The sequence below is a fragment of the Akebia trifoliata genome, chromosome 4 (genome assembly GCF_017979445.1).
Source record: "Akebia trifoliata isolate Shusen 1 chromosome 4, ASM1797944v1, whole genome shotgun sequence".
Taxonomy (NCBI): Eukaryota; Viridiplantae; Streptophyta; class Magnoliopsida; order Ranunculales; family Lardizabalaceae; genus Akebia; species Akebia trifoliata.
The window spans coordinates 22450832-22511779 of record NC_141378.1 but is presented as its reverse complement, the minus strand read 5'-3'; the positions used below and the strand labels follow the sequence as shown (position 1 = coordinate 22511779).

At 34.2% G+C, this 60948-nt stretch overlaps 2 protein-coding genes and 1 long non-coding RNA gene across 22 annotated transcripts; all 3 read left to right on the top strand.

The window, feature by feature from the left end:
- Positions 1-10949: 10949 nt before the first annotated feature.
- LOC147404503 (uncharacterized) lies at positions 10950-15657 on the top strand. Of its 19 annotated transcripts, none has more exons than XR_015177802.1 (4): positions 10956-11236; positions 13757-13876; positions 14039-14204; positions 14800-15540. It is a non-coding gene; the product is annotated as an uncharacterized LOC147404503 (long non-coding RNA). The 19 variants fall into 19 exon arrangements; XR_015177807.1 differs by having other exon boundaries at positions 13761-13876; positions 14800-15539; XR_015177805.1 differs by having other exon boundaries at positions 13761-13876; positions 14032-14204; positions 14800-15539.
- A 3695-nt stretch (positions 15658-19352) lies between these two features.
- On the top strand, positions 19353-34374 carry EMB2777 (Sas10/U3 ribonucleoprotein (Utp) family protein). Of its 2 annotated transcripts, none has more exons than XM_086440507.1 (16): positions 19353-19667; positions 19819-19910; positions 20029-20116; positions 23405-23550; positions 23748-23900; positions 24090-24229; positions 25214-25301; positions 25872-26048; positions 32240-32413; positions 32524-32601; positions 32704-32846; positions 32935-33076; positions 33289-33557; positions 33688-33754; positions 33899-33967; positions 34060-34374. In XM_086440507.1, the coding sequence occupies exons 1-16, from the start codon at positions 19562-19564 to the stop codon at positions 34189-34191; spliced, it is 2064 nt and encodes a 687-aa protein (XP_086296633.1). In that variant the 5' UTR covers positions 19353-19561; the 3' UTR covers positions 34192-34374. The 2 variants fall into 2 exon arrangements, with proteins under 2 accessions (XP_086296633.1, XP_086296632.1); XM_086440506.1 differs by having other exon boundaries at positions 32518-32601.
- A 597-nt stretch (positions 34375-34971) lies between these two features.
- LOC147404501 (mitogen-activated protein kinase kinase kinase NPK1-like) lies at positions 34972-45815 on the top strand. Its single transcript, XM_086440509.1, has 17 exons — positions 34972-35774; positions 35868-35909; positions 36250-36315; positions 36395-36505; positions 36588-36668; positions 36734-36811; positions 36912-36994; positions 39020-39101; positions 39242-39342; positions 39755-39794; positions 39974-40033; positions 40129-40178; positions 40265-40496; positions 40603-40839; positions 43331-43665; positions 43743-43810; positions 45298-45815. The coding sequence occupies exons 1-17, from the start codon at positions 35499-35501 to the stop codon at positions 45399-45401; spliced, it is 2046 nt and encodes a 681-aa protein (XP_086296635.1). The 5' UTR covers positions 34972-35498; the 3' UTR covers positions 45402-45815.
- Positions 45816-60948: the final 15133 nt, after the last annotated feature.

The following is a 60948-nucleotide window of genomic DNA, read 5'->3' as shown; positions in this document are numbered from 1 at the left end:
TTTGTTTCCTACAAAATTATAATAAAGTGAGTCTTACAGTTGTATTTTATTATATAAATTTTTGTGGAGAAAATAAAATAAATAGGAAATGATTCCTTGAAAATCACCCGAAATTGATTGCATCTCATCACTTCAACAAAAAAAAAAAAAACATTTGTAAATTGAATTAGTATGATTACACTTCTAATAAATGAAAAAGAAATCTCGTCGACAAGTAAGAGAAAGAGCTTTACTCTTCTTCTTTCATTTAAAGAGAGAAAGAGAGATGATCTCCTTCTTCCTTCAACAAAATATAAAGAGAGTATTTTTTATATATGTTATAGGATATATCATTCTTTCAACAAAATATAAAGAGTACTAGTATTTCATTTTTTTCAAACGTTAGTAATATGTATTTGGATATAAGTTTCTCCAATTTCCCTTCCCCTTTCTCTTCATGTTTTCCACTTGTTTTCAATCTTTCTTCATATATGATTTTTAATCATCGGTTCCTGTTTTTATTTCGTACACGTGTTTCCTTTTCTACAAACAACTGTCATACTTAAATTTCAATTTCAAGTAATAACTCAAAATCCCAACGTTCAACACGAAGCCCTTGTGAGGTTAATATGTGTTTTTTTTTATTATAAATATTTTGTTAAACTGACTTCCTACAACACTACGTTCAACTTGAGCAAAAACATTTATGATTTTTTTTGCACACCACTATGGAAAAAAGAAATTTACTCTTATCTTGGGTTCAATATTTATCCAATGAGTATAAAATCAAAAGTAACTAATGAGAGCTTTCTTACAAGTTGTTTGGCATAGTGGATAGATTTAATGGTTTGTGACCAAAGTGAGGAATTATGTGGCATACTCAACGAGCTTTATCTTACTAATGGTGCATAATCTTGTAAATCCACAATGTATACAACTTGATCATCCCATGAATTATCCTTTTTTTTCTTCTAAATTGCTTAGTTTTATATTGTAAATGCTAAAAAATAATAAGGTTTTGGTAAAAATTAGAGATGCCCATCAGTCTTCAATCAAATGGCATTCATCTATTGACATCGGTTATCCATGAGAGACTAACAAGAAATAACGGAAACACCCTCATCTTCAACCTCTTGTCAAAAGTCTTTGATCTTTCTTTCTTCTTCAAAACGCATCATCTTCAATGACTCCATAAATCTTAATGTATTTTTTAATTAGTAATTAAATTTGAAAGTTAAAAGAATCTTAGATGAAGAAGATGAAAACTGTAAATTTTTTCACAATGGATTGAAGATGACAATAGAAAATCCATCACTTTTGTCAGTCTCTCATAAAAGACCAAAGTCAAGGGATATTTTAATTTTGAAAATCGAGGAGATATCTTTAATTTTCATCAAAAAAGAGGGATGGCTTAAAATTACCCAAAATAATAATATATTATATTGGGTTGAAATTGAATGATGAGAATCATTTGACATGATTCATACCTAATTCCGTACCATCAGAAGTTTGGTAGCAAAGGTTCTAATTCCATGGGTCCCTACATATTATATTATATATTTAATTCAATGCTTGTCTGTACAGAAATTCAATTAAAAAGACAAATGCTATTGGCACCTCCAACTTTTACTTATTACACCCAATTAAAATATCTCAAAAAATAAAGCCTAAATCTCCCTTTCCCAAGCTAAATATGACGAAATTTCGAGTTCATAAAATTATTCATTTTAATTCCCAAAACATGTATCAGTTATTTTTATAACCTACGAACTTGTATGTATTGTAGGATTCATAGTTAATATTATTTATTAAATTTTGTTAAGGGCAAGATTTGAATTCAAGACCTTCTTTTCTCGAGTGTAGTTGATGTAGGATTTTTTCATTTTTGTTGAAACCTTATTTAAAAGTGCATCTTTCTTATTTGTGATAGTTGAATGGTTAAAGATTTTCTGATTTATTTTTTCTTGAGAAATGTAAAGATAATTCTTTAAATCTTTAATCCCATATCAGCTAAATATAACAATTGTGCTTAATTTATAAATGCTTCACTCTCCTATTTACTTGAGCGTTAGTGAGAAAGAGAGTAGGCCTCGTGCGCACATGGAGGCGTAAGACACCATGAGACTGCAATCTTATTGTATTTGGGGTTAATCGGTCGAAAATAAATCCTCCAACGTTCAGTTTCTTTCTTTAATCTATTAAACCGTTGGACTTTAGAACGAGAGAGAGAGACAGACAGAGAGATATGATCTTCTTCCTTCAACAAAATATAGAGAGAGTATTTTTTATATATGTTATAGGATACATCATTCTTTCGACAAAATATAAAGAGTACTAGTATTTCATATTTTTCAAACATTAGTAATATGTGTTTGGATATAAGTTTCTCCAGTTTCTCTTCTCCTTTCTCTTCATGTTTTCCACTTGTTTTCAATGTCCTTCTTCATATATGATTTTTAATCATCGGTTCTTATTTTTATTTCATACACGTGTTTCCTTTACTACAACTAACATACTTAAATTTCAATTTCAAGTAATAACACAAAATCCCAACATTTAACCCAAAGCCCTTGTGAGGCTAATATGTGTTATAAATTTTTTTTTTTTTTGGTTAAACTGACTTCCTACAACACTACCTTCAACTTGAGTAAAAACATCTATGATTTTTTGTGCACACCACCATGGAAAAAAGAAATTTACTCTTATCTTGGGTTCAATATTTATCCAATAAGTATAAATTCAAAAGTAACTAATGAGAGCTTTCTTACAAGTTGTTTGGCATAGTGGATAGATATAATGGTTTGTGACCAAAGTGAGGTATCATGCGGCATACTCAACGAGCTTTATCTTACTAATGATGCATAATCTTGTAAATCCACAATGTATACAACTTGATCATCTGATACATGATCCTTTTTTTTTTCTTCTAAATTGCTTGGTTTTACATTGTAAATGCTAAAAAATAATAGGGTTTTGATAAAATTAGAGATGCTCATCACGCTTCAATCAGCTGGCATTCATCAATCGACTTCGGTTATCCATGAGAGACTAACAAGAAATAACGGAAACACCCTCATCTTCAACCTCTTGTCAAAAGTCTTTGATCTTTCTTTCTTCTTCGAAACACATTATCTTCAATCACTCCATAAATCTTAAAGTATTTTTTAATTAGTTATTAAATTTGAAAGTTAAAAGAATCTTAAATGAAGAAGATGAAAACTGTAAATTTTTCTCAATGAATTGAAGATGACAATACAAAATCCGTCACTTTTGCCAGTCTCTCATAAAAGACCAAAGTCAAGGGATATTTTAATTTGAAAATCGAGGAGATATCTTTAATTTTCATCAAAAAAGAGGGATAGCTTAAAATTACCCAAAATAATAATATATTATATTGGGTTGAAATTTAATGATGAGAATCATTTGACATGATTAATACCTAATTCCGTACCATCAAAAGTTTGGTGGCAAAGATCCTACTCCATGCGTCCCTATATATTATATTATATATTTAATTCAATGCTTGTCCGTACAAAAATTCAATTAAAAATACAAATGCTATTGGCACCCCCAACTTTTACTTATTACACCCAATTAAAATATCTCAAAAAATAAAGCCTAAATCTCCCTTTCATGAGTTAAATATGACGAAATTTCAAGTTCATAAAATTGTTCATTTTAATTCCCAAAACATGTATCAGTCATTTTTATAACCTACGAACTTACGTGTATTATAGGATTCATAGTTAATATTATTTATTAAATTTTGTTAGGGGCAAAATTTGAACTCAAGACTTTCTTTTCTCTTGAGTGTAGTTGATGTAGGATTTTTTCATTTTTGTTGAAACCTTATTTAAAAGTGCATCTTCCTCATTTGTGATAGTTGAATGGTCAAAGATTTTCTGATTTATTTTCTCTTGAGAATTGTAAAGATAATTATCTAAATCTTTAATCATTTCCTACTTACTTGAGTGTTAGTAAGAAAGAGAGTGGGTCTCGTACACACATGGAGGTCTAAGGCACCATGAGACTACAATCTTATTGTATTTGGGGTTAACCAGTCAAAAATAGATCCTCCAATGCTCAGTTTCTTTCTTTAATCCATTAAACCGTTGGACTTTAACTATTATAAAAGAGGAATGAGCCCTAGTAATCTATATAAAGAAACACATAAACAATGTTTTGATTTTTTTTCTTCTACTCTTCTTTTTACTGTTGTTCGTACACTTATTGATTTGATTGAGTTCGTTGAAGATTTGTTATTTCTTAGTGTGCGATTAACAAATTTGTGATTGTTGAATCTTGAAAATCAATCGTCTAAGACCAATTGCACTATGTATACCATTATAAGGGGGCGACTTTGATTTTAAGGACAACTTTCTCCGTGCCTCAGTCACCTAATCAATTCGATAAATTCTTTCTAATTTGTTTTACTTTATGTTTTCAATATCTAATTCGGACTCAAGATCCACACTAGATACAAGAGTGTTTTTGTCACTTTTAATATCTATGAATTTGTAGATATATCAACAGTTTCATTGATTATAAAAGTGATGAATTTACTTGAAATGCATGTTTTGGGAATCAAAATGAATGATATATCGAAACCAAAATTTGGACATAAGTTGCGCATGTTTTGGGAAAAATCCCAAAAATAAATCACTGATTGATGATAAATAAAAGTTCGGGTCCCAATAGTAATTCTCTCTCTTTCGTTTAGCTTCCTATTAGGATTTTATATGAGCCGAATCCTATTGGTAAACAATTGTCGAAGTTGTTTGAATGTGTTATAATGCTTTGTAATGTTGAGATATTAACCTGTACCAAACTTTTGTATTGTTTGAATTTGATTGTTGTGTTTAGTCTTTAATTAGAGAGGGTAATAAATAATTTAATAAATTGAAAAGTTATAAGCAAAAGTTGAGGTGTCAATAACAATTCTATTTAAAAGGAAAAAAAAAATGGAAAGTAAGACAAAAGTGTGAATTAAGTGGAAGCAGTGCAATTCCAACATAACCTTCCAAAGTCCAAAAAGAAGGCAAAGCAATTTAAAAGTGGGTTTTTTTTATAGAGATGTCTTAAATAGATTAATTAAGCAGTTTTGAGATAAAGATAGAGTGATAAGTGGAGACACCACTACTTTTGAGATGAATGTGCTGCAAGTACATACACATCCTTAGACACTTATACAATGTGTTAACATCATCTCTAGTCCTTCCCATGGCCAATACTACTTAGTGAGAAATATTTATCGTCAATATGACAACCCAAGCTATATACCAACATGGATTCCACTTTAAATTTCCTGTTTTGAAATAATTATGTGGTATCTATTAAAAGATTTTGATAATTAAGTTAGATTTACGATAAATTTGTAATCGGAATCATGAGTAAAGAAAAATGTCTTTTTTACATAGGTTTACACACTTTTTTTTTTTAAAGCTCTATACATCACTTGCAAACATATCCTTATTGTTTTTTGATATTCGTTGATTGTGATTTATGTTTACACTAATCATTTTGTTAGTTCTGATAGGCTAAAATCAAACAAAAGATGAAAAAAGAAGGAAGACGAAGAAACCAAGTTCTTTCTTTTGAAAATAGGGCAAATGCAAAACTAACTACAAAATTATCCCAAATGCATTAAAAACAAAAAACCTAAAAAAAATGACTCTAAAACACGATTTTGAAAAAAGTTGATGAACCGTTTTATTGTTCATTGAATGCAAAATTCAATTCCACACCAAATGCATATGCTACCTTGAAAAAAAGACAACCATAGAAAGAAAAAAAAAAGGGCAAAAAAAGTTAAATTTATGGTACAAAATCAAATACTAATTACACGTAAATATGCCACTCCCAATTTATTGTTTTCAAATATTGATCCTCACTAGTTTCTGTGATGGAATCCCTCCAAGGTGACAAATACATTACTCTCTCTTAGCATCCTTGGGACAAGATTTCATGCCTTATTTAGTGATTAAATGCTTGACCTAACTTACAGGTACCAGTTAGTATAGTTGGTAAAGTCTTTGGTTGATGATACCAGAGACTTGGATTCAAATCTCGCTAGCACCAAGTTATTGAACTCATTAAAAATAGGCTTACCGATAATACAATAAAAAACATAACATAGCCTTTCCATTTCATAGATAGGTCAAATTAATGAGCTAGTACCATTACTAGATATCCCATTGAGAATTTGATTGTGGTAATATGTTCTTATTTTTACTCACAAACCATAGACGATACCTAATAAGATTATGAGTGGATTACATTCCTAATAAGAGTTGAATGCTATGATAACTTATTTGATCAGGTACTTAGTAGGTCTCAATATTTGGATTCAAATCCAATCTGATGATAATTGGATTGCATCTAGTGTTGATGTCTAGTTCGGCAGTCAATTAATTAGATTCAAATTGAACTAGGTTGATCTAGAATTTATCCGATAAGATTCGGACTATTTGCTAACATATTGCAGGTATTTTTATTAGTTAAAATATTTAAATCCAAAACTTGATAATAATTCGATTTAATTTGGATTATATCAATCTAATTTGATATCATCTATATATTTTCTCATTTATTATTAGATTAGGTTGTATATAAGATTGAGAAATGGTTGATGTGTAGAACCAAACTAATAAACTATTTGATCAGATCCTCAATGAAAACATAGAGAAAGATCCATAATATTTAAGGATTCAAATAATATAAATGTGAAACCAAAGCAATTTTAATGTGTTACTTTATTTGTTAATAAAGTCAAGAAAAGTTTGAGAGAATGGTCCTAGTTTTCATATAAATATATATATATATATATATATATATATATATATATATATATTATATATATATATATATATATATATATATATATATATATATATATATATATATATATAGCAATAACACACATAAAATTCTTGGTTTGAATCATGTTGTTTGGGATTTGATGGCATTGGGCATCATTTTGACTTTTTTGGAGACTGAATATTCTCGAATGCATGACTCTCACTCTTATGTTGTTAATTAGGGCTTGTTCGTTTGGGTTTCTGGAGCTTTTTTTTTTTGCTTTTAAGCCCAAAAAATCAAAAGAATGATGTTCTTTTGGATTTTTTTGTTCCCATAGATTTCAAATGAAGCCCAAAACGACTCTTAATAAAAGTTGTCTAAGAGGGGTTTCTTCAAATGACTTTTGTGCGAAGTCAAAACGTAAAACTGCTCAAATGTAGTTACCAAAATACCTTTCATCTTTAATCAAATTTTCAACCAAACTTTACCTTAAAAAATAAAAGGTGATCATCAAAATATCATTTATCTTTAATCAAATTTCCAATCAAACTTAACCTTAAAAAATAAAAGGAAATTATCAAAATAGCCTTCATCTTTCAAAATACCTTTCATCTTTAATCAAAATTTCAACTAAACTTAACCTTTAAAAATAAAAAGAGATTACCAAAATACCATTCATCTTTAATCAAATTTACAACCAAACTTAACCTTAAAAAACAAAAGAGAATTATCAAAATACCCTTCATCTTTAATCAAATTTTCAATCAAACTTAATCTTAAAAACAAAAGAGAATTATCACAATTTTTCGTTCCGGATCTAATGGTTTAGTCAATTTCTACAAATTCTGTCTCTAACAAAAATTTATATTTTTGGCCTGAGGTGACCTTTAAAATTGATGTTGTTTTTATTTTTGACGATAATTCGACTTTCTAGTCCCCAAAAATGACAAATAAATAGTCCACGTTCAATAATTTTTTGTTACGAATCCAATGGTGTAATCAAATCTTAATAATTCTTGCTCTAGCAAAAAGTCACTATTTTAATCTTATCTGACTCGGTAATCGAGGATTTTGTAACTTTTATATTCGGACTCGCATTTAAGCGTGCTTGCAGGCTAAAGTATATTTTTCGATCATTTTGAATCCAATGGTGAGATCAGATTCCATTAAAAATTATCAGAATCATCCTAAAATTTTACCCCTAAGTCCTACTTTCAAGATTTTCTTAAAATTCCAATATTTATTTTTCCTCGAGATACGAATTAAAAATTTGGAATTTTACAAAAATTGTCAAACGAATATCAAATTTTGACTTATATGCTTTTGTAACGAACAAGTTTATGTTGGATGTAGCTTTTCAGGTTCTAAGCTTCTACTTCTTTCAGAAGATAATTTCTAGAGCTGGAGTTGACTTCTGTAAATAATAGACCCTTACCCTCTTAACATTTATTTTAAGAGGGAAAATATTATATTAATCTTATAGCGATCGTTAACTAAAAAGAATCTGAATCATTGTATATAATATATTTCAATTAGGGATATATTGAAACTGATGGGATGTATTCAATTAAGGACCAATGACACCAAATTTTGTCTAAGGGAATCATTTTTCTTTTGCATTTTACAAATTTAATGGACAAAAATGTTGGTTAAAGGTCCTCTAGTTTAAGTCATGAATTGGGGACAAATAAAAATCAAAATTTGTAGTATGTAATAAGTATCAATTATGGATACACTAATTTCTCAATTAAAACCCAGAAACGTTTTTGGCATTTTATTTTATGTATGTTGGGTGATAGGGTCATCGGGTTCAAAAGAGTCAGCTACATCAAATTATTTTGTTTTTTTTTTTTCTTTGAATGTTTTAAATCTAGAAAAGTGACCTAGACTTAAAAGTTTATTGGATCCGTTTGACTCAATGGCTCATCAATCAATTTCGCGTGTTATTAAGATATTCAATCAAATTAATCATAATCGTCGATGTTACACTTTATCCCAATTACTAATGAAGGACAACATGGATTCTATTTCTCCATTTAATCATACATTATTATATTGATTTAAGGATGGTACCACCTTGATATATAATCTAAACCATTATTAAAATGGGTGACATTATGACACTATCTAGATTTTTATTCTCAAAGCAAAAAATATATATGATAAAAAATGGGTGCTGATGTGGTCACTAAAGAAGATATTTTTTTTAGATCGAACGCGTAAGGAAAAAAAATTGATTGAAAAAAAAAAGTAATGGTTTGCTAGCTTGAGCTAATCGTAGAAAATGATTTGAATATAAAAATAAAACCATTAATATTATTAAACGATTTCTGAGTAGAAGAATCACGTAATAAGAGAAAAACCTATTCTCCTGATCATATTTTGGGGTGCCACATGGACATACGATCCATATTTGATCATGCTTTTGGGTGCCAAGTGGATGTGTGATCCATATAGCTTGGTGGTTATGTGGTCCATATAGATTTATATTCTTTTTTTTGAATAGGTAAGCTGGAGTGCTGGACTTGAACTCATGACCTCAAAGTTGCATTGAAAATTGTAAAAAATGGAGTTATGTATGTTGAAATTTTTTTTGCTCACAGACTTTTGGCTCACTGCACGTATCCAGCGACCAACCAATCACATTAGCCCGCGTGTATTGAGGGCATAGTAAAATTTACAAAAATACACTTGTTAGGCTGCACGTGTCAAGCAGTAGAGAGCCTGTGAGCACAAAATTACTTGATGGATAGTATATTAATTTTTTGAAAGAATTTTTTTTTTTACAATGATTCAATTCTTGATAATCGGGACTGACAAGTACCAACATTTCTTGATGGATCTTATTCTACTAATTTAGAAACGAAACTGGAATCAATAAAACCGAAACCAAAAAAATATAATGATTTCGATTCAAAGTACATTAGAACGATTCATTAACATCCCTAATTCCATCAATATTTACCTTACTAAAATATTTCTCTTTTAAGAAAAAAAGAAAAACCTATTTTATTTAACTAAATTGTAGATTAAATAATAATATCATACTAGACCTAGATCCAATTTGGATCACATCACCTATTTCTTATATCCTACCAATATGCAAGGTAAATCATTCAGATCCAAGCTCGTTAAGTGATCTTTTTGTGAGTATGAAGGATACAATCTGGATGGGCTGAACTTTGAGCCCAATGGTCTAACCTGATCTTGAGCCAGATTCTCCTAACCTTTGGATTGGGCCTTGTCTCTACCCATCTTATGATATATTCAAAACCCTAATATAAATAGAGAGATTTACTCGGCAGACCCAACTGTTGCATTTTTATTACAAAAACTGCCTTGGAATTTTGACAACTTCAAGGGAACCATACTTTATGATGTTTGTTACCCACCAATCCTTTTAACAGGGATCCACGTAATAAAATTCAAATTCATGGACTTAATTTGTTACGTAACATATCTTGGAGTGGATCCTAACCACATCAATTTTTCGAATTAAAAACATGATATGATGCCACAAGGTTTTAGAAGACAAAATTCTAAGAACTTTGAACAAAAAAAAATTGAATTTTTCTTTTAATTTTCACTGTTGAGCTTTAGTTTTTAAATTTGGGACTTTGGTAGTCATCCATTTTCAACACATTTGATCAAGTTTAAAAAGGATTTTCTTTTGAATTTTGTTCTTTGAATCTGATTTTTTTTTCATGAAATTTAGAAGTTTGTGGTGTTGGATTTCCAATTTGATAATCCATGTAGGCCCAACGACTCTTATTACGTTTTGAAATCTTACTAAGTTAGTCATGATAGTCTAATTCATAAAGTAAGTTTTGTTGGGGTAACAAACTTGATAAAGTAAGGGCGCTTTTGTAATAAAATTGCCCACTAAATCTCTCAAAAAAATATTTCCTAATTATTAAAGAGAGATACTATTGCCACACTAATTTAAAATCTCCAACAAACAATATGGGATGTGAGGAGTAAATTAAAAAAAAATCTTGTTCCTTTGTCCGTCTTCTTCTCATCTTTTGACTAACACTGTGTTTGGATTGAGGGAAGGGGAGGGAAGGGAAGAGAAAATATGCTGTTTTCTCTTCTTTTCCCCTGTTTGGATTGTTAAGTGAGGAGGGAAGAGAAGAAAAATGGAGGGAAGAGAAGGGAAAAAACGTAGAATTTTGTTCCCCCCAAAAATGGAGAGACGCGGAGGGAAGGGAAGGGAATAAAATTTTCTTTCCAAATTTGCCCTCATTCTTTTTTAAAATTTCCAAAGAAACGTATTATTGGCAGGCCAACTATTACTAGTTACACCCCAACTAAATCTAATAATTAAATTTCAGAAACCATAGAGATGCTTGCGAAGGAGACGAAGAAACCCTCGAGAGAAGGAACGAAGGCGACGACCTATGTCTCTCCACACGAGTTTGTAAAAGCTTACTCTGCTCACCTCAAACGATCGAGAAAGGTAAATCTTCAAATCTAGGTTTTCTCCAAGATCACAAACTTCTTCTCTTGTTTATTATATGTAAATTTACGTTATAATTGCAGATATCAGATTAATATTGGAACTTTGATTTTTTAGTTTTTTTTCTTAATGTATCTGCACAATAATTTTGGGGTTTTAGATTCGTGCTTCTTGGTTGATTTGTTCCACATTTTATTTTTATTTGATCTGCTTTTATATTTTTTCGAGTATGAATCTCTATTATTTGTTCTCAGGATTTGGAGTTTTGTTGATCTGATTACGAATTCTACAGGTTTAATGTGTTTTAATGTCAGGGGCTGTTTGAATGCACTGTAGGTTTAATGTGTTTTAATGTCAGGGGCTGTTTTAATGTGTTTTAATCTCTCTCACACACACACAAAAGATTTAAAACCATGTTGATACTTGTTGGTAAATAAGAGACACGAAAGTTTTGAGGAAAAAAAAATATATAAATCTGTTAAAGAAGAAGCAAATAAATTAGGTAAACACAGAATTTATGATGTTTCATACTGTTTATGTACAAGGAAGGTGATAAAGATATTCACAAACTTGCAACATAAAAGAAGAAAACTGGAGATATTGATGCATTGAGAATGAAAACCAAAATTTTCTATTTTAGTAAGGAAAATTAAGGAAAGATGAAGGGATTATTTTCATACATTGCAAAATGAAGATCACTTAGTGAGCTTAGAAGTTGAAGGAAATGCTTATCTTACATAAGATATATAAGCTATTGTAAGATTGTGTTATAAAAGTGAAAGGGACTTTGGCTCCGGTTAAAATATAAAAGGCTTTCTGATCAGATTGTATCCCTATAGATACTTGGAAGTACATTGGAGAAATTGTATTTTGTTGGTTTCTTAGGTTGTTTAACAATATTTTTAGATACAAAGAAAATTTTAGAGAAATGGAGTATTATGGTATGGGTGCCTTTTTTTTTTACAATAACAAGCGTGATATGTAAAATTTCACCAATTATCGTGGGGTCAATGCAAGGAGGTTGACTATCGGTGCTATTTTCTTACTTGGACAATTAATGGTAAAGTTTCGAAAATAGAGACACATTTGCACATGAATTTACTGACATGGAAAAACATAGAGTCCCATATGTTGATGTTATGAAAGATGTGTATTGTGGAGCTGTTGCTAGTTTTAGAACAATTGGTGGCGAGATGTGCTAGTTTCCACTTATAGTGAGTTTGTACCCCACACCAACATAAAGTCAATATCTTTTTAAAGAAAGATTGGATTTTGTGAGGTGGGTTTAGCAAAGTTTTGTTATTTTTTTTTAAAGAAAGATGAGATTTTTGGGAGGTTGGTGGTGTGTTTAGTAGGTATTGAGCTCAAAAACGAAAGAATTGGTTGAAGTGAAGGTGGGTTCTTGTACTTTGATATAGAGAGAAAAAAAAATGACTTGTTCTGTTGAAGAAAGGAGAAAAACAGGGGTTGGATTGGTGAATGGGGCATCTACTCTGCTTGAGGAGATGAATATTTTGAAAGAAATTCAGGATTAGTCTGGTGGTGTGTTTAGTAGCTTTGTACTAATGTTCTTTCTATTACTTTCTAAAATTGAGTAGTTACTTCAGTGGTTTTTGCACTTCTCTTCACTCTTTTATTAAGCTTTTTTTTTTATATCTTTTTTTCTTTTTTAATTTTCTAAATTTGGTTCTTGAACTTGCAAGGCTCATTTACTAAAACTTCAAATATCCTTCATTGCATGCGCGTGTGTTATTATTGGTTTTCTTTGCAATGCAACTCTGATGTCTTGAGTATCAATTCCAGCTTACCTTTGAAAAATATGCTTGAACTTCCACAATTTCCATTTACGTTGTTATTAGGTTTTTCAAATGACTAACTCGCAGGATTAAAGTGACAATCTCAAAGGTTTCAAGTGGCTATCTCACAGGTTTGCTAATTTTTAGCGAGATTGTCACTTGAAAAACCTGAGATCAAGACCAATCAATGAGGAATCATATGGTTTTTGCTTATGCATAGCCATCTTATCTGTTGTTTTTTTTATTATTCAATGTCACTAGCACATTGGGAGTGTTTGGCTGAATATTTTTGGTACAACCGTGACTGCTGTGGACGTATGGGCGATTCGGAAACAATGCCCGTTCCTTGAACCGGTGGAAGAGAATAGGAAGCTAAGGAGAAATTTTTTATTTTCTCACTTGCGTCCATGGGTGATGGGTTGGTGATGCTTGAATGTGGGGTTTGTATGATTGGAGAAATGTGGTATTTTGTCATACAACAGTTGGTTCGAGTGCTTTATCCTTCTTTTATCGTGGTGCATTTGAGATCAGGATTTGGATTTGTACAAAATCTCATTATATAGTTAACACTTGATTTAGCTCACTTTTGTTTTTGGGGGAACTGACATAACAAAAGAGGGTAAGGAGGAACATGTAAAGTATCTTAAATGCTAGTCTCTTGGGGGTATGGATTTGCAATTTATTTTCAATTTCCTTTACATGTTAAATTTTCATTTTTCTGAAGGCAGGTTTCCTTCACAATGTGAACATGTTCAATTGTTTAAAGACATGATGGAGCCCCCTTCAAACCAAAGCTGTTATAGCAACTATCCAACTCCTCTTTGGTTAGAGGAGAAGGCATGTGGTATCATTTCTTCGTATCTTATTTCATGACTTAAAAACAATCTATGACAATGAAGTTGGTTTATTTTCATTAACAACTTTGTTACAATCTAATTGAACTTATTCTCCTAATTAAAATGGCGAAATGGGGTTGTTTCTAATGATGAATTTTGTTAGAATGTAGTATAGATGGTTGGCATGAAGCGGCAATGGCCCTTTGCTCTTGACAACCAGTTGGGTCTGTCCTTCCCCTGCAAATTTCCTCACTTCTACAGATCCGGTGAAACATCTTTATGTGGTAATGGCAACGGTGGCATGTTCAATTTTGAAAAGGGGAATGCGGTTTTCAGGTTGAATGTTTTTTTTTTCCGCTTAAATTGAGGGTTTTTGAATGGTAAAGGGTGGTTTAGTTGTCTGGAATCCAATTTTCCTATTCTACACTCATTTTTATTATCTTGTGAGTGTATAAAAGTGGATAGTAGTCACATCATAACCAAGGAGGTCATCACCATGTATATCTACAAAGAAAGGTGAATATAAAAGTGGATGGCAGTTGCTTTGGAACTCCATTCCAGTCCAGCTATGCCGTTTATAGTGCCGTGAAGATGGGTGTGGTCTAATCTGGTTGATACTTCTAGGTCAAATTCAGCCTGATTGGGTGATTATAATCTGGTTTATGGATGGAGTTCTCTATACCATTTGCTAGAATGGCTCATTGATTTGGTTGGCTTGTATCTTCTGATTAAGTTGGTTGTTGGACCTGTGATGTACGTGCCATGTTTTGAGCACTGGTGGTAGGCTACGATGGAGATTGCGTCTATGGAATTTACATATCTATGTATTCATCATTTTTAATATCCTGCATGGAGATTTTACGAAACTTAATGTTGCCAAGCAGGAATTTTTTTTTCTTTTGTGTAAATTTAATCTTAATCTGCTCAACAGGTGAAGAAACACTTCAGCCCGTGTCGAACATGAAGCTAGCACCTCAAAAATTAGTGAAGATCAGCTATTCTACTTTCAGCAAAGGGGCATTGATCACGACAAGGCAGTCAAAGCCCTTATTTCTGGTTTTTGCGAAGATGTCTTCAACAAGCTTCCTGCCGAGTTCAGTTCTGAAGTGAACGAGCTCATGAGTTTGAAGCTTGAGGGATCTGTTGGGTAGAGACCAATAATTGTGATAATGTACATTTTTATTTTTATTTTTGGCTCCTTGACGAAGAAAAGCAAATCATCATACTGGTTTAATTGTGATGTTCATCATGAGTTGGTCCAAACAGTCCTAGGAGAACTTGAAGATGGCTGCCTAACATCTATGTATGGAAACCATATTGTGACTCGAAACATAACATCCTTTATGTAATTTGACTACTATATATGGCTATCCTTTTATCAAAATAAATGGCTATAATAACCTTTAAAAAATGCCACCAAGTAGTAATGCATGAGGAGTCAACAATGAACCATGTCACACCCAACAACCTGACCTCATTTGTTAACAAACAACTAAGGATAAGGGGTTGAGTCGAACATGTGGCTTGGAAAGGTTAAGCAAATTAATTCAAAGATCAAACTCCCAACCATCTGGCCCTTCAAGCTTTTATTGACAGTTGATCTTGTCTTCAACTTCTCAAGGTTCTTAACTAAGCTCTACTACTATGTTTTATATGGGGAAGGAAGAAATTTTTTTTGAGACTTTGTAAATATTTAGTATGCAATATCCCCTATTAGTGCCAATCGATCAAGAACAATTAATCTAGATCAAAATAGTTTAGAAAAACATTATAACTTTACGATATTAATAATAAAAAAATGAGTCTTTCTAATCAATGTTATCCACTCTCACTAGTAATTGATAGAAAATAAATGGCTTAATAAATCGTTATAATTATATAATCTGCTTGAATTTGGGTTACAGATGATGTGTGCTAGTAACTGTTGGGAAGTTGATAGCTTACTTCAACATTTTGAGAGAAATTGTAAGAAGCTTGAAAAGGTCCATCATTGTAGGTTTAAATGTCTAGGACCATGTCTTTAATCTCAAATTTGCTTATTTTAGTGTGCTAAATGACTTGGATTTTGAGTCAATGAGATGAACAAGTATTTTTAGTTTTTTTTTTAATAAAAACATACATCTGTCCAACCAAATTGAATCAGGGAATCAATTTGATTTTTAAAACATTGGTGGAATGTAAGCTTTCATGATATACAGTCTTGTATTTCTTAAGTTTGATAATAGGGAATTTCTACAGGAAATATGGTATGAAGGTTTGTATCATTGTATAAGTAGAATTGTATAAGTAGAATTTTGTTTTTTACTATGAAGGGTATAATAGTCATTTGACAATAATAATTTCTCTTCTCTTCTCTTATGAATCCTAACCAAACAGAAGAAAGTTGACTTTTTCTTTTCTCTTCTCTTTCAATCCAAACAGGGTGAAGAGAATCTTCCCTTCCCTTCCCTTCCCTTCCCTTCCCTTAATGAGTTTCTCTTCCCTCCCCTTCCCTCAATCCAAACACAGTGTAAGAGAAAAACAAGCTGAATGCGGCACTCTCTCTCTCTCTCTTGTGCACGGTACACCTCCACCATACCCTCCATTGATGCCACCACCATAGTTGATCCAAAGATCTATAGTCCTGTTTTCTCTAGTATAGGAATCATTAATTCTAGATCCGAGATTCCCAATGTCCATATAAGTGTAGAAGAGATTGTCATCGGATTCGATTTCTTAGAAACTAATCGTTTAGGCAATGAAAGGATCTCCAAGAAGAACTAGGTTGCTAGAGAATCGAAAATTCACCTAGAAGTGTGCCCTTCTATGGCTAGAGCCTCAGTAAGGGATGGAGTTTCCAAGCATTGATGTCTTGTTGTATTTTGGGCATTTTGGGATTGAGGTTTAGGGTTTAAATTTGCAAGATCTTGCATTTCCATCTCTCTCTCTCTCTCTCTTATGATTTGAGAACTAGGTTACTTCGAGATAATTTTTTTTTTTTTTTTTTGTAAGAACAACTCATGCAAATTTTTATTTTTAGTTTTCATTTCCAATTTTCATTTCAATCACTAGAGATTTAAGTAGTCACTTACTTAAATCTATGGGAAATGTTTTTTACTTGAATATATGTTGGTTTAGAAGGCATCAATGGTCTTTGATGACTTATGTAAGAGAAAAATGGATGCAATGAAATATCTATTTCATTGCACTGTTTCTCATTACTTTATTAGTTAAAAATAAAATTGATGAGACTCTTACTGCAGAGCCGCTTGTTGACTTGACGGGGTTTGATGTCACTTAGCTGAGATTTTCACTTCATCGTTTGGGCAATACTTCTACAGATATTCACTTCATCTTAGATTTTTTTGTCCTAGAGCATTGGCGTGTAATAAAAAATAATATGCACATTTGTTTTTTAAATAAATGGTGTGCACATTCATTTTTATTGGTGTGGCACATATAATTTTATTAATTGATGTGGCAATAACAACTCCATTATTAAATACTTTAAAATATCATATTTTAAAACAAATAAGCAGGCAGCAAGCATAGGAGCTGAGGTCGATAGGCAGCAATAAAATAAGTCAATATGTGCACCATCTGTCCTTTTTCCCCTATCTCTTGCATTTGCTTGTCTTTAAACTTGAAAATCTCTTAATCGCGAGCTGTTGGCTGTCTGTTCAACTCTATCGGTTTCTCCTGTCGCAATTAGTATAGGTATTTCTACTTGGCCAACTGATCCGGGATAGGTTGGCAAGCAGTTAATAGATATCTAATCTACGACCACCCTTCCTTAATTGGTCTTCCTTAATCAGTCTCATGGGTTAGAGTACTTGAGCCTTGAAAAAGGATCTCAAATAGCCTTTCTTTCTTTTGTAGTAAGCCTATTAGTAGCTCGTACCGCTCCTCTAGTTCAAGTAGTTCAAGAGTTAAGCTAGCTTAGTGAATCGATTTCAGCTCATATTACATTGACCCTTCATCCCTTGCTTCTTTGAAAGTGCTTTCCTTTGAGTGAAGGCAGCATAAGTGCATTGGTCACATAGGCTTGAAAGTACCCGCTCGTGTCCTATTCAGTCAATTCTTTGTTTAGTCTTTTTGTAAAAGTCTCGCTGATTGGCCCTGCTAGTGTGCGAATCCCGTAGCCTCTTCTGTCCATTCCTAGAGAGTCTTATGTGGCCTGGCTTCTTTTATCGGTGGAATCTGCCCTCCAGCCCTTCCCTCTTCTGCTAGCCCTTCCCGGTCAACTGCGGAAAACCTTCTCAATTCAATTGCCTATTTTTGAGCCTATCTCGCTAGTTCAAGCCCTCTTATGGGTCTTTGTACTAGTTCTGCTTTCACATGCTCTTTAACTTGCCCTGATCCGCCGTCCAATCCACATACATTCATTCCACTCGGTAAATATGGCTTAGCTGGCTCTCTGCCCGCCTCTCTATTGTTTTTGAGGGGTTTTCTCACGCCTCTTCTCTCCACAATCCACACAGTTTTTGTTTTGGAGTTGTAAGAACGAAAACGTGGAGTCATTTTCACCGACGATTTCTTGACCATTTTCATTAGCGGAGTCATCTTCTCGGTAAGTTTCTTATTCTCACATATCTCTCTCTCTCTCTTGAGGTTGGGGTTTCTTACACAATCTCTCTATCTTCTCATCATGTAGAAAAGTGTTCAGCAATTCAAAACCAACCTAAACCCACTAATTGTTGACCTTCTAATATGGCTTGCCTAGTGGGGGAAAAACAAAAACTCTCTTTACGAAGAGGAAAGAGCATAGAATATTTTTTCGTATTAAAGTCCTAATTTTATACAAAGATGAGGGTTTCTTAGAATAAAATAATTATTGGAGCTATATTTATTTTGAAAGTAAGTTAATTAACCACATTTTTAGAATATCCCAATTCGTATATAAATCACCAAAGAATTAGTAGAAATCTTGGGTGATATTAGCAATAGTTGGTGTGGAATAAAAGCTCTATTTTTTAAAGTTGTTGATAATAAAAAGGTGGTGAACTCGACAATAAAAATGTTGAACTTAAGAATAAAAAATTGTGAATTCTTCACAGAAATGTGATCTAGATATTTTTTTTCATCTATTTGTTTTTTCAATAGTTTCTCGAAATATCCAAAATTCATATATCATTGTTGTGAAATGAAGAGTGAATTAAAAGAAACCCCTCCCATTCTCCATTTGTCATTCATGATGGCAAATGTTGTAAATTATTATCTCAACATTACAAAATATTATAAGAGTCATTTCAAACAATTACAGTAGTGGTTTATAATTATGATTAGGCTCAAATTAAAATCTGAAATCCAAAAACAAGAAAGTAGCAAGAAAAAAACTTCTACTTATTCTTCATGGCTCACTTATTTTCTTTATTTTTAATATGGGTGTAGTAAGTAAAAGTTGGGGTGCTAATATCAGATCTTTAAAAACCTTGGTTAATTACGTTAAAAGTCAGGGAGAAATGGGTCTTTTAAGTGGTCAGTTATTTAGGGCTTTGACACATGGTTAGGGTTTTAGGAGGGAAACCAGAAAAGAGTAACGAGAGCGAAGCCTGAAGATCACGAAATAATCAAAATAACATTATTCCTTTTTATTTATTTTTTTAAATTTTTTACAGTTCTCTATATCTGTAATTCATCAGTTTTTGAATTCAGATCTCTCTTTCTCTCTCTTTCCATAGCTCTATAACCTGCACCTTTCAAGCTTCTAAGACATGGGCAAGGTAGGCAAAAGGCAGAAGAAAGACACCCGAAACCCTAAGAGGCGAACCCGAGATGAGGATTTTGTGGAGGAAAACATGGACGACGAAATCGATGCCTGTAATTTCTTCCATCCATTTGATTTGTGTTCTTCACCTTCACTACTGTGTGTTGTTGTTCTATCCAATTTCACAAAGTTTAAAAACCCTAATTTAATATTTCAGTTTAAAAAAAAACGATGCTTTGTGTTGTTCTTCTTGTGTGATTGCAGTTCATAAACAGAGGGATATAATTCCACTTGATGTTGAAGGCAATCTCGGTGCTTCAGACGAAGATAACGAGCAACCAGTGTTTGATTTTGAGGTCAGTTGTGTAGAAGAGGTGCCTTGTTTGCCTCCGCACATGAGTGCGTGCGAGATTCTGTGTTTGGGTTTGGCCCCCCACGCCGGCGAACTAATTCATGATTTTATACTCCATACAGGATTTTGATGAGGATGAGGATGCCAATGACAATGATGATGATGACGAGATTGGTGATGATGCTCAACTTACTGGTCTTGCTGCAAAAAGTAATAAAAATTGCTAATTTGAACTTCTTATCTTAGTTATTCCGACTGACATTATGAACCTGTAATAATGTTTGGATTTTATATACTTTTAATTTATTCGATGGTTCATATATATCTACTACTGATGATTGTTGAATTTTCTATAGAAATATTGATGGACCCAGTTGAATGATCACATTGTTGACGGGTTTTAGTTGAGAAATCAATCCCCTGTTTGATGAGTCGTTATTGCACAAATATCACAAATATGTAAATGTAGTCATTCATTTAAGATTTTGTTTTTTAGCAAGATAATGACATTGCATTTGTCTGCTACAACATTTTTTTTCTTTTAATGAGGAAGCACATTTTTGCTAGGTCCTTTAATTTTACATAGGCTTTTTTTTTTCAAGGCCTTTTTTAATGAATAAAATGATTTATTAAAAATGATTTCAAGTCCTTTTATCATGTAAAGATAACATGCAAGGACCCCTTTCTCCATAATGCTACTACATTATTCCTGTTTGTGTTGACTTTGGAATCAACTGAATCATATAGGGGGTGTTTGTTTAACGCCGATTTCAGCACTTAATGCTGAATGCAATTCAGCTTCAGCAATTAGCACGTTTGTTTACTCCACATTTTCAGCACTTATTGCTGAAAAATAAGTGAAAAGGATTAAGTGAAGTTGGATCACTTAATTTTTTTGCTGAAGCGGTAAGCACCGGTCTTTTTCAACACGGACAAGTATGCCCTTATACTTGAAATGATATTACCTCTTATGTCTTATGGATAATGATATAAGCACCCAACAAATTAATAAGGCAACCCACACCAATATTATCTCTCTCATCTACGTATTTAAATAATATTAATTCAAATGAAAAAAATAATATTAATTCAAATTAGAGAGAAATTTCCTCTTTCTTTTCTTTTTATTTTTTTTGGAATATTTAATATTTAATATTTAACGAAATATTTATATTTAATATTCTCTCTCTTTAATTTGAATTAAAAAAAATTAAAATTTACTTTTTAAATGATGTGGAGGAGAGAGAATTTGTTCGGCTAGGTTCCCAAAACGAATTTCATTAAATTTAGTATTTTTTTAATAAATAATTTTTATTTATGGATTTTATTAATAATTTCCCCTTAAACATACAACTGTTGAAAATGGTAATATAGTCAATTTATTAGTTTTTAGCATTAAGTAACAAACATATTTATGTGATTACAGCGCTTAATTTGAATCAGTTCAGCACAATTCAGATCGGTAAACAAACAACAATTTCAGCACTTAAATTCAGCGCTTATACAGTTTCAACAATTATAATCATTCAGCACTTATTTGTTCAGTTTAACAAACAGCACCATAGTCTTCTTATTGTATTGTAATGTTGATTATCAAATTTTGAAACTTTAGTTGTTAGTAAGGGTATCCCTTCCTAACATTGTGGATCTATAGGGAGGACAATAGAAAGTACCACTTGCTCAAGTGGGAACTTGTATGTGCGCAAAAAAAAAAAAAATGGAGGTTTGGGGATCAGGGAGAGGGAATAAGGCTCGTTTTGGGGAAGATAGGTGGTGTGGAGGATCACCATTATCATCACAGTTTCCTCCCCTTTAGGCATTGTCTTTGTATAAGTACAAAACGGTGGAAGAGTGTCTGATTCGTAATGGGAGCGAACAAACTTGGGTTTGGGTTCATGAGGAACATCAACGATTGGGAGGTCAATGTAGTGGCAAATCTTTTGGAAACCATTAACTCTAACACACTGTGTTGGTTGAGGAAGATAGAAGAGAATGGAGTGAGAATGAGGAAAGAGTCTTTTCAGAGTGCTCATTTCATAAAGCTTTGTTGCCCTAGTTCAACATTGTATTCCTGGAGGCATCCATTTGGTCACATCTTGTTCCTTCCAAAATATATTTTTCAATGGTTGGCTTTTCTTGATAGAAATCTTACAGTTTTTTAATCTCATCAAAAAAAAAAAAAAAAAATCTTACCTTAGAAAACTTGATATGTGGGGCTTGTCTATGCCAAATTTTTTTATTTCCCCAGTAAGGCAAGCAAAGAGTTAGGAAACTGATTCTTGTCCCCTTGTTTCTAAAACTTGGATTCATTTCCTCCTCCTATTCCAAGTGGAGTGAGTCTTCCAAACATAGTTATGCCATTGTTCCAAGGGTGGGTTACAATGTTTTTTCCAGGGAGAGGAATAGTGAGTATTTCCAAACTCGGTTATGGTCCATCCTCCCTTTTGCACTTTTTGGGGGCTTAGGAAGGGGGAATAGAAGAGCTTGTTATGGAGTTGAGAAATTGCTTCATGAGGTGACCTTGGACATCTTGAGGTTACTTTTTTCCACTGGTGTAAGCTTTCTGCAAGGACTTTGTGTTCAGATGGGAGGAAATGTGCTCCTTGTAATGTGTGTGAGAGTCTGTGTCATGAGTTTGTTTTTCCTCTTCTTTTTTTCTTTGGTCTTTGCACTCTTTGGGGGCTATCTCAGCCTCCTTTTGTTTGATCAATAAATTTATACTTATAAAAAAGAATAGGGACTTGGTCCCCACCATGTCATTGTTATTGAAAGTAGACATGTCCGTGCCTAAGTTAGTCTAGTGATTGCACATACCTAGCTATGTGGATTTGAGTAGATTAAGTTTCCTTAGTTCTTACCAGCTAGTTGTAATTTCTGTTTGATTTTTACGACTTAGATGTGAGTACCTCTTGGTATATAAAATATGAAGTATATACAATGATGTTTGTTCCTTGGTGCGTCATTTTGAAAGCCTCTTAAGGTATAAAATTTGTTTCACTGTGCAAATCCGACCATAGTCCTCATCAAGCCTTATCCTAAAATTTTGGGGGTTGGTTGAATGAATCTCGTTCTTCCATTTCTATCTCAGGCTATTTCTTTGCTTAATTCAAGTTTGTTCATAATATCTTCTATCACAACTTCCATCCATGTCATTTTTGATCTTCATCATGCTCTTTTAGAACCTTCAAGTTGCACATTCCTTCTAACCATTGCAGAGGATGCCCCATTCGACCTTTCCATATTTTTCACTGTAGCCTGCCTGCTACAATACATGGCATGAAAGGAGTGAATTTGCATTTTTTGATATCATTTCCCAAAGAATGCATTGTTGAGACTTACTGAATGTCTCCTCTTATATACTGTCCTTGATAACCTTACGGTAACTCTTTCGTTGTCAACATCAATGGTTTCTGATGATTAGTAGTATCAAATCTCAAGTCTCTAGCTTCATGGAAAGCATTTTTTCACTGTAATAATTAATTGCATTTGTATCTCCAGTTGCAAGGCAACAGAAGTTTTTACAACAAAAGATCGGTGGAGTCGAGGATGACATGCATGAAGAGGCTGAGGAGGAAGAAGAAAAAAAATCCGTATGGGGTAGAAGGAAGGACTTGTATTATAGTGCTGAAAATGTTGATTATGAGGTACGAGATTTAATAGTTTTCAGGTTGATTCTAATAGATTTTGTTCTTTCGTTTATGTAACATACATAGAACGAAACCAAAGTTCTATTTTTTCTACTTTATTATTGGTTGTAACAAACTGATGTTTTAGTTTATAATGTATGTATGTTATCGCTTCGTCGTTTAACTTTAACTGATTATTCTGTTGAAATTCAAAGCTACAATCAAGTGATGAGGACCTCCCTGCAGAGGAGGAGGCAGAGGTGCTAAGATTGCAAAGGGAAAAGGCAAAATCTCTTTCAATGGAAGATTTTGGACTGGAGGATATTGACCACGATGAAAGTGGTTCTGATAGGGAGCGGACCCTAGAGGTAATTGTTACACATCATCCATTTACTTCTACATTGTTCAAAATGATATTTGCCCCGTGATAAGTGATTCCTTTTATTTTATCTCAATAAATGAATGAAAAATTAGAAAACTTATCAAGAAGCTTACTAATAATAAATCAGACCTTTATTCACTGATGATAGTGATTCATATTTCCCCCTCTTTTTTAGGATCTTTTGCCAAAAGTGAAAGCTCGGTCAAAACCCCATGCAGTTGAAGATACTGAAGATGACACAGGCACAGCTTACGAGGAGGTTAAGAAAGACCTGAATGCTTTGTCTAGGGAGGAGCAAATGGAAGTTGTATATAGGTAAGATTTTATATTGTATCGTCGTAATATTTTAACTATTAAATTTATTATGGAGTTCCTTTGATCACCATATGAATGCTGTGACAATCTCGAGGGGAAAACTCTGAATTATAAAGTCGATCCTTTAGTCCTGGTTAGTGCTTAATAAGTCATTCCTAACTGGCAGATTCTCTAAGGGCAATGATTAGAACTCTGCAACATCTGTGTGATATTTCCCGAAAACCTCTTACTCGTTTATCTGAACAACTTCTTCCTTTACCACTGCTTCCTAGGATTAAATTTCCATAAAGAAGTTCAATGATTTGCTCTCATGATGCCAAGATGAAATATAAAGTCTTATATTAGTGATTGACTAGCCAATTACATCTTTAAAAATGCTGGAAAGCTTGTTTGTTGATTGTCTAACTTGTAGTTTCAGATTTTTGGACTCTAGAGTTATTTTTTTAACATACCTATTGAAATTAGGATGTGATAATATATTTGTCCTTCTACGTCATTCAAAAAATTCCATACATCTATGATCAAGGTTATCAAAAGCTTTAGGCGTGCCTTGGCAATGGGCAGTCGCCTTGCCTAGGCTCACCTTTTGATTGGTTAAGCTTTTTTGTTCTTGAAAATATACATACCTGATTCTTTTATATTTTATTATAGTTTGATATAATGTTATTGAAAAGAAACATGTTGCATATTATTTTAACTATGAATTCTTCTTTTGTATGGAGTTTAGCCTTTTAAAAACTTACTTGTCCTTCATTTTGAAGATTAAATAGTAAAGGTTGAAATTGTGGGAATCTTGAAATTTTTTTTGAGTGCATGTTATTGTAGAAACAAATGAAATTGGGTAGATTTGGATGGAGGTTATTTATTTATTTGGAAAAAAACGATACACAGTCAAAGATAAGGCCTCACAACGCAATGCCACTCCTAGAGCTTGATAACACTGTTTATGATTTCTTTCGTTATCTTATTTATTCTATTATACAGTTCTGCTCCAGAGCTAGTCGGCTTGCTATCAGAACTGAATGATGCTCTTGATCAACTTGAAAGCAAAGTTAATCCACTTCTAAGCAAGGTACTTCTCTCCCTTTTATTAAGGGTCATTTCCTTGTATGTGAAATTATTAATTGAGGAAGTCTTAGATCAGGATGCTGTCCCCATTCGAACTGCCTACGATGTATGGTTCAACCACGTGCACAGGTTGGAATGTACCGATATATCCATCACATCTAATAATGCCCAAAGGAAAAAAAAATAGAGAGCTTTTATTGCCACACCAAATTTTGCTAACGCCACGCACAAGATTTGTGCTAATTCCTTGGCGATTTAAATATGAATTGGGTTTGTGTTAGCAAAAGTTAATCATTTGATCCGTCAGATTCCTTTGGGTTGTGAGAAAATAATCAAAGTTGAGGAAAGTATGGATCAGAAGGCTACTTGATTTTCGGCCCAATTCTCCTAAGTAGGACCCATTATATGGTGTGATCCAACTCTTCTGGACCTTAGTCTGGACAAAGATAGGTATCCTAGCCTGGTCTTCCTTCATTTACCATTGTCATTTACAGTTACTATATACATAATCCCTTTATGAGGCTCTGCATTCTGTTGGTGTTCATCTTTGGTAAATATTCTCTGCTTTGTGAAGGTAAAAGAGCAAAACACTACCAAGGGAGGGATGCATTATTTGAAGGTGAAGCAGCTTCTTTTGTTGTCTTATTGCCAAGCTATCAGCTTTTATCTTCTTCTCAAATCAGAAGGGCACCCAGTTCGTGATCATCCAGTCATAGGTCGTCTGGTTGAGATCAAGAACATGTTGGACAAGGTCCTCATCTCTATCTAAAATATATTTGTGATGTTTTGTTTTAATTATCTGTGGGAATTAAGGTGGGTATACAATTTTGTAGTCTTTCCTCTGTAAGAATATAATAGGTTATTCTGTAGGGATTGGAAACCTTTTAACTTGCAGTTTTTAAACCATGTCCTGGATTCAAAACCGTCTTTCAAAAAGAGAATAATGAAATATCTCATCATTTTCTTATGATTACAAAACTGGGTATATAAATTTGATGCAATTCTTATTCATTTAGGAATAAGTTGCATTATATCACCTTATTATCATTTTAATAGCCTATTATTGGATTTTTTTTTGTGGTTGAGATGTTTGTGATATATATATATGAGTCGTACTGGAGTGACCTCAAGCTGGAACCTCATATGGCACTTCTTGACATGAAAGTGGATAGGGACCATAGATGCTTTTTCACTCGTATCTTGATGAAAGGCATCTATGGTTCCCATACACTTTCACGTCAAGACATGCGATATGAGGTTCCAGCCTGAGGTCACTTCATCATATATATATGGGGAGTGTTTCGCTGACAATCTTAGGATAACAAAACGGAGTCAACTTTTTTCCTATTTGGGTTAGAAATTTTGGATTGAGCCGATGTTTTGTGAGGATGATCTCCATGGTGAGGAGATGACCATCACCAAAAACCAGACCAATCTAAAACTTCTAACCCCATCAAAATTATTTTAGAATTATGAACCGTCGATTTTTTACCGAAAATTTGTAAACCACTTTTGATGGACTTAGAAGTTTCAGATTGGGCTTTTGATGAAGGATGATCTCCTCACCGTAGAGATCATCCTCACAAAAAATCAGCCCAATCCGAAACTTTTAAGCTATATAGGACAAATTTTGTCAGCCAACGTTGTCATCCTAAGATTGTCAGCCGAACGCTCCCCTATATATATATATATATGGGGCTATAACACAGTAAAATATTCTTAAATTCTTAATTCAATACATGTGCTCATAAACTTTTTTTATTGCCAAATTATATAGAGAAGAGCTTTCCGTAAAATACTTGAACGGTTGCTGTTTAGCAATTTCGAGCATCTTCACCAGACTCTTAAACTCCGTTGCTTCTTTATTTTTATTTTTTTGATCGGTAAGGGTCATTTCATTAAGGTGGTCGAGAAGACCGACGAAAAGAAACAATACAAAACAAGAGATACAAAAGTCAAATATTCACATTGTTACAAACTTGATCCCATCTAACCACAAGGTTTCCAAAAGACACTCCCCTAAACTCCTTAAATACTTTACACCAAAAGAATATCAATCCCCCAAGATTAGCAATATAATGTTTTCTTCTGAGTCACATATTCCTTCAAAAGTACGTTTATTTCGCTCCAACTAAATACCCCAACATATTGCGAATGGGGTGATTCTCCACAAAATTCTTTTAGCATCCCGAAACGGCCTCCCCCATGAACCCCAAGACTCGAACGTATTGATGACCAAACTTGGCATAAAACTCACCACTCCAAAGAGCCGAAGAAAGTGATTCCATATCTTGTTTGCCTCAATGCAATGAATCAAGACGTGGCGTGTGGTTTCCTCTCCTAAGGCATAGATGACAAATGTTTGGGCCCATTACCCCCCGTCTCATGCATTGGTCCATAGTTAAAATTCTTCCCAAGGGTGCACACCAAGCAAAAAAAGTCACTCTTGAGGGTATCCTTGCCTTCCAAATCGAAGACGCCGGAAAAGTTTGCACATTAGAGTCTACTAGATGAGAATAGAAAGAGGAGACAGTGAACACCCCTTCCTTTCCACCCAGCCACACTCTAAAGTCTTCCACTTCGGTCCACAACTCCTTCCCTTCCAAGCTATCGAGTAATGGAAGCACTAAATCGACCTCCTAATCGTTCAGGTTTCTTCTGAATCCAAAGTTTCATGCCCACCCGTCTCCATCCCTCAAATTAAAAAAGGCCACCGGTCACCCTTTTTTACTAGACAACCCATAAAGCTCTGGAAATCTAGTTGCTAAGGGCATATCCAAGCACCAAGTGTCTTAGCAAAATTTAGTTTGGTGTCCATTTCCAACCTTCATTTTGACATAGTTATGAAAAGTCGATAGATGAGACATTTTTCCTTTCCAAAGTATGCAACCAAAAGGGGCTCGATTCGGCTTGCTATCCCAACTCCCTTCTTCCACTCAGAATTTTAAGGCAATCACCTTCCTCCATAGGCTGTTCTCCTCCCTCCCAAATTGCCATAGCCACTTTCCTAGCAGAGCAGTGTTCATTGGCCCCAATTTGTTGATGCCCAACCCCCTACTTCTTTTGGCATGCAAATCTTCTTCCAGTTGACAACATAGAACTTTTTCTTCCCCTCTTTGTCATGCCATAAGAAATTACGAAACACTCTCTCTAACCTCTTCTCCACATTTCTTGGGATCTGAAACAAAGACAACTAACAGATAGGAATGGTTGCTAATGAGCTTTTAATTAAGGTTGCTTTGTCTTCCACGAAGCCAGCTTCCTTTCGACTTTTTCTATAACAGGATCCCATACTGTCTTGCTCCTAGCTAGGACGCCTAACAACAGCCCCAAATGGTTAGTCGGAAGTGTCCCCACTGATCACCCAAGAGTGGCACTCAATGCACATTACCGACCATGAATACCTTAATTTTACGGAAGTTAATGGCTAGACCCGGGACTACCTCAAACCCACAAAGAACCTCACTTAGGATGCCCAACTGTCTATGCGAATTTTCTGTAAACACCAGTAAGTCATCTGCAAATTGGAGGTGTGAGACTTGAGGGCATCTCCGACCCATTGAAAAACCTTGCATATCCCCGTTTGAGGTTGCCTTAGCAATCATCCTGCCGAGTGCCTCTTCTACGATGAGAAAGAGAAAAAAAAGAAAGTGGATCGCCCTGTCTTAGGCCTCTCGAGCTTTTGAAGAAACCATTGGGGGGGCCATTTACTGGTATGGAAAAGGAAGCCGTTGGGACGCATCTCATAACCCAGCGAATCCACATCCTTTCGAAGCCTAGTTGCCCCATCATATATCGAAGGAAGCTCCAACTAACATGATCATAGGCTTTCTCTAGGTCTATTTTGCACACCACTCCTGGCTTGCCAGATTTCACCCTTGAGTCTATGCACTCGTTGGTTGTTAGAACATCGACCCCACCCAACACACACTTCAATCTCTTTGCAAGTAACTTCGAAATGATTTATAGGTGCACCCAACCAAACTAATCGGTCTCAAGTCTGCAATGTACTCCGCCCCATGAGTCTTTGGGATGAGCGCTATGAAGGAGCAATTAGAGCCTATATCCAAGAACCCTCGTGATAAAATTCTGACACCACTTGCATTAAATTCCCTTTCACAATTTCCTAGCATTCTTTAAAGGAACCCATTGAGAACCCGTCTAGCCCCGGCGCTTTGTCACTACTCATGGCGGTAATAGCACGGTGGAGTCCTTAGAAGGTCTTCCAAGAATGTTTTCTGGGCTATGATGATCGCATCGAACTGTAGTCCATCCAGATTAGGCCATACGCTATAGGTTTCCGTTTATAATTTCTTGTAAAATTCCACCACTCAACTAGCCACCTCGTCATCCCCTTCCTTCCTAACCCCGTCAATCTTTAGCTTAGAGATGTGGTTGTCTCTATTGTGAGCATTATCCATCCGATGGAATTTTTTTTTGTTGTTATCACCTTCCTTGAGCCATTTCACTCTCGACTTTCACCGCCAACTCACTTCTTCCATGGTCGCTATCCTTTGAAAATTTTCTTTCAAATCCACTCTTTTGTAGCACTTTTCCGCATAAAGCGACCCATCTTTCTCCTCCCTATAAAGAGCCTCGATCTCCAATAATATCACCTTTTTAATCTCCACCCTACCAAAAGTCTCCACATTCCACTTTTTTAACCTTTCTTTGATTTCTTTGAGTTTCATCCGGAGTACAATCCCGGGCCTCCCTTGAACATTGAGGTCATTCCACCAACCATGGATACGATCTTTAAACCCTGTTTGAAGTAACCACATGTTCTTGAACTGAAAAGGAGTCGGGTCCCTCCTCACTGCCCCTACTCGAAGACAAATGGGGCAATGGTCCGAGGCTGGATTTGGTACCGTTTCTTGCACCAAAGAGTTGAAATGTTCCTTCCAGTTTTCAGAAATTAAGAATCTGTCCAACCGGTTAAGAATTACCCTATCCTGGTTGTTTGACCAGGTGAACTGGTTTCCTTGGAGAGGAAGATCAATGAGCTCATTTCTACTCACAAACTCTCTGAACTTCCACATCCTTGAAGTTACTCTCGACTCTCTAAATTTCTCGAAGGAGAACTGGGTCACATTAAAGTCGCCCCCCAAACACCATGATTTGTCCCAATAATTGTGTACATCGTCAAGTTCCTCCCAAAAATTGTCGCCGCTTTGAGTTTAGGTTTGGTCCATACACTAGTGAAAATCCATTTTACCTCATCGCTAACGCAACGGCACAGGATGGACACCGTGAAGGCCCCAACCAGCACATCATCAACTTCAATGTCATGTTTATCCCACATGAATAACACACCACCTGCTGTCCCTATTGCGGGAAGTTCGGCCCAACTGACATTCTGAATTCCCCACAATTCCTTTACTGTTTTCTCATGCACTTGTTGCAGTTTAGTTTCCTATAGAGTCACTATGTGAGCTTTGACAGCCCTCACCATAGTCTTAACCATTGCTCTCTTTCTTATAGTGTTCAGTCCCCTGACATTCCAAGACATTATTTTCATCGACATTAAAACCGCAGCCAATACCATCCTTATGTCAAAGCTTAAGGACCTCCAGCCAATACCATTCTTACCCTCTGGACAAATAACCAAACTCGACCGCGCATGAGCGAAGAACTGTTGTATTTTCACAAACCTCCCAAAGCGATTTCGATCCTTCCTGAGGATTAGCGTATGCCCTACCCTGGAGAATTTCGATTGTATACTTCTAGAGGTGACTTTGGCAATACCAAGCTGTTCGCAGACCCAAGCTATTTCATCCTCCCCTAGGATAATGCGCGCACCTACCTTCCTACCGAGTTCCACAACTTTGATCCCTCTTTAGAAGTAAATGTTAAAATAAAGAGGGGGGTTCCACTCCAAGACTAGTTATTTTAATGTTAGAAAATGAAAAACACTTTTCTTACGTAGTAAGATTTCAAATCATAACTAAGGGTCATTGGGCCCACATAGATTATCACATTGGCAATCCAACACATCTTTCTAGAATTCATGGAAAAACTCCTATCAAAATTTTATTTTAAAAAAAAAGTTTTTGAGCTGATCCAAGGTGTTGAAAATGGATGGTTACTAAGTCTCAAAACTTAAAATTAAGATTTAACAGAGAAAAATAGTGTTATTTATTTATTTATTTACTTATTTTCAAAATTCTTAGAATTTCATTCTCTACAAGCCTATGACATCGGATCATGTTTTTTGATGCCAAAATGTGAGCTCACGACACTTAGTAGGATTAAGTAGGTTTTAACAAATATAAAATATTAACAGTAAAGAAAGATTTGTTGAGCTTCTTGGAGCAATCAACAAATTTTAGGCTAGCTAAAATAACATTTGTCACTTTTTGACAAAAGATGCTCTTTACTTTAAAGAGCATTGTTGGAGACGCTCCTAGGTATGCTATGTTATTGAATTCAATAGAATCCACATGTTCTTCAGAAGGATATTGTTGAATTTAGAATGGAATGGTGGGAAAAATATTAGGAATGATATGCTTCACTTTTGTCCGTTTTTCTTTTGTTTCTTCTCACAATAGTGGGAAAAATATTAGGAGTGATATGCTTCACTTTTGTCTGTTTTTCTTTTCTTTCTTCTCAAATATTAGTAAGTTAATTGTTTATCAGAAGAGAAAAAAGAAAGAAAATATAACTGTAATATATTTTGATAACATGGTCATATCTGATCTATGCAATAAATCTGAAAATATGACCGATTTTTTTTGCAAGAAATCTATGGTAGAATAATAAATAATTGTTGCTGACAAGATTTGAAAACATATCTCGCAGAAATACCTGCATTCCCACTTTCAGTTTCGCGGGTTCATTCATAATTCATTTCTCTACCGGGAAACTATGGTTGCTTACTATTGAAAGATGGAGTTTGATATCCCTTTCAACTTGAAAATTTCTGACACATGGTTCAACTGACAGATGAAACAGCTTGACGAGAGTCTTCCTTCAGAAATCGAAGAAATTCTTAACCAGGATCATGGGATGGAATCCGAAGCCAATCAGGTCAAAGAAAGTGTTGCATTAGCATCTGCACCTGTTAGCACAGATCGTGAACCCTCTTCTATTACACTCAAGTCACGTAAAGCCACATTGGTAGTTATCTGTCTTAATCTTGTCTGTCAATAATTTTTGTATGAGTTTATTTATTCTTTGAAATAATTGTTCTGTGCTGATACCTTGAAAAATAACTGATAAAGATGCAGCCTGATGAAACAGCTGAGTTGCTAAAGGTGGGCTTGTCTAAGGGTTCTGAAAATAAAAAAGAGAAACACAAGCGTCAGGTCAAGCATAAACTCTTTATTCTTATTTGCTCTGTTTTTTACCATTGCTGCATATATTTTGTATTGCACCCATTGTTAATATTGAATTTAAAAATATTGCAGGCTGATCAAGTTGGCCAACGAAGCATGGAAATGTTGAAAGTGAGAGCAAATCTTGAAGAAAAATTGAAGCAGAAGGGCATATTTAGCTCCATATTACAGAAGCCGGATAGAACTCAAAAACATCTTGTGCAACCAGTAAACAGGTACAAGTCTTGTATGGATACACCCAAAATATATGTTTATTATGTAATGCTGAGAGGACGCTAATTCATGTAATTTATAATTGGGCAGACAGTTCGAAACATTTGATGATTTTGGTGATGAGGTTATTATAGACGAGGGAGGCACTTATAGCTCCAATAATGGTCTTGCAAGTTCATTGCGATTAAGTAAACTACCACAACTTGTTACAACAAAAGTTAATAAATCAAAGGTATTGATCTTGATCAGAATTTTCTTTTAATATTACTTCTAGAGGTTATTTGTTGGATTTGTTTGGGATACTTGTTTGATTTCTTTCATAGGTATTTGATATTCTTTTTGTGGATAGGGCTCTTTATACGTTTGTCCAGATTTTTGGATAATTTGATTTTCTTGTTTATAAAAAGAAAGATTATACTTTTCAAACATTTTCTTCTGTTCAAGGTTATTTCCGGTGACGATGATTTGCCTAAGAGGGATGATATTGGAGAAAGACGGAGAAAGCATGAGCTTCGGGTTCTATCAAAAGCTGGAGTTGAGCCCATTGATGAGGTCGGTGATGAATTTGAAACTCTACGAGGTATAGGGGCTGAACCAATGAATGCAGATGTTGATGAGGATGGGGGAACAGAAGAATCAGAAGATGAATTTTATAAACAAGTGAAACTACAAAGAGCTGCAAAATTATCTGCAAAAGCAGAGTTGTATTCAAGGTTTGTTTCCCTGGGATCATGACATGGTTGAAGTCTATGATTGCGTAGAAAACATTTTCTCTAGAAAATCAATTTCTCAAGAAAATGGTATTGAGAAAATAGATTTCTTATGCTTGTTTTATTTATGCAGAACACCCGTGGTCCCATCTGTGACGGAAACCGAGGTGGTAGATGGGAAACGACTTATTACTTATCAGGTCAGTACAAATCATCTTTACCAAATAGGGCATCTTGTTGGGGATGACCCATAACTGATCCGATATGTGGCGCCCATTATATGCTCCATTTACATTCAATGTGTAACGATCTCATTTTGATGTTTTCAATTCCTATGACACCAGATTGAGAAAAATAGAGGGCTAACTCGTGCTCGGAAGAAGCTTACCAAGAATCCAAGAAAGAAATACAAGGTAATTTTACAGCAAATTTCTGAGATTCCAATGGATCAAATCAATGCCCATGACATTATCTACTCACTTTCTATTTTTGGATGTTATTTCAGTTGAAGCACCAGAAGGCTGTGGTGCGTCGTAAAGGGCAGGTGCGGGAGGTCAAGAGGCCTAGTGGTCCATATGGTGGAGAAGTTTCTGGAATCAACGCTGGAATCAGCCGTAGCATCAGATTCAAAAGCTAGATCCCCTGGGGATCACGGTCCCCTTATATTTATGAACCAGCTTTTTTATTTTTATTTTTATACCTATGTTGTTGATGGAAATCCGCCTCAGTTAATTTTTTAGATTCCAAAAGTGCTCGTCTGCTATGGGAAAGGATGGTTGGATGTACTAAAATGAAAAAAATCTGCCGAGAGGTCCGTCCAGGTTTTATTCTATGCTGGTCGAATCGAAATAGTGTTTGGTTTTAAGAAGCAGTTTTTTGGATTGGATTGGTGGAGTGGCCAAGTGAATACCTTCGAATTTGGGTCTAAGCAATTGGACTTGCAGATAAGATACTACAAAATCTGAAACATTTGAATTCTAAAAAATAATTTTTGTTTTTATGTAGATTTGAACATTTGAATTATTAAAAATTATTTGTAAGTAACAAAAGAAAAGAAAAAAATCAGCAGCAATTCAAGCCATTTTCTTACTCGCTCAGAGGTAAATAATATTTTGTATCACAACTGTAATGTAGTCAATTATGATTCTCGATTAAAAAGAAATAATTATTTCTAAAAGATAATGTAGTCAATTGAGATTATGGATTCTAAAAATTAAATTTTATTATTGATTTTAATAATGAAAAAAATGCTCTCACTTTCAAATATGAAAAAGGAGCAAAAGATTCAATCAATCAAACCCCAATACTTTGGGATAAAGTTTGAATGATAATTGTACGAGCATAGACCAAAAAAAAAACAATAAAAAAAAAAAAAAAAAACCTTTGAAGAGTGTGTTTTAATCTTTAACTGGAGTGTGATAATTAATTTAAAGAGTTAGGGTGTAATGAGTAAAAGTTGGGGTGCCAATAGTAACTCTTATTTTAGAAGATTGATTGATTCTAGTAGAATTGAAAAATAATTAGTTGAATTTTCTCTGAGAATTTTTGCAAGTTTAGATTGATGGCATCGAGGTCACCACAATAGTGATGCTTTAATTTGATTTAACACAAATTTTCGGTAAGAGATGGAATCCAATATTTGCAATTCTTTCCTCAGTGCTTTGCCCACAATCAGTAATTAATGTTTTATAGCCGTTCGATCTAATCAAACCTTCATCATCAACTTTATAGTATTCTCTTGAGTCCTGACCCCACTCCACCGCTATTTCTTTTTAATTAATTGTTTGAAAAAAGTCCTCTCCACCTTTTCCCTCCTACAACTCTCTCTCTCTCTCTCTCTCTCTCTCTGATCGAAATGAAACTCAAACCTCCGTACTTCCTCTGAACAACACTTCACAACAATCAAATCTGTAAACCCTAGATTTTCTGAACAACAAAAAAAGAATGATCCAAGACGTCTTTGGATCAGTACGTCGATCTCTTGTATTTCGAAGTCCAGATGGAGGAGTAGATGAAGGATCTCTAGTTGAGAAGATCGGTTCTTGTATACGAAAATCAAGAGTAGGGCTTTTCTCCAGACATTCGCCTCCGCCTCCAAACCCTAAAGACAACACACCTCCTGTTCGATGGAGGAAAGGCGAATTGATCGGTTGTGGTGCATTTGGTCGAGTTTATATGGGCATGAATCTCGATTCTGGAGAACTTCTAGCCGTCAAACAAGTTTGGAAATTTTTTTTTTTTTTTTTCGAGTCCATAATTTGGATCCGATTTCTATTATTTGATCTCTTATTTGATCTCTCTCTTCAATTTAAGGTTTTGATCGCAACAAACAATGCTTCGAAGGAGAAAGCACAGGTAAGGATCGGATTATCTTATTTTTGGTTTATTTAATTGTATATGGAAATGGAACTATCTTTGAATGCTGATTGTTCTTTAATTATTTGAAGTAGTGTTGTGTTCTTTGGTGTAATTTTGTAGATCTCTAGTTTCAATTGAATCGGAGTGTTTATTATACTAATTCTTCTTTGATGAACTATATGTGGTGTAGATTCTTGTGATCCTCAACTATAATAACTCTTCATCTTATTCTTCTATTTCAATTTATTTGGGTTTTGATTTTTCAAACGATTTCGTTTTTTGTCTTATAAGTTTTGGTTAAGAATTCAACTGAATTTGTCTGATTGGTTCAAAATAGGCTCATATTCGGGAGCTTGAGGAAGAAGTGAAGCTTCTTAAGAATCTATCACACCCAAACATCGTAGTGAGTTTGATCTCTTGTTCTTTTGGAAGTTATGGTCTGTTCTCTTGTCCAATTGTTTGTTGGTTGTTTTGTTCTTCAGAGATATTTGGGAACTGCTAGGGAGGAGGGAACTTTAAATATTCTCCTGGAATTCGTCCCTGGAGGATCTATCTCATCACTTCTTGGCAAATTTGGTTCCTTCCCGGAGGCTGTAAGTAATCGATATTCTTTGAAACTCTGTGGAGTTGGTGCGCTTGGATTGCTGATATGTTCCAAACCCATTTGTTGAATAGGTTATTCGAATGTATACGAAGCAACTGTTGTTGGGTTTGGAGTATCTCCATAAAAACGGAATAATGCACAGAGACATTAAGGTATATCTCTCTTCTCTGCAATTTATACTTTTAAGAAAAGTAAACTGAGTCAGTTCTACATTCAGGGGGCAAACATTCTTGTAGATAATAAAGGGTGCATCAAGCTTGCTGATTTTGGTGCTTCTAAGAAAGTCGTTGAACTGGTATAAGCATTGCATGACCTTTTCTCTATAGTTTTCAATATTCTCTAATATTACTTTCCTGAAATATAATATGCTATCTGAGGTTTGTGGATTAATGCAGGCTACTATGTCGGGTGCCAAGTCAATGAAGGGCACCCCGTATTGGATGGCTCCTGAAGTCATTCTTCAGACTGGGCATAGCTTGTAAGCATCACTATACATCTCTATAACCTTTACAGGATTACAGGCATGTGGTTTTTTTTGTAAAATATGAAGTATTTATCTTTTTTTTTTTTTTCTTTATTCTATTTTAGAAGTTTTTATGTTTTTGTACTGCCATGAATTGAATTTAGAGAGTAAAAAAAATAAAATTATTTGTGAAATGTATATCTGATGTATTTATTTGAGATCAGAGATCAATGGTGGCTTAGTTTGGGTTTCAAGTCTAAACAATTGAGCTTTCATACATTTAATAAAAATGTGACACATGATTCACATATTTACTGCTTTATTATTTTGTTTAGTTTTCATTGCTAAGCGAGTTAGTGGGTGTAGATGGGTTTGAACCCTATTCATGGTGTCAACACTCACTGACCTTCCCACCTTAACATAACTATGTATTTTGTTCCTTAAATTGTTTTACTGTATTGTTTACTTATAAAATGCATGACTATGTTTATAGAGACAAAGGAAGGCCTAAAAGGATAAGGAAGTGTATTGTAAGGAAAAGATTTAAACAAACATGCCTTGCCACAAGATATAATTTCTCATAGAATGGAATGCTCAATAAGGATTTGTAACAGATGTACTCAATTGTCTTTTTTTTTTTTTTGGGGGGGGGGGGGGGGGGTTCCATTAATTGCGGGGCTATTTTGAAAACAAATATTGTTTTTTTAGGATTTTTCCTTTTTGGGGGTTTTATGTTCCTTTTAAGGTCTGAGTGGTTGAGATCTCTGCGTGATCCAAGACCCAAAATGCTTAGGGTTAGGAGATTGGATATAAACCTAATATTTGGGGAGAGGGAATTGGCATTTTTTCAAATACCACTGGCAGGTTTTTTTGTGTCGACCTGGACCAAGGATCAAAGTGATTGACACATGTACCTAGTGAGAGTCAAAACTCGTCAGTTCTTGAGACAACTGATACATGAGAGAGTACATCCACATGCAAGTTTACGTCAACCACTTAAATAACCACTAAAAGGTCTCATTCTATCTCATAGAAGCTCTGCACTTGCCAGCCATATAAGTGTTGTGACCCCAATCTCACCCTCACTAGAATTGAATCACTTATAATTTAAATTGAGATGCTATTTTGTGATTTGTGATCAGTGATACTTTATTTAACCAATGGATTCCACTCAAATTTTTTAACTCTTCTCTTGGCTCTGTTAGAATGTCTTCTTGCATTGTTTTCATTGTCTAAAGATGCATCTCTCTTTGTTTTTCTTCCTTGATACTTTAGTAGGAGCAGTTGACCATTTCATTGCAGTTTTGGTTGCTTCGGGATGCCTCATTTTCTAGGGACTGCCTATTCCACTTATTAATTTTTCTTCTTTGAAAATTACTTTATTCTTGTAAGGATAATTTGTATCTTGTAACTTGCTAGTAATTTCATCTTAAAAATCTGTTATATAAGGTTCCTCGGAAGAAATTGAATAATTACTTTCGTGCCAGCCTCATGTGATTGTTATGATATTTTGAAATATATGAAAGCAATACTAAACGGAAATAGTTATCTAATTTTCACCACTTTCCATATGATTGCTTCCATTCTTTTTAGGTTAAACTAACATCTTTTAGTTATCCAAAATTTTCACTTTTTCAACATCTAACTCTACCATGACAAAAAATTTATGGGCATAATCCTCACTAGGTTTTGTCTCTGTACGTGGCTCTTAATGACTGTAATATTAAGTCCTTGAAGTTTTATTTGACATTGTATTTTATTTTACTTTTTTGTTGTTTCATTTATTTTTATATTTTATATTACAATCTTCCAAGAATGTCTTTTCCAACAATATTTATAACTATGTGCCAGTAGAGTATGTTTGCACTCCTTTATCTCTTGCTACTAATTTTACAGCATTTGGTATTTTTGAGAAATTACCAGTGCTAGACCTTTTATTGACTAGTCATTTGTGTGTGCCATACTCTTGTCCGATTTATTTTTGTTTGTTTTTCTCTTTGTGAACTGTAACTTTTCTGATTGTCATATAAAAATTCCTAGCTCCGCTGATATTTGGAGTGTCGGATGTACTGTTATTGAGATGGCTACAGGAAAGCCTCCTTGGAGCCAACAGTACCAAGAGGTGTGCACTTAATGCCACTTTTCGTTATTGACCATTCTTTTTCCCTTTCTTTTGATTTCTGAAGTTCCACTGCATTTGAATAGATTATTGTGAACGTTCAAAGGTGTTCTCACTTTCATTTTCATACTAACTTCTTCTAGGTTGCTGCTCTCTTTCACATTGGGACAACAAAGTCTCATCCCCCTATCCCTGAGCATCTCTCTTTGGAGGCAAAAGATTTTCTGTTGAAGTGTCTACAAAAGTAAGTTTGTGATTTATTTTCACCTTTTCTTTTTCTTATTCAAGATCATGATTTGCATCTATGAACCATTTCAAAATAAAAAGAATCATTTCCTTTTCCTATTTTCTTTTTATTTTTTATTTTTTTAACTTCCTGCTAGTAAGCTTGAAGTTGTGACCAAGCTTGATCCTTCACGAGCCTTGTTGAAGATTGATATATTCAATTCAGCTAATTTTGTTTGAAGATTAAAAGTTAAAAGCCCTTTCATTAATTGTTTTAATTCTAAAATGACCGGTTCTCAGTTAGAATTTCCTACAAATACTTTCGACTAAGAAAACATTCTTAACCAACAGCTGTATTTTTTTGGTTTCTATCAAAAGTTGTATTTGTGGCTTTTTATTTTTTACGCAAAACTAACATAATGTGGTGGCAGGGAACCAAATCTGAGGTCAGCTGCATCTGAATTGTTGCAGGTGATTCGAAACTGAATCATGTTTTCCCTTATTAATTCTCAATGACATACTACAGAGATTTATTAATTTCAACCATGATCATGCAATGTGGCATTGTTTTTCTGTTGAAAGCGAAAATCTGGTTCTTGAATAAGTAGCTTTTGTGTATTATTAATTTTCTGATTTGGTAATTTAATTAGCATCCCTTTGTTACTGGCATATGTCGGGAACCTCATCTGGTACTTCGAAATTCTGCTATGGTCAGTATATACCACTCTAAATTTCATTATTTGTGGGTTACGTTCTTTCCAACTTCTCTTCTGCCTATATTAGTAATCTTTCCACCTGCCATCAGGAAAATTCTGCAAGCTTGTTGCCAGTATCTGAGTCAAACCTGAAGAAGTCGTAAGTATTACCATTCGGTGCTTCCATGTGATTTTTACTTTCTTGCAGCCATGAAGTCATCAATTTAGATGTTTTTGATGCTGCAGCATAAATCCTTTGATCAGACCTGGGACAACCTGCAATGGCTTGAAGGATGTTTGTGATATGGGTAGTGTGAGATGCTCAACTATATATCCTGAGAAGTTCGCCGAAGCTGGACTAGTTTGGGGGACAAATACCAGTGATGATGACATGTGTCTGATAGATGACAAAGATGATTTTGTGTTGGCTGGATCAGTGAAGTTCAATTCTAGGTTAATTTCGGATGACTTTAATAAGGTATCGAACTACTTTCGTGTCTCTTGTGGATCTACTATTTAGTACTTAGGCAGGAAAATGGGAGCTTCAATAGCTAATCAGTGGTGGATTTGTTTATTTAAACTAGAGTTTCAATCCTATGTGCGAGCCCTCTGATGATTGGATGTGCAAGTTTGATGAAAGTCCAGAACCAGAACAAAAAGGAATGAACTTGGACTCTGGTCAACCTGTTAATGGGGCTAGTGACAGCCCTGGAGCTTCTGAGAAGGGTGAAAGGCATTTCACATTTCCATGCGGGCCATCAGTATCTGAAGATGATGATGAAGTTACTGAGTCAAAAATTAGAGCATTCCTTGATGAGAAGGTATCGTTGTTTTTTTTTTCCCAGTTTCTTTTCATTTTTCTCCAGCTCTTCTGCTATTACATGTATCAGTGTTTTTAAAAGCAAGATGCTTCGGTAGACAAAATTTTGAGGCGTAAGATGTAAAACATTAACCTCGCCAGATTTTTTTTTTAGAAAAATAGACAAACAATTAAATGAACAAATAATCAATAGTAAAAAATTCTAATAGAAGAGATCATTGGGGGAAAATCTAAAAAAAGGGGTCACAATTTCTGATTCCAAAGTTGAAGAATTCCAAATTCTGATCTTACCAAAATCTGACAAAAACTGATATATAAAGAATTTCATAGTTGCAAGTTGCAACTTTCCAAGTTTTAATCCCTAAAAGAAGAGGCAACTTTTGGAATGTAATAATCGTTCTAAATTAAAATACATTAAACTACTAAGAATAAAGCCTTAGTAGTGTTGCAGGTGCTAGCTAACTTGGTTCGTAAAGCCATTGGGTGATGATACCATAAACCTGGGTTCGATTCCTGCCAGCACTGAGTGATTGATCTCATTAAAACAAGTTTGCTGATAAAAAAAAAAAAGATTTAGAAGAATAACAGCGTTAGTATCATCATGCATTTCAGTGTAAGTGAATACATTTTAGTTCCTTTCTAGGAGGACAGTTGGTGCAACTTGTTATCCCCACAAGATCAATTTACAAATCTCTATTCAATTTCATCAGAAAAGCAACTTTCTATTGAAAAACTTTTGGTATATGTTGGAGATAAATTATCTTGGGACTTCAGGTTTAAAAGGCATTTCAATGATTGGGAGATTATATTTGCTGCTAGACTTGAATCTTATCTTCTATCTGATGACTTCTCTGTTGGAAGAGGACAAGATATATTAGGTTATTGCTTGAGATAAGGTTTTCTCTGTCAAATCCTTCTATAAATCCCTAGTGCAGGTTTCTTACTAAAAGACTTTTCCATGTATATGCTGTTTGTAGTCAAAATCCTTACTAGGTATAATTTTATAGTTTATAACTTAAGTCAATTTTTGTTCCATGTGCAAATCCAATGGTGAGTTGCTCAATCATGTTCTAATACATTGTAACTTTGCATGGGAGCTATGGGCTCATTTTGTGTCTCTTTTCTATAATTTTGGGTGTTTTTCGAGCTCCATTCGTTCCTTATTTGAGAGCTTGCAATCTTGGACCTTCAGGGGTAGGGATAGTATACTATAATATTTATTTCCTTGTGCAGTTAGTGAGGGACTTTGGAAGCAAATGAATTGTTGGTTTTTTATGAGAATGAGCAATCGATCTAGGATGTTATTAAAAGTTCTTTGTTTAATCTTTTTCCTGGTGCAAGTCGTTTGAGGTATTTAGGGGTGTTTAATTTGAGAAATTGATATTTAGATGGGATTCCTTGTGTGGATCAGTGGGTGGGTTAGGTTAATATTGGCCATCTTGAAATTTTTTTTGCACTACTACTAATAGAAAAAGAAGCAGAATAAGGTCAATATAGAAAAGAACAGAAAATAGTGAAAGAAGGGTCAAAGGTTGCGAAGCTTAGTGATCCAATCCTGCTGTTAGAAGTGTCTCTCCTGCTCCCAAACTTGGCTTTGGTACTTAGGGAGCAGATCCTTATCCAATCCCCGCTCTTGAAATATAGAAACTTGTTCCCAAAAAAGTTGGAAATCCACTCTTCATGAAGAATCTCACTCCATCCATCATATTAATTTTTTTTATTTCTATATTATGTATGTCCTCTAAACCAAATATTGCAATGAAATATTGGCAAACATAACAATTAGAAGACAACAACAATGTAGTGATGAAAGAATTTACAATATTACTATAATTACAAAATTATAATCAGAAACCTTCAAAGTAGAATAGGCTTCAATCATTTATATTTATCAAGAACTATTTTGCTATAACTAATTGGAGGTGATGAGTAACATGGTAACACTGATGATAGTAGTGAAGTTATATTAATAATACATAAAATGTAAAAAAGCCATGGATATAGCTTGCAGACATTATGGTCAAAAGAATAAAGTAATATGCATAGTTATGGAAATTTATATAAATTTATTGTAAAATTGTAAGGACTTCTGTGTAATGGTACTATAAAAAGAGTGAAAAATAAATACAATAGGCATGTGCTTCCCTTTATAAATTAAATGTGAAATTGCAAGGACTTCTATGTAACGATACCATAAAAATAGAGAGAAAAAATAAAATACAGAAGGCATTGCCTCCCTTTAGATGTAAGTTTTTTCTACGCCTTTTTGAATAAGAAGTAAACCTTTGAGTAAAAAAAATGCCTTTAAGTGAGTCTTGTCTTGAGGTGAGCCTCAAGGCGTCAGCCTCCATTCACCTTAAAAACATTGCATATGAATACCGAAGCAGTGATGTTGTATTCCAATTTTGCTACATATGTTATTTCTCATAGATTTACTTTCGTGATAGGAATTAAACTATGCTTCTGAATTTTTTTGTCACGTTAATTATCAGGCTTTGGATCTGAAGAAGCTGCAAACACCACTATATGAAGAGTTCTTCAATACATTGAATGGGTCTAGTCCCCTGGGTGTTCTCAGGAATGCACACGATGAAAATGTTACAAATTATTTGAAGTTACCCCCCAAAAGCAGGTCTCCCAGCCGGATTGCAGGTGGAACACCATTGATGCCTATTGACACTGTGAACACTGCAAGCCCTGGGAGTTGTAGCAGGCGTGTATCGAACATTGGTGATGTAAATAACCAAAATTTGCAGGAAATTCCTTTGCCACAGCTTGATGAGTATAGAGGACTTCTTGATTCTCAGCAACAACCAATAAGTCCAAGGTCTGTTAAATGGTTAATGCATGATTTATCTCACTTGTATTATATTATCAGAACATTTAAATGTGTTCTATCTGCAGTGCGAGCTTTTCTGAGAGGCAAAGGAAATGGAAAGAAGAGCTTGACCAAGAGCTCGAAAGAAAACGAGGTAACTTTTAGTTGGCCTCCTAATGATGTTACAGTCCATCTTCATTATATTTTTTTACCTGCTATATGCAATGAGGAATCAAACACCACAACTTATATCTGAAAATAGACATAAGACATAATTGCGTATTGAGTACACATGACATGCACTCAAAGGGGTCAGAATCCACCATACTGGGTCTCCCTTAGGTTTACTCCTTTGTCAAAGTTGATTTGTTTAATATCCCTACCTGTCCAAGTTGTTGTGTTCTTTTGGAGCGTAAGAAAAGATACGGTGAATAGTCCGGAAAGTTCCATGGAGCATGATTGGGATCATTCTGTCAGGCTAACATTTGGTCCGCAAGGTCTTGTAGGTAGTACGCAACCAAAGCTTGTTTGTGATCCTCTTGCATGAATGTCATTACGAAATGGCTCAGGATCCTGACCCCTTGTACTGATCCAAGCATTCCAAATCAGAAAACAATAGAACAATATGCAGTTTTTGTTGTAATGCAACAGCCGATTGTGAGTGGCAGAGTATCCTTTATATAGTTTGAGATCTTTTATTTTTATTTTTCCGATAAGTGTAAGAATTTATTGATAGAACAAGAAAAAAGAAGCCAAGATATTACTGAGATCTTTTAGAGGGACAAAAGGATTGTCACTGGTTTGGAATCAATCTTTTGCCAACTCAATGTGCAGCAACTCTTATCGATGCTACCTACACATGTGGGATAGGTGCCAAGTGTCAATGTCTTGGCAGGTGTTTGACACGCCAACTTCTGAAAATTTCAATATGGTGATACTGTTGTACAAAAATAAAAATATGATGAACAAAATCTGAAAACTATTTTAGAGATTGTGCTTACATGAACACCTATTACTCTTTTAAAATGCATAATGGAAGAAGACAAAATGATTAAACATGCACAATGTTGTCAAATATCATATGTGATGCAGTTCACATATGCAACCGCACATATGCATTGGCATAGCATAATTTGTGTGTGTTTTCTTATAAAGAAAACAGAGAAAATAAGAAAAGAAAAAAGGTACAAGTTGCATTTGCATTGGCATAGCATGTATTGATGAAACAAAACTACGGGGAAGTTTTAGAGAGCTTGAAACACCTAATTGATGAAAAGTTAAATTATGTGTGTCAGTACCTAACTTAAATTATTTGGTATCATACAAATATATATTTTTTTGTACATGTGGAGTCTAGAAGTATAGTGCCATGTTAACTGCTAACAAGTATTGATGTGGCAAAAATTCCAAAACTAGAAAAAGTGCCAAGTTACCACTGCTTTTCATTCAAGTTAGCAAGTCATAACCATCATGGCTACTAAATCAACAACCCCTATATGAAGAAAAATTTAGTGGTAACTCAACTACCCATTTTGTTCCATAATTAATAAGTTCTTGACAACTGATTACATTACAAGGCACGTGATTTTGAATATTTTCTTCTCTTTCAAGGTCATGGCTTATATATTAATTTATCTGCAGAGTTGATGCGCCAAGTAGGTGCAGGAGGGAAGACATCATCTCCAAAGGATCGAGCTTTAAATAGGCAGAAAGAACGATTGCGGTTTGCATCCCCAGGAAAATGAATGTACGTACGTATGTATACATGCAGTTTTACGTTGGTGCTTAACGGAAAAGTTCTGTTTCCCGACCGAGAGAGAGTTTTAATGTATTTAGTCATATATCTTTGGTGAAAATGGTCTAATAAGTAAGTACACAGTGGCCACCTAACCATCTCTTCATGAATGAATAGCAGGCATGGCAACCACATGCCCCATTGCCTCTCTTGTGGTTCCTCCTGAAAATCTCACACCTTCAGTATCTTCCTTGTATTTTTGTTTTTGGAAGCTAAGTTTGTGTATGTTACTGCGCGATATTAAACACCTAAAATGTAGCGTTTGGATGTATGTATTTGGTGTCAGGTTTCAGTATCATATCATATATGGTGTTTATTTTTTTTTTCTTTTTCTGATGAATTCTGTCCCCCAATTTCATGTTTATTTTTTGTCTTCCCGTAATTTGTTCTGCCGCATTATATAGCATGAGTATGATATTTGATTAGTAAGATTATGATAAACGTCTACCGATCAAAAAAAAAAAAAGATTATGATAAACGTTTCATTTCCTCTCAGAATTTTGGTTGTATACTGGAAATCTTAGACATTGGCATGTTTGAAAATATTAATGAACCAAAATGTCAAGTGAATTACAACCATTAGTCAGCAAATTGCATCAATGATACTTATAAATAAAGAAAGTAATGTGGATAATTGGGTTACATTTTTTTTAGGTTCCTCTGGGTTATAGATACATAATATTGTCAGTGGCCAGGGTTTGGGTTGTATTAGTAGGTCTGGTTATTCATTAAGCTAGGCCAAGGCCAAGGGCCAATTCATATTTAGGGCTGGGGCGGCCCAGCTTGATTACTTTTTACCTTTTATGATTTTATTTATTGGTTAATCTCCGAATATGATGAAATTATATCCTTCACCCTCAAAATTTTGTTTTCTTCAGGATTTTAATCACAAGAACAAGATGAATTTTTTTTTGGGGAGTTTGAAGATGATGGATTTTGGTAAGAAACCTAAAACATGATTAGTAGATTTTTCCTGAATTTTTATTATGAAACATTCCTAAATTTATCCAAATTGAGCCAAATAAATACTGAATCCAGATTTTGTTACCCTTGTTAAATTTATAGAGAGAATGACCTTGAGATAAATGCGGATCTTGGATCCAAGTAAGAATCCAAAGTGGTCGTTCTCCAATAATAAATTAACCCAATTCTCTTGTTAAACAAAACCCTTCTCAAATAATTGGTGGTATGATTTAAATTTTTATAAAACAACTTAAGGTTATTTGTAGATAAAATAATAGTAAAAAAATATATTTTTATAAGGGAAAATTATTTAAAAATAGTATATTATTTATTAACTCTTTTTATTTATTTATGATTTTATTAAAAATGTAATAAACCGGTGGTCTAGCTGCCGGTTTTCAACTTTCCATTGAAACCCACAGTCCAACCGCCAATTTTCCTAAATAAATATGTATTAAATTATATATAATAAATTGTATTATATTAAATTTATAATAATTTAATAAATTATATTAAATAGGATTTCTATGTGTTTATATATTAAATTATATATAATAATGCAATAAATTATAAATTATATTAAATTAAATTATTATTTATTATCTATAATAAATTATAATATAAAATATATAAAGTATATATATATATAGGGAAATGTTCAGCAACAAACATTTTGGCAAAACATTTTTCAAAACATGGGTTAGAGGTTTTGGAATGGGATGATTTTTGGTGAGGATGATCTCTACGGTGAGGAGATCATCATCACCAAAAATCAGCCCATTCCAAAACTTCTAACCCCATCAAAAATTGTTTACAAGAAATGGACGGTCCACGATTTTTCAACTTGTAAACATGGGGCTAGAAGTTTTGGAATGGGCTGATTTTGGTGAGGATGATCTCCTCACCGTAAAGATCATCCTCACCAAAAATCAGCCCATTCCAAAACCTCTAACCCATGTTTTGAAAAATGTTTTGCCAAAATGATTGTTGTTGAACGGGACCCATATATATATATATATATATATTGGATGGCGTTATTATGACCTCTATTACGACTCATATTGCGACACATCGTTTGTCTTATATGGGCAAAAATGTTAGGAATGGGCTGATTTTTTGTGAGGATGATCTATGTGATGAGGGGATCATCCTGACAAAAAATCATCCCATTCCAAAACTTCTAACCCCATCAAAATTGATTTACAAAAATTGGACGGTTTAAAAATTTTCAACTTGTAAACATGGGGTTAGAAGTTTCATAATGAGCTGATTTTTGGCAAGGATGATCTCCTCACCATAGAGATCATCCTCACAAAAAATCAGCCCATTCCAAACATTTTTGCCCATATAAGACAAAACGGTATGTCGCAATGTGAGTCGTAATAGGGGTATATGGAACCTGATCCATATATATATATATATATATATATATATATATATATATAATGTGAGAAGTGTTGGGAGGCCCAAAAGAGAATCAAACATTGTGCCAACGACATTTTTCAAAATATTAGTTAGAAGTTTCCGAATGGGCTGATTTTTTGTGAGAATGATCTCTATGGTGAGGAGATTATCCTCACCAAAAATCAGCTCATTCCAAAACTTCTAACCCTAGTTTACAAGTCGAAGAATCGTGGACCGTCTGATTTTTGTAAACCACTTTTGATGGGGTTAGAAGTTTTGGAATGGGCTGATTTTTTGTGAGGATGATCTCCTTATCATAGAGATCATCTTCACAAAACATCAGCCTATTCCAAAACTTCTAACCAATATTTAAAAAAAACATTTGACACAATGTTTGGCTCTTTAGGGCCCCGAATGCCACCCTATATATATATATACATATTAAATTATATATAATCTGAAAATGGATGCAACTTTGTATGTGATAAATGATATCCCTAGTAAACAGGCACTACAATCGATCAGTGTTGGACTCGGGTTGAGATTATAATTTGAGCCAAATCTTTGTAATGTTTGAAGAGTGGGTTTTAAGCTTCAATTGTGGTGTGATAAATAATTCAAGAAATTGGGATGTAATAAATAAAAAGTTGGGTGTCAATAGCAACTATATTGTTTTTATTAACAGTATGACCGGGTCAACGAAAATTCAAGGGGTTGACCTCATCTTGCATGAAGGGGTGTTAATACTAACATCACTCATTCGACGAAATGGCTTTACTAAAATATCAAATAATCAACCATTTACCCTTTTAATCCATTGTTTGGAGTCATCTCGAAGATGAAACAGTAATCTACTGTGTAACCTACGAGAATTTTTAGATCGACAGATAGAAAAATTAAAGGCAGGTGTCACTAACATTACATTGAGAAGATTAATATTACCAATAATATTAGAAAACAACATTACCAACTATAAGTGCAACTAACATTTATAGAAAACAATAGTTAAATACGATAGATAGGGTTCCTAACACGAACAAAAAACAAAAAAATACCACTCATGACAATGCTAAAATCTAATAATCTTCTAACCTACCTAATCTGTATCCCTGGTATCACTTTCATTAGTCATATAGTATGGTGAACGTAGATTGAAATAATATAGAAATCTTTCCCATTCTTCGTTTGTAAAACCCGGATAGAGATTCAGTTTATCATGCCGTAAAATCACGTAGACACATTCTTGCATTATCTTCTTCAATGCATTCCAGTGCTTAATCAAATGCCGATGGTGTATTCTTCGACATGTACTTTTTCTTTTTTTTTTTTCAATGTCACACATTTCTGTCCTAAGACATGATTCTTCCTGTAATAGCGAACGCCACTATTTGTTTCATTCATTGAAAAATTGTTCAGTTGATTCAATGGTTTCTATGCATTTTCTGAGTTATCTTCTGAGTTTTCTGTCCAATCACCCGAGTAGTTGTAATTTTTTCATTATAACTCTCTTCATTATTTGATAGTTCAATATCTTCTTGTGATTAATCATTATTAATATCAATAGGATAGCTGAAACCAACTATCTTTTTTTTAAAGTAAGGAAGATGAACTGCACTTTGTTTCAAATGAGGAAGATGGAATGCATTTGAACATAGCCTCGATTCATTGAGTATAAGTCAATCAAAGTTGGTGTCTTTGTGATGTCAATCAAAGTTATTGTACATTAATAATTCATTAAGTTGTTAGTGTCAAGTCAAATGTAAAGCTGAACTACTCGGTCAACATTGAAGGTCTGTATTAAGTCTTATACACATTGTGTAATTTGTTGTTTAGTTAAGTTTATTGACCAAGAATCTTTGTAAAAGTTGAGGTGCAACAATTCTCATAACTAACCCTGATTCACAAAATATAAAAATAAAACACTTATAATATAAATTATAATTATTGTAATAAAAAAATAAAAAACTATTAAAAATTTATAATAATTATTTTAAAATAATATAAATATAACAAATATTATAAAAATTATAATTTTTTGTGCAAAAACCGGTTTTTAATTAGTATTTTGGGCCTCTTGAAAACCATCGATTTTCAAGGGGGTATTTTCATCTATTTAAAAACTAACGATTTATTACTTTTCTGATAAATTTCTATTTTTTAGCTCTTTTAATAGTTATAAAATAATATATTATTTTTTCTGAATAAATTTTCCTTTTTATAATTTTAGACAGTTAAAAGCTAAACGTAGTTATATAACTACGGGATCATGGGGAGGTTAAATGCACATGGGGAGAATTATTGGTCTTCCAAATTTTGGTGTAAACAAACCCTTATTCGGGACCAGACTCCCAAACTACTTTATCTTTCCATTTAGATTTGAAGAAAAATGATTAATGGTGAAAAAAAAACATGAATAACCCCACCTTTAGACATTAGTTTGATTTTATTATTAATTATATTTTTTTATATGAGTGAAACAATTGCCCCCTTAAAGCACCATATCTTGCCCAAATCTCCCAGGTATATGCAATACCCTACAAACCACACACACCAAGCAGGTAGGGGTGGATCTAGAAAGGAGATAACGGAGGCAATTGAACCTCAATACTACATAGTTTGTAGTCGTCACCATTCTTTTTTTGGAAATGGGTATGAATGGACGTTCCAAATAATTTTTTTGAAAAAATCATTTTTATATGACATTGTGGTGACTCTCATTTATGGAAAAAGAGTATAGTATACTTAGATCTGAGTAAGGAGATTCGATTAGAAAATGGAGAAGGTTTTAAACACCTCATTCTCTCCATCATAAGGTGGTACTACCTTTGAAACTTGGCCATTTTGAAAAAGAAATGTTAAGAAGAAAAAAAAAAGTCAAATGTAATGAATGGGATGCATAGGGAGGTATGTGTGTAATAAGTGAGCAATGTATCTCTCTAGGAGATGGATTTAATGTTGGTGTTGACAAGAGGGGATACCCTATGGAGTCATCACTCTTTGTATGAGTTGGAATGTTAGTTTAGATTTTTAGAGAGAATCCAAAGATACAATTCTCTTAGAAATATAACCTTTATGCATGTATGCATGACTATAAACTTAGTGTTTCAAACCCAATAAGAGAGTGACACAATTTCTTCATCATGACTAAGTATGTGTGATGTGGGTGTGGATTGTGTACATTATGATGCATGAAAGATAAATATGTTAAAAAGACTTTAACTCCTAAACCTTTTCAGTCAAACTGCGGCAAACATTCCATATCCAAGGTTGAAGTCTAACTTACTAAGGATTAAAGAGGGTATTTCATAACATCCTTTGACATTCTAAAGAAAAAGTAAAAAAGAGTAGTAGGAGAAGAAATAATGCAAAAAACTTGAAAATTAAAACTATCATAACCCACCTTGTGTACTTGTGATTGTATTCTCCTTTCTTCAAAGTCTTCAATGGAGATTTTTGGAAAATAAGAAGGGCTTAGAAGTTTTTGAATGATGAAAGGTTAGAGAATAGTGTAGAGAATTTTGAGAGGATTTAAGCTTAGAAGAGAATTGAATAGAAAATTGGGTAGCATTTAAGGTTGAGATAGGGGTTTGAGAGCATTAAATTTCTCATAGAAAGCAAGGTTTTTTATATAGGTTTTGGGAGACTTTTGAAGGTTAATCGGTCCAACCCTAAAAAAAGTGTAATGACCTGAAAATCCTAAAATGTATCTCGAGAAAAGAATTTTAGATCCGTGCATTGATTTAAAAGTATGGATTCTCAATTTTTAATATTTGAGGAAAATTAACTTCATCAATAGATTTAGAAGGATCGAGAAACATACTTTAGCCTGTAAGCACGCCTAAATCTGAGGTCGATTGAAAAAGTTATCAAATCTTCGAGTTTCGCATTAGATACTTTTCTAATAAGTAAACAACCTTTAGAGAAGTAATTTGAGAAAATCGATCATACCATTAGATTCGTGTCGAAAAATCACTCTAAATAAAGTATAAGTTTGTCCAATTCGACATTCGAGAAAAATAATTCCCAAAATGACAAGTATGTCCCAACTTAAGTTATATAAATATCTGAATTCTATTAGAAAAATCAGATTTTTCTATTCTCCTCTCCAAATAAATCTCAACCATTTTTTCTCGATATTTGAAACTCATATCTACGCTAAACGAGAACGATCCGAGCTTAGCCGCAAGAAGGAAAGTTGTTCCTCTTGCCGAGGGTTACGCGTGGACGCAAAAAATTCCGATTTTCGCTGGAAGAAAAATTTAAAGATTGGCCAGAGACGATTTTAAACCCCGTTCAACTGTTGAATATAGCTTGAGGTAGGTTGCCTTCCCTTCTACCTTCTAGCTATGCGATAATTTCATAGAAAATCCATGCAATTGTCGATAAATCAATCGTTTCATTAAGTTTATACATATTTGAATGATTTGAATCATGTTTGCATGTTTATTTATTATTGGTTTTAGTTCATTTGATGTAATATAAACATTTTATAGTTGGTATAATATTTTGATCGATTTTGATCGAATTTGGACAAAAAATCAGCAATTCAGAAAAGTATCCGAATGTTGAGTTTGGTTCTATTTTTTTTTTGTTGCTTCCATATAGTATGTATACCCATTTCTTACCTTTATTTCATTAAAAACAGTTAAGTATTACTTTAAGTTCTTTAATAAATAAATAAAGAAATAACCCGTTTTAAATTTCGACTTTGAAAAAAAAAATCATTTTTTTCAACACTTAGCCAAATTTTCACAAATTTCCAGTTTTTATGTCTTATGGTTTTATCTTTGTTTTCGAGTCTTTCGACTCAACCAAAACCATCGAATGGAATTTGTTGATGCTCTATGGATTTCAAATTACTTTAAAGGTGAAATTACTTTGATAGATATGTAGAAAATTAGATGATAGATTGATCGATTTAATTGATGGATGGATAGAGAGAACGTATGTTCTTGACTGATTGATGGGACATTGCCTTTAGTTCTACGTAGTGGCCATGCCACGTAAAACGTGATAGATAGATAGAGGGATGAGATGGTTGATGGATGGAAATGACAGATAACTGTCACTGGAGGGCACTACTAGACTTTGTTTGTATTTTCGATTAAAAGAAATGATATATTATATACAAAATAAACTATTTTGTTTACCAGTAAAGATTTGTAGAAAACCCATAAAGAGTGACGCGTTGCTGTGTATCCGGAAGCGGCGAGTCAATCTAAGATAACACTAGATGTCATATGCTCTTCGGGAGTATAGGATATTTTAGAGCATATTACAGCTTATGAAATCCAGGAATTTCTCCTACTTATTTCCTGGGGAACGTTGTGTATAAAGACGGTTTCTGTATAGTGTAGAGCTAGGCGGGGTTCACATACATTACCTCTTGATAGGCTTCGACGAGAGGGCTCTCCTGGACTAGTTAGTGATCACTTTTAGTCTGTAGTCGTCAAACGATCGACCTCACCGTTAGTTGAACTCAGTATTGGGTTCTTGGTCAACGACCAGTCTGAGCCGGATAAATGGTCATCCAACCGTGGTATACTAGATCGACCACAAAATCATACTATAACGATGGGATTTCACATCGGAGGTTAAGTTCAAAATATTGTATTGCTATAACTGAGGCGGTTATATCGACGTATTCCTCTGCTCTCTTATCGATTACACCGCCGTATTCTTATTATGTATCTTTTCTTTATTTTGTAATGATTGATAGATGTTTTCATTTAAAAGATGCATATGTTACTTTAAATGATTGAAAATGATAGATTAAAGTTATTATAACTGTTTACTGAGTATGCTTAGACATTTATCGTATGTTACATTATGAAAACTTGCATCATTTAATTGTTCTGATGATTACTCGTGCATGTATGACTCGCTGTTAGAACGTCGTTCATCCAGCTGAGTAACATTCCCTTGTTACTCACCCTATCCTTCACATTTCAGATTATTCAACTCTTGAGGAGTCTTTTGAGGAAGTCCCCAAGGAGGATCAGATTGATGTCTTGCCGTCGCCATGTCTTTGAGGACTAGTAGAGGATCCTAGCAATTTTTGATTGTAGATAAGAAACATGTTAGTCTTAAAAATTTTTGTAATTCCATATATTATGAGACTGAGGACTTGAATGATATCAGTATTTGATGATTGTTTCCGCTTACTCTAGACTCTCGTATAGATGTAAGTTAAATATTTATTTCGCTACGTATATTTTCTTTCCATAAGTATTAGTATTTGTGAATGTTCTATCAGGTTGTGTGATTGATTACCTCACATTTCGAGATTCTGACTGATGAATCATAGGGATTCGTGTTGGGATTTCGGGGCGTGACAAAAAGGTATTGAAAGCGCCCTCGATCCGCGGGGTGCGCGGATCCGCTTTTGACCCTTGAGGTTTGGGAGTCGCCACTTAGTTATTACGGTCTAGGAACCAAATTGACCCTACAATGGATAAAAAGAACTAATCTACTATAGAAATCTGAATCTGGGGATCATGTTACGGGGTTGGAAGGTGTTAGGCACCAACCCCACCCGGCCAATGCCGGTCTCTACTAATCCCAAATAGATCTACATTGCTAATGATAAACCTAGATTAAAAAAATAAAAATAAAATTTACCTTTGATCTGCAAAAGTGTTATTCCCTCAGATCTGGTTAGAATGGCTCATTGTACCGTATTCCTTACTTCGTTCTATCTCCGGATCTGATTCCTGATCTCCGAGGTAAGGTATCTCCTTCTTGGATCTGAGTGCATCAAATTTGTTATGGATTTTTGGGATGTTTTTAAGAGGTTTTTGGGTGTTTTTTAGGCTAAAATCGGAGTACGGGTGTTAGGGAAGGAGTTGGGACTCCAAAATTAAGGTTTTGAGGAGGCTATGGAGGCTTCTTTACCTACTTTTCCTAGGATTTTTTCTTTGATACGAAAATAAGGTGTGAAGGCTCCTATTTATAAAGTTTTTAGAAGCATTAGGGTTTGATTAGGTTTCTTTTAGAGTTTCAATTAGGGTTTTGACTTAGTCTTTAGGGTTTTATTTAGGGTTTTGACTTTAGTCTTATGAGATTGATTTGATTAGTTTAGATTAGGGTTTTGATTAGGGTTTTGACATTGGTCTTATGAGATTGACTTGATTAGATTAGGGTTTTGATTTAGGGTTTTGACCTTAGTCTTATGAGATTGACTAGATTAGTTTAGATTAGGATTTTGATTTAGGGTTTTGACTTTAGTCTTATGAGATTGACTTTAATACTTGACTCTAGTCTTACTTAATTGACTTAATTTTGACTTTGGTCTTATTTGATTGACTTTAGTATCTTGACTTTAGTCTTGCTTGGTTGACTTTAAATTTTTGGAGAACCCCCCTCTATTATATCTTTGATTCTTTGGACCCCCAAATGGAGGGGTCCTTAAAGAAATATCTTGCGAACCATCAACAATTTTTCTTGAAAGCCTGATTGATCACTTTTTTGGTTTAAATTTTATAATTAATTTTATTAATGTTTCACTTTACATTATTTAATGATTTATTTATTAATTTCGAAATTTTTAATTATTAAAGTTGTAAAATTACTGTTTTGCCCTCGGAGAGGATTTTTTACGTTTTAAGTCGTTTTTCAATGTTTCAGGATGTTTTGGAATCAGTTTTTTGTAAGGAATTCAATGGGAATGTTGGTTTTTGTCGTTTATGAAATTTTTTGTGTGAAATGATCGTGAATTTTATGAGGGGTATTTTCGTAATTTTGTCGAATTTTGTGAAAATTGGTGAAATGATTTATTTGGTTTCGATTTGTTGTTTTATGTGTTTGAGTGGATTTTCCTAAGCGTAATGTAGGCTCTAGGGTTGTTTTGATGTTAGGGGCATTTTGGTAATTTGATCATTTTTAGTGATTTTTATCGTGAAGCTTCTTTTGGTCTACAAGATGATGATTTCTATGTTTCTGTGGTCGTATTTTCCTAGCGTAGCGTGGTTTCTAAGTTTTGTCAGTTCGAGATACCTCATCCGAATTTCTGAAACATATCTGGTAACAAAATAAAGCATTGGAATAGACATCCATCATTGGGAACTTTTGCGATCGTGTTGACGAGTTGATTAATCAGGCGGATGCAAAAATAGGGTGTCTACAGATGCCCCTCTTTGGCAGAGGGTTGAAAGAAAGTAGATAGCAAATCTATTTTGGTAGAAAGTGCGATATCCGAATGCCAAAGCTAGTGACAGTTCATTTTGCAGCCTGATTTAGCAATTCGTCGGGGTGTTCGAATCGTTGAGCGTAAAACTCTCCCCGAACTAAAAGGTTGTTAGGTCCTCGAGCGAGAGCTCTCACTGATGGCGTCAGATCCTTGAATTTTAAAGAATTCTCCCTGACTAAAAGAACAAGTGTGCAAGTGTGTGCACTGTGTGAAACTGAGTAAAATCTGAGCATAAACTAAGCATAACTGAGCATAAATTGAGCATAAAAAAATTGAATGTCTTACTTTACCTACCCTGGGTGAAAGAGTAATAAACAATTTTTTTTGGAAAGTTTTACTCTACCTACTCGGGGTGAAAGAGTAATAAACTATTTTTTCTAGGAGTCCTACTCTACCTACTCAGGGTGAAAGAGTAATGAATTCTTTTTCGGGAGTTCTACTCTACCTACTCGGGGTGAAAGAGTATGAACTATTTTTTCTGGGAGTTTTACTCTACATACTCGGGGTGAAAGAGTAATGGACTTATTTTCTGGGAGTTCTATTCTACCTACTCAGGGTGAAAGAGTAATGAACTATTTTTTCTGGGAGTTCTACTCTACCTACTCAGGGTGAAAGAGTAATGAACTACTTTTTCTGGGAGTCCTACTCTACTACTCGGGGTGAAAGAGTAATGGACTGATTTTCTGGAGTTCTACTCTACATACTCGGGGTGAAAGAGTAATGAACTATTTTTTTTTTGGAGTTCTACTCTAAATGCTCGAGGTGAAAGAGTAATGAACTATCTAAGTATAATCTGAGAAAACCCTCGGCAATATCTGACTAAGCATAATCCGAGAAAGCCCTCGGTGGCAACTGGCTGAGCATAATCCGAGCAAACCCTCGGCGGCATCTGGCTGAGCATAATCTGAGCAAACCCTCGATGACATATGGCTGAGCATAGTTCGAGCAAACCCTCGGCGACATCTGAACATAGTTCTGAGAAAGCCCTCGGCGGCATCTGAGCATAATTCCGAGAAAGCCCTCGGCGACATCTGAGCATAATTCCAAGAAAACCCTTGGCGGCATCTGAGCATAGTTCCGAGAAAACCCTCGGCGGCATCTGAGCATAATTCCAAGAAAACCCTTGGCGGCATCTGAGCATAGTTCCGAGAAAACCCTCGACGGCATCTGAGCATAATTCCAAGAAAACCCTTGACGGCATCTGAGCATAGTTCCGAAAAAGCCCTCGGCGGCATCTGAGCATAATTCCGAGAAAACCCTCGGCGGCATCTGAGCATAATTCCAAGAAAACCCTTGGCGGAAACTGAGCATAATTCCAAGATAACCCTTGGCGGAAACTGAGCAAAATCCAAGATAACCCTTGGCGGCAACTGAGCAAAATCCAAGATAACCCTTGGCGGCAACTGAGCAAAATCCAAGATAATCATTGGCGGAGACTGAGCAAAATCCAAGATAACTCTTGGCGGCAACTGAGCAAAATCCAAGTTAACTTTTGGCGGCAACTGAGCAAAATTGGCAAAGGAATGAAGGACTTTTGAGAAAGAAACAATGAATTTGGAAAAGACTGATCAGAGTAAATTGAATAAATGTGGAAGATACTGAATCTGGAAGAGAAATGATCGAATCCAGGAATGATTGGATCTGGGAATACCATATTAGTTGATCTCTGGACACAGTCAAATGTGAGATCAGAAGTGCTTTTGTTTGAACTTCAAGGATTTATCCAAAAGTTTTATGAATTTAAAACCTGAGTTTCTATTTCTTTTGAACCTCAAGAGTTTTTAAAGAACTATTATCAAGAGGGTAACATTAAGTTTGGAGTTCTTATTATCTTTTAGGATTAACATTGCTCAAAAACAAAATGTCCCTAGTTTGACAATAAACATGGCATTGAACACATCATTAAAAAATGCCCCTAGTATAGGGGGAGAATTACATATTTAGAGGAAAAAGAAAAATGCCCCTTGTATGAAGGTTTGAAATATTTGATTACCACAAGCGCAATAAAGATCCAACTTTTAATTTTGATTAATTTTATTGAAGATTTTGAGTCAGGCTCAAGAAAACAAAATATTTCCTTTTGAGACTCATCATAGAATTCACCCTTCTCTCCATTAGTTCACTTTGGAAAGTAAAAATTTTCAGATCGATCATAGACAAGATACTTGTGGCTTCTGAATCTATGCCTGGTTTAAGCTGAGTATTGAACTTGATGATTCGAACTTCTGATGTTTCAGCTCGAACCGCTCTCAACTTGAGATTTTCTTCTGTTTTTCTTTGTTGCTCTAGCTTTTGCCTAGATCGCCTTTTCAGGTTTTCGATTTAACGAGCTTTTTCTTTTTTTCTTGGCTCTGATTGTTGCCAAAGTTGTCCTTTCAGATTTTCAACCTTGCGAGCTTGCCTTAATTTTTGCCTAAGTCGCCCTTTTCGGATTTTCAACTTAGCAGGTCTTTTCATTTCATTTTTTTATTATTATTTTTTATCTTTTTCTTTTCATCTGACCTTCTAGAATCGCTGTCTGATCATGTTCTACTACCCTCATTGACCTTTTCACACGGTACTTAGGAGGACTTTTATAGGTAGGCTTGGGACTAGGCATAAAGTGAAAGGGATTTTGAGGCTCAAAACCCAAATGCCCCTTGTATGGCATTTCTTTTATTTTGCTTTAAATTTTCTTCCCTATTTTGAAGATATTTCTTTTTCTTTTGAATTTTTTCTTTTTAGATTTTTTTCTTGTCAGGGAATCTATTTTATTTTTTATTTTGATGTGGTCGGGCTGGAGTAACTTCTCAAGTTGCCTACGTACCCCAAATTTTTGGATCAGACCAAAACGTAGTTCAGATATTCCCTCCCCTAGGCTAGGTGATCGGGCTAAGAAATAAAAGGCACAATTTTCTCTTTTGACAGGCTGCAAAAGGGGTTGAGAAAGGAATAAAAGAACTAGGTAATAGGAAAATTGATTCGGTCAAATATGGCCTCCTTAAATGTAGTACCGTTTGATTTGGTCAAGGTTAGCTGGTTCTGGTAACTCGATTCATCATGATCTTGAAGTCTGACAGCTTTTCCTGACAGTATTTCCTTAATGAATGAATTTCTCCAATTGGGTTCAGACTTTCTCCTATAGTCGAGAAGGAGTGTTCATTTTTCTTTGAAGTCTGATAGTTAAATCCTTGACTTGTAAATGATGAACTTTGACCTTTTTGTCAAATGCACGGGTGACTCTTCTTAGATAAGCTTGCACATGGTACAGGGCTTTAACTCGTTTTCTTCGATCAAGTTTAATTCTTCATACTGCTGTCGAACCCAATTTGTTTCTAACAAATGATTTTCCAACAAGACCCTGAGAGACAAAATTTCCATTTCAACTGGCAAGACTACTTCCATGCCATACACTAAGGAGTGGGGAGTAGCTCCAGTAAAGGATCGAATTGAAGTTCGATATGTCCATAGCGTGAATGATAATTTTTCTAACCAATCTCGATGTGATTGACATATTTTCCTGATGATAGTCTTGAGACTCTTAATAACTGCTTCAACCGTTCCATTGATTTGAGGATGGTAGGGGGATGATTTGTGCTTCCGGATCTCCAACTTTAAACATAGAGTAATGATTTATGCTTTGAAGTACGACCCATTATCAGAGATCAATTCAAAAGGTACCCATATATCGACTGATAATATGTGATTTGAAACTCAAGATGTAGTAAGGATAGTGCTGATAAATTTTATAACATCTTCTATAGACGAGTATTTATTCCGTGTTGAACAACACCCAAGCTTGTACCTAACATACCCTCATATGATCACACGAACAAGTCTTTTGAAATTTCTGAGTAAATTCATTATCCCCTCGTGTTCCTTTAGGGATAAGATGGTTTCTATTTGAATTTCTTTAGGAATTATTTTTTGTTTCGAGGTCAAAGACCTTCCTTTCTCGATTAAAGGTTGAGTCGACTCTTATCTTCTTGTTCAGAAACGAAATCTATTAATTATTAGTTAATTCGTTAATGCGCTCGAGGTATTCAAAAATTTCCTTTATCCGATCAATTTCAGATGGGGCAACAGACACCTATAGACTCGATGAACTAACCTGACTCAATAGGAAAGAGTAGACTCAATCTAAGGAAGACATGACCTTGCTGGAAAAAAAGACTCGAGCTAACCCAAATGACTCATGAAAACTCAAGACAAGTACCCACACGAGTTTGATTAGGACTGAGGACTGAGATATTACTTACAACCGGTAGGATTGAAGCACTATAATCTTCAAAGAATAACTGAACGATGTTGAGAAATTTTGAGGTCATTTCTAACTGTTGACTTGATATTGACGTTTACTCTAACTGACCGGATTTACAACCCTAGCTAGACGATAGGCGATTGAGCTTAGATACAATGATAACCCTTAAAACCTCTTTGAAGGTGAATTTAACCAATTTCAGTGTCACCCCCTTGATAACATTTTAAATGAACCCTGAGATTTTATAAAATTTTGTACACCAATCCGTTAAACAATTCATCCATTCAATGATTATTCAGAAGAAAAATAATTTTATTGCACTCTTGAAAATAATGTTTTTATTGAATAACAATTTTCACAATACTGATTATTTTTTGCAATCATTTTCTTTTTAGAAAAACATATTTTGATAATTTTATAAGGTCCATGTAAAAATAGATTTTTGGTAAAAAAACATATTTCAAAAAATTTCATGCAAACATAGATCTTTTGTAAATCATTTTCTTTTCTTTTGGAAAATATTTTCTTTTGAAAAATATTTTTCTCTGAAAAATAATTTTTTATTTGGAAATCATTTTCTCTTGAAAATCTTGTTCTTATGAAAAATATTTTTTGGAAAACGTTTTTTCTTAGAAAATATTTTTTCTAGAAATAACACTTTTTCTGGAAAACACTTCTTTTGGAAAATTTTTTTTTTCTGGG

Excerpts from the sequence above, each read along its gene's own strand:
- EMB2777 (XM_086440506.1), top strand. The coding sequence starts at position 19,562 with ATGGGCAAGGTAGGCAAAAGGCAGAAGAAAGACACCCGAAACCCTAAG. Across the intron at positions 23,551-23,747 it reads CTGAAAATGTTGATTATGAG|CTACAATCAAGTGATGAGGA; the intron begins GTACGAGATTTA and ends TGAAATTCAAAG. Across the intron at positions 32,602-32,703 it reads AAGAGAAACACAAGCGTCAG|GCTGATCAAGTTGGCCAACG; the intron begins GTCAAGCATAAA and ends AAAATATTGCAG.
- LOC147404501 (XM_086440509.1), top strand. The coding sequence starts at position 35,499 with ATGATCCAAGACGTCTTTGGATCAGTACGTCGATCTCTTGTATTTCGA. Across the intron at positions 39,102-39,241 it reads GGAGCCAACAGTACCAAGAG|GTTGCTGCTCTCTTTCACAT; the intron begins GTGTGCACTTAA and ends AACTTCTTCTAG. Across the intron at positions 39,795-39,973 it reads CTGCATCTGAATTGTTGCAG|CATCCCTTTGTTACTGGCAT; the intron begins GTGATTCGAAAC and ends TAATTTAATTAG.